The sequence below is a fragment of the Suricata suricatta genome, chromosome 10 (genome assembly GCF_006229205.1).
Source record: "Suricata suricatta isolate VVHF042 chromosome 10, meerkat_22Aug2017_6uvM2_HiC, whole genome shotgun sequence".
NCBI classification, from domain to species: Eukaryota; Metazoa; Chordata; class Mammalia; order Carnivora; family Herpestidae; genus Suricata; species Suricata suricatta.
Genome location: NC_043709.1, coordinates 26,877,687 through 26,928,469, shown reverse-complemented (window position 1 = coordinate 26,928,469; position 50,783 = coordinate 26,877,687). Strand labels below are relative to the sequence as shown.

The 50,783-nt window shown below is 41.3% G+C and overlaps 3 long non-coding RNA genes and 1 pseudogene across 5 annotated transcripts; all 4 read right to left on the bottom strand.

Moving 5' to 3' along the window:
• Positions 1–2,290: 2,290 nt before the first annotated feature.
• Positions 2,291–23,585, bottom strand: LOC115304928. Of its 3 annotated transcripts, none has more exons than XR_003914679.1 (4): positions 23,393–23,585; positions 21,140–21,580; positions 20,600–20,776; positions 2,291–2,393 (listed from the first exon to the last, which is right to left on the bottom strand). It is a non-coding gene; the product is annotated as an uncharacterized LOC115304928 (long non-coding RNA). The 3 variants fall into 3 exon arrangements; XR_003914678.1 differs by lacking the exon at positions 2,291–2,393 and adding an exon at positions 15,287–16,140; XR_003914680.1 differs by lacking the exon at positions 2,291–2,393 and adding an exon at positions 15,287–16,140 and having other exon boundaries at positions 21,140–21,204.
• Positions 23,586–24,663: 1,078 nt separating this feature from the next.
• LOC115304927 lies at positions 24,664–27,526 on the bottom strand. Its single transcript, XR_003914677.1, has 3 exons — positions 27,460–27,526; positions 26,284–26,426; positions 24,664–25,698 (listed from the first exon to the last, which is right to left on the bottom strand). It is a non-coding gene; the product is annotated as an uncharacterized LOC115304927 (long non-coding RNA).
• A 4,571-nt stretch (positions 27,527–32,097) lies between these two features.
• Positions 32,098–37,066, bottom strand: LOC115304926. Its single transcript, XR_003914676.1, has 3 exons — positions 36,924–37,066; positions 33,893–34,445; positions 32,098–32,281 (listed from the first exon to the last, which is right to left on the bottom strand). It is a non-coding gene; the product is annotated as an uncharacterized LOC115304926 (long non-coding RNA).
• Positions 37,067–44,383: 7,317 nt separating this feature from the next.
• Positions 44,384–44,513, bottom strand: LOC115305751 (annotated as a pseudogene).
• Between the last annotated feature and the right edge of the window lie 6,270 nt (positions 44,514–50,783).

Sequence of the window (50,783 nt, the reverse complement as noted above, 5' to 3'; positions counted from 1 at the left end):
AGAGCGGCTGCACCAGTTTACATTGCCACCAACAGTGTAAGAGGGTGCCCATCTCTCCACACCCTCTCCAACAACTGTAGTCTCTTGCTTTGTTCATTTTAGCCACTCTGACTGGTGTGAGGTGGTATCTCAGTGTGGTTTTGATTTGTGTTTCCCTGATGATGAGTGATGTTGAGCATCGTTTTATGTGTCTGTAGGCGAACGGGGGAAATCTGAAAAAATGTTTATTTTTGAGAAAGAGAGACAGAGAGAGAGAGTGAGCAGGGGAGTGTCAGAGAGAGAGAGGAAGACAGAGAATCTGAAGCAGGCTCTGCACTGTCAACACAAATCCCAATATGGGGCTTGAAACCATAGACCATAAGATCATGACCTGAACTGAAGTTGATTCTCAACTGACTGAGCTACCCAGGCACACTTCTATTCTTAATATCAACTTGTTGGCATATACTATATTAGGAGTTGGCAAATTACAGCCTGAGAGCCAAATCTGGCCCACCAGCCTGTTTTTGTAGATAAATTTTATTGGAACACAGTCACACCCATTCATTTGAGTTTATTTTCTATGACTGCTTTTGCACTGAAACACCGGTGGTGAGTCATTTCAATGAGACCCTATGGCCTGAAGAGCCTAAAATATTAAATTTCTGGTCCTTTACAGAAAATGTTTGCTGAGTCCTATAAGGCATCCTTAGTCATTACTAATTCCCTTGACTGAATATCCAGTTTGATGCGTTTTAGCAAAAACTCGTTGAGCCCCTACCGTGTGCTAAATATACAGAAACAGAACAGACATGGAACCATCCCACAAGGAGCTTACTGCCTACAGGTTATGACAAAACTGGAAATGAATTATTTCTCTGCAACATGATATGTAAAATAATGGCACAAATAGCAGATATGCGGAAGCATCAAATAAGGAGTTATTAACCTTTTGGGCGGGGGAGGAGAGAGGTGGGAATAGGATCTTAATGGCCAAAGGCTTGTAATGATGTATAAGAGTTTATCACAGGGACATGGGTCAAAGTCATTCCAGACAGAGGAGCGGCATATATGAAGTTGAAGGGACATAGCAACATGGTCTGTTTGAGGAAACTCAGGCTCTTAAGAAAGCAAAAAGGAAAGAGAATGGACTTTGGAGTCAAATTAACCTGGGCTCAAGCCCTGACTCTGGTTCTCATTAGCTGTGTGATTTTGAGCAAATCCTGAGCTTCTATGAGTCCATTCTCGAATCCTAGCAGTGTTCATGTGAATTAACTAATGTGGCATATGTGAGCATTTCTGGCATGATGTTTGACACAGAGTGTCTGTGCCAAAAAAAAAAAATAGTAGGCCTTATAACAAAAAATAAAAAAAGTTCACATCAGTTAGCCTGAGATAGGAGTATAGAAAGACTTTCGTCAGCTCAAAATACATGATCTCAGTCTCTAGTCTTCCAATAGCCGCTTTCTTCCCCGTGTTATATATGCTGGGTGTGTTGCTCTAACCCTTTTTTCCAAATCGTGAACTCCTTGAGGGCGGGGATCTTTCCTAATTCATTTTTGTGTTCCCCAAATACCTAGATCTGTGGCATATCTAGAACAGGACTCTTATGAATACTGGTTGGATTTCTAAATCTTAGGCTATAAAGGTATTTTCAACATCAATCTGTTGGGGCAGCTGGGTGGCTCAGTGGGTTAAGCATCTGTCTTCTGCTCAGGTCATGATGATCTCATGGTCTGTGTGTTCGAGCCCCACATCGGGCTCTGTGCTATGGGCATGGAGCCCACTTGAAATCCTCTGTCTGTACCCCACCCCCCGTCCCTCCCCTGTTCATTCTCTCTATATATATAAAACAAATAAACATTTAAAAAAACCACAATAGGGGCCCCTGGGTGGCTCAGTCAGTTGAGCGTCCAACTTCATCCCAGGTCATAATCTCACAGTTTGTCGGTTCGAGCCCCATGTCAAGCTCTGTGCTGACAGCTAGCTCAGAGCCTGGAGCCTGCTTCCGATTCTATCTGTCCCTCTCTCTCTGCCCCTACCCTGCTCATGATCTGTCTCTCTCTGTCTCTCAAAAATAAATAAATGTTGAAAAAAATTAAAAACCACAATCAACCCATTATTTTATGTGAAACTGAGCCCAGTGGGTTGTAAGATGTGTGACTTGCTGAAGCTTGCTCAGTCTATGAGAATCACAAGCCTAAATTACCTTGTTACCTTCCTAGAAGTTGGAATTTGCTTCTGCTCTTCCTTCTCCCCTTCCTCCACCTTCTCATTCTGGTGCACTTTTTCCTTTTAGAAACATGCCTCCCCCACCCTCCAGGTGTCCACTGCTCTTGCAGATATAGCCTGTATTTGCCATTACATTCACGTTGAAATGCCCCAGATTTGTATCACACCTTTTCCAGGTAGGCCTATGAAAAGGAAAAATAGAATAATCAGGAGTGGATTGCTGAAGGAGTTTTATGCATCTGCAAATTATTAGTATATCTTCAAATCCGTTCACAAAAGCAAACCCTACCCTGCCCTATGTAAAGGCAGTCCTAGGAATCCTGGAATTAATAGGATCCTTAATTAGAGCGATATTAATAGCTCTCATATACTGAGAGCCACGTGGTAGATACATCACATGAGTAGTGTCCGCCCCTCTCAACCCCCATACATCTTACCATTCCACTTCCACAGATGGGAAAACTGAGGCTCAGAAAGGTTAGGCAACTCTTACAAGGCCACACAGCTAAGGAGAAGAACCCAGATGTGCCTACTTCACCAGAGTTCCTGATAATGCCCTTTGATTGCCCCGTGACTGTGAAGGAGGTTGGATAATCTTTCAGGTGGAACCCTAAAAACATCAGAACTTCAGCACTAAAGTTCCCTGCTGTGCATTCCTCCTTTCCAGCATTTTCCAAGAAGAAACTCCTTGGAATACTTGCCTGAGAGCAAGACTAGCTGTTTGATATGCAGAGTTCAGTGCAAAATAAAAATGCATAGCTCCCTGTTGAAAAGGCAGAAGTAAGGGGTAGGTGGGGGAATGCCACCAAAAGTATTAAAAGACACACTTTTCCTTTGTTTTGTGGTTTCCCTCTTGACTTGTCAGAGTGTGTTTTGTTTTATTATCAAATGTCATTCTAAACAGACAAAAATTAAAAATTTCAATTGTTAACATACATTTATCTGTTCATTTTTACACTGTACAATGTCAATTTTAAATGCAAATGAAAGAGCATATGCAGAATCACCGAAATGGCACAAGTCATAGTCTGCAGCTCATACATGCATATGTATTTTGTTCTGAGATGAAGAGTGGAAATGCTGTAAAATGTTATTTTACTTCTTGATATACACACATTGTATCAACACTTTCTGTCTTCGCTTACTTGTGAGTAGGGAAGAACGGGAAAGAGAAGGAACTCTGGGTCAGCCTCTCTCTCTCTTTCTCTCTCTCTCTCTCTCTCTCTCTCTCTCTCTCTCTCTCTCTCTCTCTCTCCCCCCATCCTACTACGGCATCATTTCCAGCAAACATGTTTGGCAATACAGGGCAATAACATAAGTAAAAATATGATGGGATTCCTAAATGTGATGTTTCTTAAAATCCTGTTGCCTTCTTCCACTGTTCAAAGCACATTCTGGTTCAGATTGAAAGTGTAGACCTTTGGGACCATCAGCACCCCTGGATTACTCAGTTTTAAATGTTACCTCGCACTCACTCAGTCTTGCTGAACTTGCACACATCACGGATCCACCAGAATTCTGTGCTTATGGGGCATCGCAAACATTGCATGCAAGTGAGGAAGCAAGAAATGACAGATATGCAAATGGTGCGTACCTTCTCTTCTCATGTGCATGCTCCACTGCCCCGTGGAGTCTCATATACAAAACACAAGTTCTCAAAGAAAATTCTTAAGAATTTCAAGATGGCAACAGCAGAGCCTTAAACCAAGTGTGGAGTCCTTCCGGCTACACAGGTTGTATGCCCACGAATCTGGCTCTGCCTGGCAGATGTGAACAGGTGTGTCAAAGAAGGGGGGTTCTGCAAGCCACACTGTTCATGAACGTTTCCTCTAATCTCTTGGTGCCCTTAACCACTTACCGAGCCTCTTTGGCCAAATCCTACTCAAAAGTCTTCAACTCAACCAGTCCTTAAAAAGCTGAGGAAGAGAAGGAAGCCTCAAGCCATTATCTTAGCTGTTCAGAATCCAATCAATTTCTTTCTGCTCTCAATAGCTGTGCTTGTCTTACCAGTGGCCAGGCTCCCACCCGACCCTCCAGTTTCAGGCCCTGGTCTTGTCCATATTTACCTTTCATACATTATCTGAGTCTATACCTTTAGTGTAGGTCTATGCTTAGTGTAACAGGAGAAAAACTTTAATGATAAAAGGAATCCCAGTTCCTCAAAACTCTCTATTCTTGCCTTGTGTGAGTTTTCCTTTTGTTTTGATTCAACATTCAATAAGTGTTGACCAACACTCAAGAAGCTTCTGCCATGAGCCAGAGCTCTTTCAGCAGTGGGAGGGTGCAAGGGTAAGGAGGCCATGTTTGCTGTCCTCAAGGCAATCACCCTCTAGTGCCTTCTGAGCCTGGAATATTGTTACTAAATGTTTCTTTTAGATTAAGAAATGTCTTGGGTGCCTGGGTGGCTCAGTCGGTAAAGCCTCTGACTTCGGCTCAGGTCAGATCTCACGTTCGTGGGTTCGAGCCCCACTGTGCTGACAGCTCAGAGCCTGGAACCTGCTTCCGATTCTGTGTCTCCTTCTCATGCTCTGTCTCTCTCTGTATCAAGAATAAATAAAGCATTTTAAAAAATTAAAAAAAAAAAAAAGAAATGTCATAGGCCAACTGCCTCTTTTTGTTCCTTTCTACCCAGAAGTGTGGTTTATGGAGATGAATGTAAGGGCAGGTGCACTGGGGTCGGTTTTCCAGATCAGTCCCCCATACTCTAAAGAGTGATGTTTCTCACACAAACTGTACCCTATATTCAAGTAAATAAGGTACTCCCTTTAATCCTGAATACTTGGCCAAAATTTTCAAAACTCTCTACCTATAGTTTTTTCTAACTGGTTTTCAGATTTGACCTCAAAGAACTATACAAAGTTTCTGGTGTCTGTGGCTTCTCCAATTCCCCTCCATTCTTAGTCAACCTCTTCACTGCATTGAACTCTCTTCTTGCATTCTTAACTTCTTAAGAGCATTCTTGGTATCAGTGCCAAGGTTACAGAGTGCTTCCAGTTCTAAATCTGAACAAGCAAAAGATGTGGCTTGGATGGTTATAGAGCTGTAGACGTACTTTAATATCATTACTGAGGTGACAGTCCAGTTTTGAAAAAGGTGGATTGGAGAATTGCAGTTAAAAGGATGTTTCTGGGCACCTGGGGGTCTCAGTCGGTTAAGCATCTGGCTTTGGCTTGGGTCATGATCTCACAGTTCATGGGCTCTAGACCTGCGTCGGGTTCTGCGCTGACAGCTCAGAGCCTGGAGGCTGCTTTGGATTCTGTGCCTCCCTCTCTCTCTGCCCCTCCCCTCACACTCTCTCTCTCTCTAAAAAATAAATAAGCATTAAAAAGAAGGACCCTTCTCTGCAGTGGTGGTAGCATGAGAGATGACACATGGTTGGGGGTTGGACTATCATCAACAATTCTGCTTTATCATGACCCTAGTCCTGTGTTATACTAATTAGTCATTCAGTTATTCAGCAAAGAGTTTTTACAGGTTTGCCACATTTGAGTTACTGTGCTAAATTCTGAGAATACAATGGACAACAAGACATGGCCCCTGCCCTCCAGACAGTAATTAGCACGTAAGGGTAGTGTGATAAAAGAAGACCATGGGAAAAGCTAACAAATCTGGTTTTGAGGCAGATCAGGGAACACATTCTGAAACAAGACATAGTTAAGCATCTCCGTCAGTGGTTTTCAAATATTAAAGAATCCTCAGTTTCTGTAGTTCTGAGGCTAGCCAAGAATTTGCATTTTAAACAAGTACCACAGGTGATTCTAATACAGAGGTATTCAGAGTATTGCTTAAAAAATATTTATCCTAGCCACATTGTATTTCCATTTCCATTTGCTTTCCTTTTGGAAAAAAAATGCAGTATTACTGTGTTTCACAAAAAGAGGCACAATTTGATAACATGTTGCAGAAAAAGTCATCACTTTCATTTTCCTCTCATACAAAGCGTTCTGAGGTTTTTTATGCTGTCCATAGTCATTTGTTGAAAGAGACTGATAGCTATCAAAGGGTTTGCCTCAAGACCGCCATTTGTGGAAGATTTGAACCATGCTAATGGTCAATAAATATTTTTGTAGAATAGAATCATGGTTTGTTGTGGTGGTGGTTGTTTTGAGAATTTGGAAATGAAACGCAAATGAGAATGTACCTAAATATAAGGAGACCACTTTCCCTTTAACAAAATATTTTACTCAATTCCTTTAGTTTATTAATTATTTTTAAGATGTGTTTTGTAATATTTTAAAGACATACTTTTAAAAACATCGACATGGACATTTTTGAATTAGCATTTCATTAGAACACAATCTCATTCATAGAGCCAGGCCATGAGAGACTCTGTTGATAATGATAGTCACGAAGGGGCTTCCAAGCCACCTTAATCGTATTGTATCAACCAGCGAACCAGAGGCCACACTTCAATTTTTAAACAGCATATTAAATAATTAAACAGCATATCAAATTGTGTTTTGGATAACTGTCATAGTCTAATTTTTTAAGCACTCTTAAAAAACCCACAAATGGTTCGTTAGAAGTAGTTTTGAAGCCAGAAATGCTAATGCAAATCACGTGGAAATCCTAAAAGAAATTTGGCTTCAAATAAGGAATGAACGTGCTGCTGAAAATAGCACATTACACAAAACCCCCGTCGATGTGGGTACAGCTGAAACATACATACACAGATGCAGCAGATTTTAATCATATTATGCTGATGACCGAACTTTCTCTCTCTACATCCATCTTACATGCTTTCAAAAATGCCCCTGTTTAACCGATTTCACGATTGATCCCACTATCCCTTGCAGTGGCCACAAATTACTAGGGTAATTCATGACTTTTAAGAACACCAGGCCAGGAGCTATAGAAAAAAAAAAAAATCAATCTTTACATCTGATTTCCTTTTTTTTTTTTCTTTTTGACACAAATCCCTTTGTCCTACAATGGAAAGAAAGCTGTTAGATATTTGGTGATGATTCCTAGTGCTTGTTAAATGCTGCATTTCCAGATGTGCCTGTGAGAAATGCTGAGGTGGTGCTGGTTGTTTCCTTGGCGGATTCCATTTTTCTGTGTCACAAATAACATTACGCCTTAGTCAAAACCCAACATTTATGTGACGTAGATGTTACCACATCTCTGCAGTCGTGGTTCTTTCTTGGTGTTTTAAAAATAGCGTTTCCTATTAACATGGTTTTAATTCAGTTCTATGTCATAAAACCATCTTTGGCTGAGAGGACATAAAGGCCAAACTCCCACCACCACGCAGGGCTATATGTTTTACAGTGGCATACCTAACTGCATTTCTTAAAGAATATAATGGCCTGGAGTTCTTTATTTTGAGAGTGAGCCAGATGAGGGCATGGCCCACGGGATCCAGAAGGAATTGAATCCGAAATGCTTTATCAGCTTTAGGTCTGTTCTCTGTAGCTGTGGCAACATTGTTCCTTCACTGTGGCACGGGAGCTCAACAGCAAAATAAATCCGAGTTGCCAGAACTTGAATTTATTACACCAGTTCAATCAAAACAACTGCTCAATACAGTGACCGTCTCCCTTAACCCATTTATCTGACGGGACATGGAGTGTGAGGCAAAAAGGTACGGATACACCCACTTTCTAGTTCCAGTTGTCTCTCCTAGCTACGTGGCCTTGGGAAAAAGAACGTCATCTCTCTATGCCTTCATTTTTATAGAATGATGGAAATGGCACTTGGTAATCCCTAAAATCTCTCTTGGCTGGAAAATTCAATACGTCATTTAAAGCCGTCATTGTACCAGAGTCATTAAAAGGCAACTGAGAAAAGAGAGGAATTGATGAAGGATGTCAAAGACCTTGGCCAGCTGACATGCACCTACTCTTGCTTTCACAAAACGGCCAACTCATCCCAGACTTCCCCCACCCCCGGTTCCCTCATTTGGGGTTGATATCGCCACAGCATCGTTGGGTAGGGAATGAGATGAAGCCCCTCTCACCTTTCCGAACTAATTATATAATAAGCCAAATGCAGCTGGCTCGAAACATCAGCAATGACCAAATCAGGCCCGGGAATGTGCCCGAACAGCAGCCCCTTCCTCCCTGTGAATTCTGCAAACATAAACAAAATCTAAACAAGATAGATAGAAGATACTGGAGGTGGGAGCTTTGAGTGGGGGTGGAGGATGAGGATCTAATTACCATCTGCAAATGTGCAGGTATCTCCACGTGCCAGGGTCTGTGAATTCAGACTCTCCATAACCAATCAGCCCAAAGGAGAACGTTTTCACACATAACATATGAAAATGATATTACATTTACATTTCTTAGCCTGTCTGAAGATATATACATATGGATTTACCAAAACAAGCCTCAATCTTTAGAATATGACAGAGTACGGCTGCTTCAATAAATGTTAAACATAGCAATTCTAGGACCAGGCTGGGTTTAAATTTCAGCCTTAATTCCATCCCGAAGGTTATTGATACTAATATTTTCTGTAGTGTGTTAGCGTGGAGTCTAATTCTAAAGCATTTCCTTGTGTGAAATGAATATTTTAAAGATCCAACCCATTCAGTGCATCCATTATTTCCATTATGACTGATGTTCCTCTGGACTGTATGTAGCTCTTGGATCCTTAGAAATATCACAAGGTTTTTCACGGCTCAGAGATTCCATATTCCACTTATATTGGATTTAAATCGAAGCTGGATTGTAAAATGTAATATTTTGAAGCAAGAAGCAAATAAAAACACCATATTATTTGCAAAAGGATTTCTCGGGAGGCAATATGGTTAAGAGCAGAGATCCTGGGATTTTGTGTTTCTTGACTCGGCCTGGATTTTGCTCTGTTCTAACATAAACTCTGTACATTTGAGAAATTAAAATGTCAAGGAGCTCAGTACTGCCATCTGCAAAATGGGTCTGACAATACTTTCCCCACCTACTTACAAAGTCAGTGTTGAGATCAAAGGCACAAATTGATGTGAAATAGAATGGCAAATTTATTATCCAAGATTAAACTTCATGAAAACAACACTTTGCTAAAATATGTTGTCCCCTGAGCTTGGACTATCCGTCCTGAAGCTGTTGTTGTAATTGTCAGTTGGGGGTTCAGTTATTCCAAGCATCGTTAAACTGAAGGATTTTTTTTTAATGAAAGAAATAATTGAGAACGAATGACATACTACAGAATGAGAACGAGAAACGATTCACTATAAAAGTTAGTTCAGGAGCAAATAGTAAGCATGGGCCTCGTGTTAACATCTACTTCCTTTTCATTGGAGGGTTGGTCATTTCTCTGCCTTTTGTGATCTGAAACCCCTTAGCCATCCATCTCCTGATTTTGCATCTCTCAGTGTTTGTCTTCTGTGTCTGTAATTCTCCAGACTGGCTGGAATGGTTGATATCCTCTGTCTGCTCATTTGCAGACTACGGATAATTGATAATTGAACTATGGATAATTCCTGTATTCTATGGAATTTACATTGGTGAGTTCTATGTCTCTGCTGTCTTTTTGGGAGACCTGAAATACTTCCTACAAGAAATGGTGTTTCGTTCAATGTGCTTCCCGTTCTGTGTGGTTCTACTTGTTGAATGTCTACTGTGTGTGAAAGTTTGTTTGACACCCACTGGATACAAACATGCATCGCCTGTAAGGTATTACCTGTGGGGAACACGTAGTCCACTCTCTATCCCTTCCTGTCCAGGACTGCATTTTCCTGAGCTGGCTTGTGAGGATAGGAGGGGCTGGATATGCCTGAGGTCTGGGCAAGATGAGAGAATTATCTATGGTGACTGACTTGAAAATGATCCCTCTGTCATGCAGAATTCAAAGGTACTTCCTGGATCTCCTTGTTCTCCTCCTCATTATGATTATAACTGGCATTTATTGAGGACCTACTCTGTGCCAAGTACTTTACATGTGAACTCTCATATGCTCCTTATAAAGATCCTTTAAAGTATCTTATTTTACAGATGCAAACCCATGCATGTAAAGAGACCACATTAATTCTTTCCCAAGGTCACACAGCTAGTTGGCCTCAGTGTCATTTTTTTAATGTTTATTTATTTTTGAGAGAGACAGTGTGAGCAGGGGAGAGGCAGAGAGAGAGGGAGACAGAATCAAAGCAGGCTCCAGGCTCTAAGATGTCAGCACAGAGCCCAATGCAGGGCTGGAACTCGCAAACCGTGAGATCATGACCTGAGTTGAAGTCAGACGCTTAACCGACTGAGTCACGCAGGCGCCCCCCCGCCTCCCCAGTGTCATGTTTTAATCCTAGTTGGGTCTGATGCCAAAGCTCTGGATCTAGTCACATACCCCTCCATCGTGCCCTTTGCCCACCCCAACTAGGCAAATATTCTTCATAGGTAAAAATATTCTAGATCTAGTCACATACCCCTCCATCGTGCCCTTTGCTCACCTCAACTAGGCAAATATTCTTCATAAGTAAAAATATTTATTAAAAACTAGGTCTTGCTGAGTTTTAGTTCCAAAGTACAGCTAGCCATACAGCAAAGGAGTCTTTATTTCAGTCCCTTAAAAAGTGTTATCAACTCGTGTTCTTAGCATTGTATATTTCCAGAGTGAGACGTGGCATAAAAGGGCATTTAGCTAATGCTTGAATTCCCTCTACAGCATCTTTACTAATGAGCCTCACCTCTGTTTGAACAACATGTTCCCACTGTCTGCCCGGGTATCACATCCCCTTCTTGGACAACTGAGGCTGTGTGACTGAGTGGCCACTGAGCCAAAAGGTTGGGGAGGAGCTGGCCCAGGAAAGTCAAATGTAATGACATCTGGACACTAGATGCACCTGGGTGACTAAGATTGGTGTTGAGAAATTTCTGTCTTGCCCTCGCTTATTGAGATTACTAGCCACTAAAATATAGGAAGAAGAACTTGCCTCCGCCCTTTGCATTCTTCCCCTAAGGGGCAAGTCAACCTTGGACTGGTAGGATTCTGAGCGACTCTGCTTTATAACTACAACACACTGATGGGTCTTAGGGATAATTAGCGATGATGGCGAGGGAGCATTCCTCTATGCATTGTCAGGCAGTGTGTTAAGCATTTAAGGCATCCTTTTATTTAACCCATGAGAGAGAAATACCACCTATGGATATGATAAGGACTAAGTGAGATAAGACAGAAAAAGCACTTCAAACCGTGCCTGTCTGGAGCTCTGTCAGCCCCAGTGAACATAGATCTGATTGTGATCAGTTACTTCCTTATTCTTACGGGGGAGGCAGGGACAGGCTGGTAATGGGTAATTGCCCTCAATAGCAACTCACATTTTTTTACCCAATACCACTTTCAGCTTGCTGTGAAACTCTATCCAGAATCTAAAGTGACCCTGCACTGACAATTGCTAGGTAATTGCAAAGAGAAGTAGTCTCCCTTTCCCTGCTGATGAAGTCTGTTTGGAGCAGATGCTGAGCTGAGCTCTCAGCCCTGCGAAAGAGAACCCACTGCCAATAATGGACGGAGCCTGGTCGGTCATGATCAGAGACTTGACCTCAAAGCTTTGACACAACAGCTGGATGGTTTGGACACCGTGAATGAGCAAGTCACAACAGCTCCCGCTGTCCTTGGGAGGAGTGTACAGACAGTGACGTGCATTTCAGTAATAAAGTCCAGGCAATGTATTGCAAGAGTGTGAGGCCAGCCTTCAACACTCAGCGTTCTTGACTTGTTCACCCAGAACATAAAGGAAGGAGAAGTCAGTGATGCAGAGGAAAATGCTTCATTAGTAAGCTTAATCTGGGGCATCACTTCCTTTACTGAATCCCAGAATTTCCACCCATGGTTGATCTTGGTTTATAATAATGCACTTATAACTCTCATTTCCAGCATGGGAAACCAGAAGAGGGTGGTACCCATTTGCCTTTACGATGGTGAGGATATTTGGGAGACGTGGGTCATCATTCAAACTAATGGTGGTGTAGTGATATTGGGAATGGCACATAAGAATATAAAGCTGCTCATTACTTTGCCAGATTCCAATCAACTATGTTTGTAAAAATGCTTTGAGTTAGCAAAATTTTGAACAGATTGGAACTGAACTAGCAGAAAACCCTTCATCCCAGTTTAGCAATTCCAGGATTATCTAGGTGAGTCTGCATGGCCTCAGGATTGTAGGGAATTAGTCATTTCTTATGCCAAATTGGTCAGAAAACAGGAGAAAATCAGAATATAAATAGAGGCTTGTGAAAATTGTGAATGACAGGGAAAAGAACACTTGGTTTCTTACAATGTATATCAGGCACTGCATTTAAAAAACCTATTTACTCTTTTTTTTTTAAGGTTTATTTATTTTTGAGAGAGAAAGAGACAGAGTGCTAGCAGGGGAGGGGCAGAGAGAGGGAAGGAAACACAGAATCTGAAGCAGGCTCCAGGCTCTGAACTGTTAGCACAGAGCCCGATGTGGGGCTTGAACCTACGAACCGTGATATCTGACCTGAGCTCAAGTCAGACGCTTAACTGACTGAGGCACCCGGGCACCCCATAACCTTTTTACTCTTGGAAAGCCAACACATGTTCCAAATTTGAAAACTCAGATATGATAATATAAACTTTGAACACCAACTTTTCTTCCCTTGTCTCAAAGGCATTTCCACTGTTGACCAGTTTAGCAGATTCTTCTTCTATTTTCTTCCATATTTATACACAATACATTTATAGTGCCAATTCCTGAGGATTTTAAAAACTCTTAGACATTGCCTACCGAAATAATAGCTTCCTCTAGAGAAAATGAGGATTAACTCTCTTCTCTCGACGCCCTCCCTCATAGGACTAATGTGATTATATCCAGATTTCTAGTTAAATCAGTAGAACTAGGACAGGCCACCAAGGCTGGGCCACACTGAAAAATAAAAGAGAGGGATGATTTTGTTTTTAACTTGGCTCGTTGTCTTTATTGGAAATTACTGTCAAAGCAGCAAATAAGCATCGAGCCTCAAGCTCCAGTTATGGAGATGACTGGTTTCCCCACCTCCTTCGTCCCTCTCTGAGGTGTGGCCTTGGCTCAGCATCTCAGCCATCCACACTTGGTCCAGACTCTTCCAGGTCAGACAGAGCGGGACTGTCGAGCTTGTTTTGGTGATGGTGGTGGGTGTTTAGGCTAAGCCAGCACTCAGTCCAAGCCCACACTATATAGGTTGGCCTATAAAATAATTTAATTCAAACAATATTTTTTAAATTTTGCCGAGGCGCACCTGGGTTGCTCAGTCAGTCAAGCGTCTGACTCTTGATTTCAGCTCAGGTCATGATCTCATAGTTCATGGGTTCAAGCTCCATGTCCGGCTCTGTGCTGACATTGTGGAGCCTGCTTGGGATTCTCCCTCAGCCCCTCCCTCCTAGACTCCCTCTCTCTCTCAAAATAAATAAATAAACTTAAAAATATTTTGTTTAAATGTTCAAAATAATACACATTCATGTATAGTAAAGTAAAAAAATCCTTATTTTTGATTATCTAAATATTAAAAATCATATGAGAATAATTACTTCTTGGTACTTATTTATATAATTTAACCATTTAAAGCTGTACCTGAATCTGAGATCACAACACTGGATATTTTCTGAAGAATGTATATGTTAATGATCTTATTATTTTAACTTTCCCCACAGAATTGCCATTCTTTAAAGTTGCATTCTTTAGAGGCTAATAAATTTGACCTTTTGACAATCTTAACTGACTTCTCTTGGTGACCATAAATTTTTTACTGAGACAACTCTCTCTAAAGCTGCTGCGTTATTCTGTAATTGCCAAGTTAATTCTGCTCAATGAAGGACATTCTTATGAGAGTTTACCAAATTATATAAAAATTTTATTCTAACTATTTTAAAGGTACTGTCTTATATTCTTCTTTCGGAGTGCTTCTTTTTTTTTTCAAATATTTTTAGGAGAAAAAAGACGTCAAATAGGCTCTCTTTACTTTTGCAATTACTTAAATCTTTTGTCAAATTTTGGTGCTGCAACATCATGGTTTTATTAATTTTATTCCATTCTGGTGTGTAACGGAAATGATCCATTCAAAAGTGGGGGAAATCAGTGAAAAAAAATTGTCTCAAAAGCTGAGATTTCAAAACACAGTAATAGAATTGAAAAATTACATTTCCTGCCTGGGCGGTAAAATCTTAATGTCCAGCATCCTGAAACCATATCAGGGAAGGAGGTTAGAGTTTTTAGTCTTCAGTATGCCAACAATAACATCATGCTCTATTTTTAGTACAAGTTCTGTCAAGCCCACCCTCCCCTGTGTCTGATCTCCCAGACTCCAGAGTATCTCTTAATGTATTCAGCAAATACGCACTAAGTCTCCTGCAGCAAATGGGTAAGAGATGTTCACTTGTGGTGTCTAGAGATAGGGGAAGGGTCTGGGTAACTAACTGCTTCTTTTATGTTTGTTGGTTTTTGAGAGAGAGAAGGAGTGTGAGGAGGGACAGAGATGATGGGGGACAAAGAATCTCTCATCTGAACTGGGCACTTTGAGCGCAGAACCCAATGTGGGGCTCGAATTCCTGAAATCGTGAGATCATAACCTGATCTGAAGTTGGACACTTAACTGACTGAGCCACCCAGGTGCCCGGGTAGCTGGTTGCTTCTTAAGCAGACTTTTCACAAACCTCCTGTTTTGTCTGCATCGGCCCCGATGCCATCAATATCTGAACCTTTCCAAGTGCTGCAGTGTGAATGGGCTGCTTCTTTCTGGATCCTCCTCTTTAGGTTTCAGTGCTTGGCTTGTTTATATCAGTATCACTCTCCCTGGTCACATCAGTAGCCATTCTTTCAGTTTTTAAATTAGGTTAACATTTGTAGCTTGCTGGTGTTCCCCCCACCCCTGTCCATTTCTCTCCATCCTTATGGATTTATATATTATTTATTCTTAATTTAATTTTGGTGAGAATTTTGGAAGCAGCAAAGATAAATGCAGGTATTCACTCTGCCATGTCTAGTGGGCAGTTTATCTCAGAACAACCCCCACTAAATCATTAGCAAGTTCCCCGATGTAGCAAATAAAAATACAGGCTGCTCAATATAATAGTTTCCTATGGCTACTCTAATAGATTTTTATACACTAAGAGCCTTAAAAGCAACACGGCTTTATTCTGTTACAGTTGTGGAGGTCAGAAGTCCAAAATCAGTTTCACTGGGCTAAAGTCCAGGCATTAACGAGGCTGGTTTCTTCGGGTTCTGGGGAGAGAGTTTGTTGATTTGCCTTTTTCAGCTTTTAGAGGCCACCTGTATCCCTTGGCCTGTGGCCCCTTCCACCATCTTTAGAGTGCATCCTTCCAACCTCTGCTTCTATCTTGACATTGTCTTCTCCTCTGAGTCTTCCTGATCATCCTATGAAGGACCCATGTGACGTCTCTGGGCCCATCAGAAACTCAGGAGAATCTCCCTCGCTCAAGATTCTTAATCACAGCTGCAATGTCCTGTTTGCCATATAAGGTAACATTTACAGCTTCTGAGCATTAGGACATAGACATATGTAAGGGCCATTCGTGAGCCTACTTCAGTCAGTTAAACTTGAATTTCAGGTAACAAGTATGCATAGAATATATTTACACTAAAAGAAAGTATGCTTTATTTTCTTGAAATTCACATTACCTGATATGATGTATTTTATCTCACAGCCCTAGGCTCAAACCACATTTATGAAGTAGTTGATATTTATAGTTAAGAAGTGACAAAATTGACATTCAAGTGATTAAATACCATGCCCAAGGTCACACATATTTTAGGGGCAGAACCAAGCTTCAAGGCTGAATCTTTTGGTCTGAAACTCCATGTTTATTCCAGCTGTTTTTTGTTTCTTCCTGTGTTTCTCCCCTGTTTCTTCTTCCTTTCCTCCTTCCCTTCCTTCTCTCATTTTATTTTTTTTATTATACTGATACCTAAGTATATTCTCCGTATAAGATGCAAACGGTTGTCCGTTCTCCTTGGACCACACAAGTTTGAACCTGAAACTGACAATTCAGATCCCATTTAGTTTCCATTAACTGATGAAACTTTAATGAAGTAAGAATTTCACGTGTCTTAAAATATATATTGTTTGGCATACAGAGAATGAAGCTCTCTGCTTAACAAAATGCTATGGTTAGCAGATCATCAGATATAAATCCCAAAGGAAAACTTGTTTCCAGATATCTAGACAAAAAACCAATAAACACTTAATAGACTTTTCTATGGGGAATAATTTAATCTTTTCTTGGTGACCCAAGAAATATTTTAGGGAAGGGAAGAGTGTGGAAAAAAAAAATATTTTAGGATCATGGAGGATCTCTGCTGTTTCATTCTTAATAGTAATATGGGTGTTTCAATATCATAATAATAGTTAATAGAACATATTGAATTCTACTGTATAGAACTTCCTATAGTAAAGTTGTTAGGATCTCACGCATTCCGATGATTTCTATTATCTATATCAGGGTCAGCAAATGTGTTCTGTGAAGGGCTAGATAGCAAATAGTGAACATTTATAGTGCAAAGCAGCTATAGATAATATGGAAACAAAGGAGAACAATTGACTTTTCCAATCAAACCACTTACAAAACAGGTGGGGGGCCTGATTTGGCCTAGGGCCGTAGTTTGCTGATCCCAGACCTATATGCAGACAATTCCAAGTTTCTACTGCATTTCTAAACACTCCTCTTTAATTCCACAGTTATACTACTAATGCTATCACCTTCAACTCAAAAGGTCTCAAATAAAACTCAGAATGTCTCTCTAAATCAGACGGCTGTACCAACAAACCGGTTTCTCCCCTCATTTCTCTCTTGTTCTTTGCTCTCCAAAATGCGTTTCTCTCCCTCACCGACCAACTCTTCCAACCAATTCTTAGTTCTCTCATTTCTACCTTCGCGATGCGTTTCACATCTGTCTTTTTTATAACATCTGCTTTGTCACTGTCGTTCATGAGCTTGTCTGGACTCGCCCTGTGGTCCCCCATCTCTACTTCTGTTTCCTTTCTGGTTCTACCCATCCACCACCACCTGTTCCAACTTCCCACAGCAGAGCACTGGCCCTACCACTTCTCAGCTTGGGAGCCATCACTAGCCCAAAGTCAAAATCTTTCATGAACCAGACCCAGTCAACTTTACTGACTTATGAGCTCGATTCCACCTGCGGTAGATGACTTCCTTTATCTTTTATGCAAACTCTGTGCTTTCCATTCTTCTCATCCCATGCATTTGTTTGTGCTATTTTCTTCGTTATTTCTCTAGAACTGCAGTGGCCGAAATGGTAGACATTAGCCATGTAGTTGTCAAATAAACACATTTCAAGTGCTTTGTACTCACTTGTGGCCAATATCTACTACATTACACAGGGAAGATGTAGAATATTTTCATCACGGCAGAAAGGTCTGTCTGTCAGCACTGGTCAAAAATGTCCTGTTCACATTACCTCACATTTAGTCCGATAGGATCCATACTGCCTAGCTCAAATAACATCTTTCCTATTGACCCACTCCTTTTTGCAATAATGCTTTATCTGTGTTGATGTTATAGCACTTACCACTTTCCATCTTGGAATATAGTGACAAAAATATGTAATGGGCTAGACTGTTATTTCCATTTGTCTCATTCTTTTATTTCCTTGTTAACGTCTCATCCAATGCCATGTACATAGTAGGTGTTCAAAAAGGATTCATTGACATGTCCCACTAAAACATTCTCGATAGCTTTGTAAATATGTAATATTTTCATAACAATGATCACTTTACTTCACACATTTACCAGATAGAATTAGCATAAAATTTAGGACATGGAAACTGTATTTGTAGAAATGATATATTTTAGAGAGCCTAATGATACATCAACAAGATTTCCACAAATTGTGATTGATTTTATCAGCTTGGGAAGGCAGCATAGAGTAATGAAAAGAAGATGGATGTGAAAACCAGATTGCCCTATATTAGAATCGTGCTTCCATCCATTACTGGCTAGGCTTGGCCGAGTTACTTAATTTCTCAGAGCCTCATAGAGATGCCAACAGCTACCTGCATTAGTTGAAACTCCTTGATAGCAAATGGCAGACATAGAAATCAAAATAGCTTTTTAAGAAAAAGGTATTAATGGACTCATGTAACTAAAAAAAAGCCTGGTGTCTTTAACATGCCTGGATCTGTGTCATAGTTCCATTTTCAGACAAGCTCTTGATACATAGCCGTGAAATGGCCACTAGCAGCTTGAAGGCTTATAGGTTCCTTACAATCAGGATCGCAGAGGAAGAAGAGAGCTTTCCCCTTTGCTGCAGAAAATGTCCCAGGAGTACTCTCATTGGTCTGTGTTTGGTTAAGAATGTCTTTAAGTTAACTGTGGATATGAGATGGGGAGTTGGATAGGCAGAGCCTGGGTCAAATGACCAAAGTGAGGCAAGGAAATAGGCCCGCTAAACCACACGGATGGTGCAGGATTGTGATGGAATGGAGGCTGGTTCTGCAGAGAAAGGAGCTCTAGGTAAATAAGGCAGGTTATGTCCTCCAATTAGGGGTGCCGCATTGCCTGGCTGCACAGACACTCCCTTCATTGTATTCTACGTGAATGGTGCTTACTGGAGTCAGGCAACGTTTGGTTCGTCCTCCCTTATAGGTTTGTAGTGATGATGGCATTTAGATAAAATGATCAGCAATTCATAGACATTTTCTTCACTTTTTATTCTTTTGTACCTGTGTTTTCCCACTTCAATGGGGGGAAAATGCCATATTATTCAGTAGTGGTTAAGGTCTGGATTAGAGCCCTCTGGATTTACCAGCATTTGCTCTGAAGTAACAGAAAACAAAATTATAGTTCCCTCCAATATTTTTGCCTTAAGGGCAAAATGGAGTCTATAGTCAATATGGAGGCTCATGACTCTAACAAGATTAAATAATTTAGAGATCGCCCTTTATTTCATTATTAGTGCCTCCAGAAACATAATATTAACCCAAAGTTGTTTGGTAAATATCTTATAATTCAAATATTATGGTAGGTAAAACTCTAGTCCCCATTTACCTGTACTTCAACCAGAGAAATGTCCTATTTGTTAGTTTAACGTTCAATAGGTTAACATTTATCAGTTTAACATTAAATTGCCCTTTTTCTGTGAATGTAGAAACCTTTAAATAAGTAACATAAAAAAATAAGTAACATAGGTCTATTTTTCTATGTCCCATAAACAAGTCCTCAAGTAGGAAGTTCAGGGATTGGTCTGGTAGTTCCCTGATATCATTAGATATCTAAGTTTCTATGATTTTCTGTTCCTACTTCTTAGGGTATGGCCCCATTCATGTTCTCAAGAAGGCTGCCAGAGCTCCAGCCATTATACCTACAACTCAAGCAGGCTACAAGGAAAAGGATGATTTAGATTTCTTTCATGGGTTTTCTTGGACGCCTCCTATCGTATGTTCTTTTGGCTAGACCTGTGTCACATAACAACGTCTAGATAAAATAAAAGCTGGGAAATCTGGGCTTTATTATTTTAGCTGGATATATTGCTGCCCCAAATAAAAATTGGGGCTTCCTTAGCAAGAAGAAAGGGGAGGGGCATCTGAGTGTCTCAGTGTGACTCTTGGTTTCAACTCAGTCATGACCTCACATTGTCGTTTGTGAATTCAAGCCCCACATTGGTCTCTGCACTGACAGTGCAGAGCCTGCTTGGGATTCTCGCTTCTTTTTCTGTCTCTACCCTGCTTGTGCTCTCTCTCTTTCTCTCTCAGAATAAATAAATTTAAAAAAAAAGAAGACTGTATTGAGTTGACACCTAGCAGACTGTGTCTCACACAAATTAGCATTTTTCTCTAAGAACTTGTTTGAAGGAAAGGTTTCCATCCTTAAAGAAAAGAAAATCTAAAACCCATTGATGTAAGCTCTAAGGAGTGAACGGCTATGTATGTTTAATTTAATGGGGTGAGGCTCAAAGAAGCCAGGGTGGTTGTGACATTCACACCTTCAAAGTATGAATCTCAACTCTGTTCATTGCGAACATTTTTGAACAATAAGTAAAACTGGTGGATACTTTTCACCCCTTCCTTAAGAGGCCCTTGAAAACTGAGTTTGTGGCCTTATGCATGTATTCCCATTCACCATTTCCTTCTCACCGTGTCCCTGTAGTCAAATGGACCAAGAATGTGGTTTAAAAGGCAGCCAAATGGGAAATGGGTGATGTGCAGAGCTCCACACCTTGGAACAGTCCCTAAGGCCCCCACTTTCCTCTCAGGGGTTCCTTGATGGGGCCCGTGCTCTGGTTGCTTCACCACCGTGGAAGAGTGATCTTGTCAGCAACGGAATGGCTCATAATGTGGTGGGGAAGCAAAAAGAACATTTAGAAAACGCCCCCGTATTTAAATAGGCTAAAACGGGTTTTCTACTCAAGCTGCCAAGCTGGTTTGCTGCTAACATTGGCTTGCCTAGAAGAGGAGAGGAAATAATTTCTACAAGTACTTACTCAGACTGAAAAAATTATGCTTTGCTTCGATTTTTGCAGTCTCTCAAGAGAAGGGTTTATTGTGCGATCTTCTTTCTTCACCGCCTGTTTGAATTCTACACGTTCTTGAAGAGCCAGCTTTAGTCTCATCTTGAGGCAGTCTACCAGATGGCTGAAGTCTTCCGACAGGCTCTTCTCCTAAAATGTGCCCCCATTCGTGATGCCACAGATCGTGTATTTGACATTCATCACACACTCCTTTGTTGTGTTAGTTGTCTTTTTCTGTTTGTGCCTCCCATCTCCCTAATGGAATTTAAGGCCTCTGCAGTCTGGGGGACCAGATCATTTATTGTCTAAATTGGGACACTTTGGGGAGTGAAAAGAGATATTAGTAATAGTGACACCAGGAAACCTGCCACAAACCTGAAGGGTCCAAGCGAATTATGATGTGTGGTCCTCTGTTAAGGTCAAAAGCATTGTTTACTGCTTGTCTTTCTTATCACCCACAGGGCCCAATGTAATTCATATGCAAATGGACATTAAGGTCTTAAAAATAAATACCTTAGCAAGGCAGTAGTTTCTCCCAAAACAGCTGCGAAATAGGTGAAGATGGAGATGGGTCATTACTGTGGAGAGATTTAATAGTTCAATATAGGAAGTAACCACAAAGTAGAAGACTTTAAATAATTGGATAAAGAGTGTTTGCAATAGAAACTAGCCTGGAATTTATATTCTTACCACCCAAAGCTGCGAGAGTCCGATGGGCACTCTAAAGAGGGAATCGAGAAGGAAAAGTGTTTCTAATGGGCATTTTTGTGGAGTGCATTCTTGTTTCAGAAGCATCACACTTCCTAACCATCATACTGACCTTGGCATCAGTCTGAGCAGGAGGAAATAGGAACAGAATCAGATGGAAGTGTAGATTCACAGCCAAGACATTCTGAATTCTCTGTAGTTAGTGTCCTGACTGATGTCAAAGTTTTAGATTTGTCTGGCATGGCTCTGCCGAAGGACCCAGAACAAAATAGATGTTTTTCAGTGGAGAATGACACCCCAGCCACACTTCTCAACACCAGTGCAGATTTTGCCTCAACTGCAACATCTCTGATAACTCGTCGTTTCTGTTCAGAATGACATAAAGTGATATGTTCCTCCCTCATTAAGCCCAACTAAATACATATTCCGAAACTCCCAAAGCATTTGCTCAATGTTTTAAAACAGTATTTGGAACATTCTGCTTTACTTTATATGTAGGAATGCCCTTTCTTATCCTCCACCGAATTATAATCTTGATGACAGTTTCTGAGTTTTTCCATTGATTTTGTATCCATTCTAACCAGGTTGACTGTGTAATTGTTGAAAGTGAAGGGGTCAGTGGCTCTAAGCCACTATTGGCATAAATCAGAACTATTCTGGGCAAAACAGGATATATGCCACCCACTTAACACCCACACTATGTCCTGCACATCCTAGGGACCATGTGACTATTGGTTGGTGTGACCTTATATCACATCCTCCTGATAGTGTTTTGAGCTTAACTTAAAGCCCCAATTCCATAGCTTTATCTACCACAACTGGTTGTCCTTAGTGATCTAGTGTAAGATAAATTCCAGGTCAAGCCCAGAACTAAAGGCACTGCTTACTTCTACCCTTAACAAAAAGAAACCCAAGACTACTAATAAATTTCATACTGTTTCTCTGGTCCCTAATCATTCCCTATTGACATCTGAAACACACGAGGTTCCTTCCAGGCTTAAAATCTTATGCACATGATACCTTAAGAGAGAACTAAGCAACCCTGCCATTTGGTATCAACAATCAGATTGAAAACATGATTTTGACAAAGCTTTATCCTAGACATGATAGATTTTAGAAATGTGACGTGGGAAAATTAGATTTCAGGAATTAGAAGCAGAATACCTATGCTTAAATCCTATCTCTATCACTTCTGAAATAATATTTCACCCCAGAATCAAGGCCAATAATACTACCTCTATTTGTGGAGACTTTGGGATAGTTAAATGATATAATGTATGTGGGAGTTTTATAAAATTCCAAAACTCTGTAAGGATGCATGTTCTTCTTTTCATCGCTGGCTTTAATCACCTCTATCCACTCTGTCTCTCTCCAGTAGCCTAAGGCTGGGTCACCAGAACACAAACGTATACTTACAAGGTTTTAAAAAAAAATCAGCAAAACAACTGGTTGTTACATGATCTCTGACAACAGTTGGATGGACTTGTCTCCCAATTAAATGAAGTGTTTGGGCAGCCTATAAGTATACGCGAAAGTGTGGCTAGAAAAGGGAATTATTTTCCTTAGGGAGAGTATAATTTTAACAAAAGTGCAACTTACACATTTTAAGATCTATATTTTGAATGTCTCTGTTAAGTGCAAAATGAATATAATCAGTTATGAGACACCTTGCCCTTGGCTATAGGATACATTAAGCTATAGCGTGATATCACAACCTATTCATGCTCTGGGGCATATTTCAGGACTTCCTGTCCTGTTGTCTCTTAAAGCAAATACTGTATATAAAATTTCAGAACAAAGCGGTTGCTCCTTCAGAAGGATCAGAAGTGGGAGCAACCATCTGTGGCCTTCAAACAGTCTAGCTGGACATACAAATTCCTCATGGACAGGATCTATTATCTTTTCACACATGGGTCCCTAACATGTAAATGAAACCTGACTCAATGAAGGGAATGTGTGTAGAATAAATAGCAGAAGAGACAGATCCCTGATGAAATACCCCAATGATGTAGTACACAGAAAATGACCCTTTTGAAGTGTCTGAGAGCCCCAAGTTACCTAGAACCTCTGTTTCGCCTCCATTTATGCTCCAGGAGTGTCCACGGTGGCCCAGCTGTGATTACTGAATGGCTACGGTGCAGCTGTAAAAGGACATGCCCTTCCTGGTACCTCCTAACTTTGTAACTATCACCCCGATGTGTAAGCGTAAAGGTTCTGAAGGGTCACTAGAGAAAGAGGGAGCATGTGGCCCAGAGCCTGCGTCAACAAGGAGCAGTTTCTTAATAATTCATGTTATCAAGTATGTTCATACATTGGAAACAAAAAAAAAAAGTTGCGCTTCCTCTTATGTGGTTTTCCTGAGTTCTGCAACCAAAAGAGCTAACGTAAAGAAAAGTGAAGGCCGTAGTATATGTGATGTGTGCTGTTCACGAAGCCTAACACAGGACGTGATGCTATGTCTGTCTCTAGGATACGGTTAGACTTTCACAGCCCACTAGCTTGATAATTATTTGGATACAGGCCTAGAATGCAATTAGTCTGGGAGCTACCTGAAGGTAGAGATGGGCTTACCTACCTTCTGTATATCACTGCAATTCCTCCAAGGCACGTCTTGGACACAGTGAGTGCTCAAGAAATGTTGAAGAGTTGACTAGCCTTAAAAGCTTAAAAAAAATGACACCTTTTCACTTGTGAACAGTTGAATAATAGTTTAAAAAAAAGGAGAATCTGAGTTAAATATACTTCTTCACTGAGTAGAAACCATATATCAGGGGTGCCTGGGTGGCTCAGTTGGTTAAGTGTCTGGCTCTTGACTTCAGCTAAGGTCATGATCTCGTGGTTCATGAATTCAAGCCCCACATCAGGCCCTGCACTGATAGCACAGAGCCCTCTTGGGATTCTCTGTCTTCCTCTCTCTCTGCCCCTCCTCCTCTCTTTCTCCCTCTCTCAAAAGTAAATAAATAGGGGCGCCTGGGTGGCTCAGTCGGTTGAGCGTCCGACTTTCGCCCAGGTCATGATCTCACAGTTTGTGGGTTTGAGCCCCGCCTCAGGCTCTGTGCTGACAGCTAGCTCAGAGCCTGGAGCCTGCTTCCGGTTCTGTGTGTCAGTCTCTCTCTCTGCCCCTCCCCTGCTCATGATCTGTCTCTCAAAAATAAATAAATGTTAAAAAAAAAATTAAAAATAAATAAATAAATAAACACTTAACATATGTCAAGTAGCACACCCCTGCAAGGGGTATGAAATTTCTGAGCAAGTTACAGCTCCTGTCTCCAAGAAACCAAAGCTATCTGGCCAATGGGAACAAAATAAAAATCAAACAAAAGCACATGTCAGTTGGCACCATTTATAGAAATACAGTGTATTCATTACTGCTGAACTTTATACAACCATGCCTTGTTATAATTGTGAATACCCTGTTTGATAATATAGATCTAAAATGAACTTGTTTAGTATCTTATACATGTGACAATTGACTTCTAATAATTGACTTCTCAAATTATCTATCCCTACAGAGTCCCAGAAAAATGACCTGATTTCAATTGTTTCAATTCAGTAGGTTAGTAGGTGGCCTACCTCTACAATAGGTTAATTGTTGGTCTTCAATTTATGGGGGTGGCTTCTGGATGTAGCTCATAAAACCCCAACTATATATTTTTTAATAGTAGCAGGTGATTATAGAAGTGTGTATGGACACACACATACATGAATGTATACATACATATGATTCACATACATATGTGCACACATGTATCTGAAACTGATACCATCTTTGTTCTCTCATTGTAAAACTGAGCACAGATCTATTGGTGAGGCTTTTCACCCAGACTACAATAGCCAGCTGTCTCGAGAAGAGTGTTTCTGAGTCTTTGCCGAGCAGACAAGAAAAGGAATATTTGAAAGTCTAATGACCCTGCCAGATATTCATTGCACATCACGATGATTACATCTGAGAATCTGTTCCCGCTTTATTCTACTTTTTCTTAAGAAATAGTCTTCTCTTTCAGAATGTGTGGAAGCAAAATGACTAGTTTATAACAGATGGTATTAAAAACTGTGAGTACAATGCAGAAATGCAACAGTCAAATTGCAAACTGAGAGGAAGAATCAAACAAGGGCAATAAAGCATAAGATTTGAGAATAAATTATGCACAGGACAAACTGGTAATCATTTTGAGAAGAAGAGAGGTAGACTTAAATGGTCAAATAATATAGAAATAATTGGTGGAGGCTGTCTAGCGTAGGGTTGAAAAGCACAGACCGCCCTCTGCTCCCGGAAGCGAGTTTGAATCTTGAATCTCCACTTAACAGGCTGCGTGACTTTGTACTGGAAGGTAAACTCTTGAAATCTCTCTTCCCCCTGCACTCTGCAAAGAGGGAGAGGCATACATACTTAGTGGAAATAATGGCTCATGGCAACATGTAACTTTTCACAAGCACTTACTCTGTGCCCAGCACTATAGTTAGCATATTACATAGATATGTTCATTAAGTCTCATTATAATCCAATGAGGCAAGTGCTACTATTATTATTACTCAGATATGAGGCTAGACTAGATGGAGTGGGTTGTCCAAAATAAAAGCTGGCAGAATGATTCTGAAGTCTGGGGTTTAAGAACTATGCTATCACATTGCCATATAAAGTGCTTATCACAGCTTGGCACAGAGGACGACTTCAACACATACTAAAGATTCAACCAAGCAAGATTTGTTAAAAATTCACTGAGAAGGAAAACCAAATCACCTGCCAGGTGGAAACAGATTTGGCCCTTTCTTCCAAATGTATCATGTGATGTGATGTATGGAGATGTGAGATGACGCCAAAAAGGTTGACAGAGTCCAACTGGGAATCACATGAGGAGCTTGCTCCCATTCAAATGAACCCACATTGTCCGCCACAACCTCAGGCTCGGGTCGCTGATGCATCCTGTCTGCACCACACCAACACCCACCTCCTTCCACTGCGCATGTTCCCTTCCGTAGATCATAGTGCGTATTTCAAAGGCAGAGATTCGAGAGCCTAATGAAGTTAGGACAGGCTGGGGTGTTAACGGCCTCGCAGCTGATTCAAAGTCGCTCTCATCTTGTCGGCAGGCTGTGAATGCGAACACCCAGTTAGAGTTGAACTTGAATCCCATTCAAAGAGCAGATTCTGTTAGAGTATCTGACACCCTGAAAATGTTCAAGGGGAGGTGGAAGGGAGGAGGGATGGGTGGGGGTGCAGGAGGCTTTATTCAACCGCCATGCCTCGCTCTGCCAAGATGAAAGATGCTTTGGCTTAGGGTTGTTGCCCATCTCTGTCTCTCAGAAATATCCATACTCCGCCAATCAAAGAATGGACGGCTCCTGCCTCCTAGTCATCCGCCTTCCTCCCCTGAAAGGAGCACTTACGTGCTCAACCCTCACAGTTGTCCTGATGGCCAGGAAACCTGTTACCCCAAATCACTGTCACATTCTCATGTGTTCAGTCACAGGGAAGAATTTCAGCTTCCCTCTTCCCTACTGTGGGAGAGGAGGCAGAGTTCACACGGACTGAAAGGATCCTGTCTTGTCTCCCGACACGCGGGGTCTGGGCAGCTGCTGTGCCCACAGCAGACAGAAGGCATGTAGCAGCTGAGGCTGTTCAGAAGGGCCTTTCCACCAGCTTCCTGTATCTGGCTTTGATTTCTCAGAGTCCCTCCCTGAATCCGCTGGCAAACAAAAACAAAACCCAAACCCAAACAACCAAAAGCCTAAAGCAATCCTTTCCTTTTCTGAAGTTTCTTCACTTTGAATCAGATCCTCTTTTCTGACTTATCTGCTACCAACTTTCTGTCTCTCCGTTCAGAAGAGCACGGGGCTGAGTTTTGCTGAGTGCTAAGTAATCTTAATTGCAAACGGCCTTGGCTTAGAGGGACGGTTTTACCTGGAAAGCCAAGCCCAGGAAGCATGATGGGTAGTAGTAAAATGAAATCCCAACTAATTTCCCAATAGAGAATAGAAAAAAAAAAGGAAGAGAACCAAGATTTGATTCATTCCCCAAGTCCTAGCGCTCTGTGAACTGACTCCTGGCCTGTCTAGGGCTCCGGTCCAGTCTTCCTTTACTTTTCCTTTCAAATTTGAAGCTTCAGCAACAGTGCTGTTTTTACCTCTAATACACAGAGCTGTTTCATGCTTCTGAGCCTTTGCAGAATCTTCTCTCTGCTTGAAATGCCTTCTCACTCTATCTTCCTGGAAAGACCTCATTTGACTTTTAAAACCTACCGCAGACATCACTTCATCTCCGCCCCCCTACCCCCCCTGTGATTTTGATTTAATTGGTCTGGGTTGTGGCTTGAGCTTTGGGGAGTTTTAAGCACTCCCCAGGTGAAGCCATTTTGCACCAGAGTTTGAGAACGACTGCTCTACGCTAGAGGGTTTTGAACTTGAGCAAGCGTCAGAATCAGCTGGGGGCTTGTTAAAGCACAGATTGCAGGGTTCACCCCCTGAGTTTAGAATTCAGAAGTGCTGGGGCCTGAGAATTTGCATTTCTAGTAAGTTCCCAGGTGATGCTGTTTTTACTGGTTCTGGGACTGTATTTTGCGAATCGATGCTCTCTTCCAACTTGCTAACTCGCACAGAGTCCCCACGTTGTCCGGATACTTGCATTTTGTAAATTGCACTCATATCAGGGTTATCGTCCTGCATTATTGTCAGAGTATTCACGACTCTGTTCCATCTTAGAAGAGCAATAGCTTTTTTATCCCACCACCCAGCATTCCACCTGGTGTATGGTAGATGCTCAATAAATTGTTACTGAATGAGTAAATATTCAATATCTGGTTATCACAGAGAAACAAAGCCACTTGCCAGATTTATGCCAGTCTTTCTGGAGCATTGCATCGAACAACTCCTCCAAACATCAGAATTTAAATCTAGAAGGCAGTTTTCTTGGTTTCCAAGAATGACATCTTGGATTTTGGTGATAGGATTAGGTTGGCAAAGTACTCCTAATACACTGGGATAAAAAGGCTTATGCAAAACAGGATTATACTACATTACATCAACAACTGCCTCTTTTTAAACTGACAATGAGTATCTCTATCAATAAAGGCCTTTTAAGAGCTCCCCATAAAATGTTGCAAAAATGAGAACATTTTAAATACAGGCAAACAATAAGCTTCATTTATACAGCTTCTTCACCTTATTTCTCTAGTATCATGAATCTCAAACAGGCTCAGTCATCCTCCTCCAATGAAGTTGGCACATGTTAACCATATTGATTGTCTGGTTACAAATATACACTGTGGCAGTGAGGAACCAATTTGTCCCTGTGGCTTCAATGTAGATCTCAGACTTAACACATACTCAGCTACAAGGCAATGGAACCAGACAGTAAAATGTTACTCCCAAGGAGAGTAGACCCTGACAGAACAATGATTTCATTGTTTCATATAACCTCATAAAGTAAATCCAAAGTGATGTTTGAAAAAGGCTTTCCTAATCTTTGCTAATTTCTTAAATACCTACTCTCAGAAGGCTCCTGGATGGCTCAGTCGACTGAGCATCTATCTGACTGTGGCTCAGGTCATGATCACACTGCCTATGCGTCCGAGCCCCGCGTTGGGCTCTGTGCTAACAGCTCTGAGCCTGGAGCCTGCTACGGATTCTGTGTCTCCTTGTCTCTCTGTCCCTCCCCCCATCATTCTTTGTCTCTTGCTCTCTTTCTCTCTCGCTCTCAAAAATAAACATTAAAAATTTTTTAAAAATACCTACTCTCAGAAGAGTAAATTTGCTGTCTATTCACTGATCTGTAGAACATACAAATGCACAAAGTGTGTTGATATAACCCTTTCTAAACCCCAAACCCAGAGCTGCTGCTGCTGCTGCTGATGATGATGATGATGATGTGTGTGTGTGTGTAGTGTGTCTTGCTTGTTGCATATTTTAACTGTCTTTTACCTTGATGACCATCTGACAGTTCTGAAAAGGCAGTGCTATCCTTAGTGTGGAAGGTAATGCCATTTGACATTCAAATAGCATTTTTCAGTGAATCAGTGAGGGACTCAAGATGGGAAATCTGTTCTTCTGAGTGTCTGGTCAGTCTCTCTTAATTGCAGTCCTCTGTCCCTGGTCACCTTTAGTCACTATCTATGATTCTAAGAATATCACAATACCTGGATATTGACTTTCGAATTAAGTATTTCACCAGTGAATTCCACTTCATTAGGTGGTCAACAGGTTGAACATGATCAGATCAGCCATGAAAGATTCTGTAGGCTGTTCCTGCCTTTCTTTTCACAAACATAAAGTCTTAAAAAGGACAAATTTGTCTAAAATTATGGGCAACGCATTCAGAGTTCAGAGCGACTGTGTTTCGGAGGTAAAGCCCCTGGTGTGAGCAAGCAGGAACCAGTTCAGTGGCTGTTTTCTGTTGGTATCTGTTCTGTCTTTGGTTGGTTGGTTGGTTGGTTGATGACTTGGTTTCCATATTGGCATCACTGCCTTCGCTTTTCCTGTTTCTAATCAATCTCTAATGAGAGGATTGTATATGCCAGCAGGTATATATGTGCCCAATCTTGTTCCCACTTCAGGAGTACAGATGGAAGCCTCCGTACCATATGTTTACATATATAAAACTTGTGAGCATACAGACCGTTTAATAAAATACTATCTTCCCCTCACCTTCACAAGACTATCTCCCTATACCATATACAATTGAAAGTCTATAAAATAACAAGGACGAGAGAACCTAATATTGCGTGTCTGGATATTCATTGGACGGGTTGCAAAAGTTTGGGTGGGTAAGCAAGTAAAAGCATACTTAATTTAAGAATGATTACATATTTTTTTCATAAAGTTCATTTTTACCTTCCGTTTGAGTAAAACTACTAATTAAATTATTTTTATCAAGATCTTTACTGAGTTTGAGTCTACTGATAATAATGATCTAAAGCATTAACAATGGAAATGTAATGTCCAAGGCACACAGTTTGTATTTTAATCAAAAACATAAAATAAAACAAACCCCAAATATAAGAAATTTTTATGTGCTTTCACAAGTGGTTCTCTTTTTCATTAAACATCCAAATTATTTATTAAAATTAGGAGAAAAATACAAATTACAATTAAGAACTATCAAAAACATAAAACTGTCCAATAAACCTTACATTGTTTATTTTCTAAAAAAAGAATTCAATATCATTCAAAGCTTTTATAAAATGCACACTGTTCGTAATTCCACCTACAGCTGCCAATGTAAAGAACCACTATTTTGCTTCGCACATACTTCACACAGGAAGAATTTGATAAGTTAAATAATTTGTTTTTATTTTCCTTATCTATATGCAGCCACCACTCCAATGCTTTCTTCCTTCCTGAGCTGTCTCTACCTCCATACTAGCAGCAATATAGCCCACAAAGCTTCGTGCTTGTGGAGTAGTTGATTCTTTCTGAAGATTTAGGTCAACTGGACTGGGGAGCTCTTTCCCTGGGGGCGGATGGGTGTTAGCCATGGGAACGCATGTTCTAGGCTTTTCCACCACGCTGTGCCAGCCCTCGGGGCAGGACTCCAAATCACAGAGGCCCCCCATATGTTCTCTAATAAATGTAGTTTTCCAGTATCTCTGACATGGAGGCCACCCTAAAGCCCAAAAGTGATGCTTTTTTTTTTTTTCCCTCACACACCTCTGCTTGGTTCAAGCCTTTAGAGATTCTCTCTGAGATTAATGTATTTAGCTTATCTGCAGATTGCTTTTCTTCTGCACTCAAATTTTTCTTTGTGGCCATGAAACTTCACCGACATAGATGGGCAAGAATCCTGACTGGTTGCTTTTTCCCTATTTAAAACCTGAATTTTGAGGTCACTTGTGTATAGATGCAATAAAGCAAATAAACGCATGTTCCAATGTATGTGTGGTGAATGAGCTTATCCTATTCCTTTACCCAAAATCCATCGTGAAAAAGCAGGAACTGCAGAACTTGGCAGGAACAGTAGTGGACTGGTTCCAGCTACTGACAGGTGAGCAGTAGTCAAGACAGATGTGTCACTTCATGATTAGTGCTTACCCGTATTGTATAACTGGGCTCAGCAGCAAATCAGAAAATAATAGTTAATATTAACTGAGCATTCTTTATGTGACAGGCATGTTGCTAAGAGCTTTATAGGTATTCTATAATGTGATTCCCCCCATTGGCTTGGACCTAGGTAATCCTATGAAGCTCCTTTTCAAGATAGAGGATCGGAGGTTCAGAGGAATGCAGTCGCTTGCCTAAGGTCTTGTGGTGTAGAGGCAATGTCAATGGGATTTAAACTCAGCCTATGCAAGTCCAAATCCTTCATACTGAGAAATGATTACACTTAACTTGCCCATGTCTTACTGGCATTGGGCAGAGGGATGAGAGGGTCTGGAACGAGGGGAGGCCAAGACAGGGAAAAATGAACCAACTACCAAAATGTACCCTCAAGGGAAACAGCCATCAATCCCACATAACAGTCCACATAACAGGACCACAATCACCTTGTGTTTGTCTGGGCTGCTGTCACTTTTAAGGAGCAATGGAAGTGGACTCAGGGAACTCAGGTAATCTTGGAAGGGCTATAATTCAAACTCAAATCTGTTTGAGCAAAGAGTCCAGGTCTCAGTCTTCACATTTGAGAAATTACACTTGATAGGGAACAGAACAGAAGAGTAAAATGAGAACTACCCACTCAATGAACGGTGGTTATGCATCAGGCCCACGAGTGGCCGGCACACACCATGTCTCATTTAGAAGCACACCTTGGAAGACAGATAGACGCTGGAGCCCAAGGTGGGTATATTGAGCAATAACTGAGGAGACCACACATCCTGACCTGCCCAAGGCAGTTGGGGCATGCCTGCTGTCCTGGGAATAGGATCCTTGGCTTGGTCAGTAAGCTCCGCGGTCACCCAGGCAATACTACAATGTGGCACTGTTGCACTTGTGTCCCTCTAGGTAGGAAAAACCATCCTGGAGTGGAAAAAAAAAATAAATGATTGAGTTGTTCAGCCTTTTTATATGTCTCATCTCTCCATTTAGCTTCCATTCACTAAATAATGCATCCTCCTGTGCTTTTCTTCACTCTGTTTTGTCCTAAATGATTCTAGAATGTGTGGATCCCCAGCCCTGGCATTAGCACTGTGGAGACAAGAGAGCCAAACTGAGTTCACTAAAAAGTGGCACAGAGAGTAACGCGGAGGATGCCCGTGACTGCTGGGAATCCCTACAGTACTAGCTGTTGCTGTTGAGAGTGACTCCCCCTTCAAGCCAACCAGCAGCCACAGCAGTGACAAGGTAGTGTGAGACAATAGGATTTAAAATGACCAACACTTCAAAGAAGCAACCTAAGTTGTCTGTGAATGGATGCGTAGATAGAAACATTTTATATAGAGAGAAAGACAAATACTATATGATCTCACTATTCAAACGTGGAATCTAAAAAAAAAGATGTCAAACTCATAGAAACATCCAGCAGAATGTTGGTGCTTGTCAAGGGCTGATAAGTGGGGGAAATGGGGAGATGTTGGTCAAAAGATGAAAACTTCCGGTTATAATATGTATCGAATGTACACATGATGATTATTGTTAATAATACTGTATTGTATACTGGAAAATTGGTAAAAGAATAGATCTTAAACATTCTCACTGAGACACAAAGGAAATTATGTGAGGTGATGAATATGTTAATTAACTTTATTATGGTAATATTTTCACCATGTGTACTTAGAGCAAGTCATCATGTTGTGCACTTTAAGTATCTACAGTTTTATTTGTCAATCACACCTCAACAAAGCTAGGGAAAATAAATAAAATAAAATATAATATAAAATAAAATAAGGTAAAAATAATCAACACTTCAAACATTTAAGAGTTTTACTAGTAGATTATCTTAAAGAGAATGAACACTCCCAGAAGTGTAGGATTGTACTGGAAGGGGATCTTGCGGGGGGGGGGGGGGGGGGGGGGGGGGGGGGGGGGGGGGGGGGGGGGGGGGGGGGGGGGGGAACTCTGATGCTTGGGAAGAGAGGGAGAGAAGGAGGGTGTGGCTCCTTGTCTCAGCCTGTGGGGGATCTGGTGAGCCCCTCACAGCAACTCTGCTCCCCTCTAAAATGTGAAAGTTGGGCAGAGACACAAGACAGGGAGCCTGGAAAAGCTACCAAGAGCTCCATTGCATTTCTTCTCCAGGGAGTTTCAGAGGATAAAGAAAGTTTCCCTAAGGACTTCACTTCAAGACAACAATGGGCGAAAAATGAATTTAGGAGGAGAACAGAAATCTAGCAAAGTCTTCACACAAAAGCAACAATCCTCATAGATCTAGCCCTCCACAGTTTCCCAAACCCTTTCCCATATGTGAGCCTGCATGTGAATGTGAGCCAAAAGAGCAAAGATGATGGCATCCATGGACTTGGGTTTGGACCCTGGCTTTTCCACTCACTGTGTTACCAAACCCTTCAAGCTTCAGTTTCCAATGTCTCCACCACAGGGTTTTGTTGTGGGCAGAGTGCATTACTACATGGTATGCACTTGATGAATTGTAGCTCTCCCTTTGTTCATAAACTTCACCCATGGAAGACTCTGTACCTATGTTTGTTGAAGGACTAGTTCCATTTTGCAGATGAGAACACTGAGCCTCAGAGATATCAAGTGGCTTGTCCAGGGTCACAGCTAGAAAGAAGACAGTCTTCCAGCTCCAAACTCCATGCAGTATTTTTCTAGGCAACCTTTGGGGTTGAAGTTTTATTTCTATGCAAGTTGGACAGTGAACAAGGAAAGGTATTCAGGGGAACCTTTCTTTGAAATCAGCCTTTGATCTTAGCAAAAATTGCCATAGTATTTTCAAATGGAATACTTTTGCAAAACACTTTTTCCTCAGAAGTCTTTGTTCAAGCCTCATACTTCTATAAAATGGTTGCTTTATGCCTTGAGACTGTTGATTTGTGTGAATTCAGACATTTGGTAAGTAGGTGATGTTTCTGAAGTTACTATCAGTCACTATGTTTTTCACAGCTGGATGGAAGTGTCGTATTGCAGTCCTGTGGCTTTTTGAAAATGCACCATGTCTTATCTCTGACAGCAGCAGAGCACGTCAGACAGGAGGGCACTGGCAGAACACTCCAGAATTCCTTCACCTATGCTAAAAACAGATGAAGATACGGTTGAAAAAATCTGGCCCAAGTACCTAAGAATCATTACTACATCAACTCCTGTAACACAGACAAGCTGAGTCGGGTGATCTTTATGGTCACTTTTAGCTTGAAAATACTATACCATTTTAGTCTACCTCTCCGCTGCCCAATGCAGTTTTATTATTGACCTCTTAAACATTTGGCTGGACCTGAGCATTCTCCATCAGGGTTTCCCAATGACAAAGTAAAACTGAGGTGAACCAAGATTTAGTCTGTTTAAAATATGTAGCCTTAAGTGTCTTGCTCTTTGTGTAAGAGGACAGTATGGCCACCCTGGGGACAGGGTCTTTGTTTGTCTGTAAAGCTTAAAATCTAAAATTCGCTGGCACCATTTTTTAAAGACCTAAGCCAACAAAGTCATTCATCCTCCATCTGTCCCTCCATTTAACCATCTATTTATTTATTTGCTCTTCAAATATGTATTGGCTACCTTTTATGTTCCAGGCACAAGGCTAGAGGCAGGTGCTACAGTGGAGATTTAGAACTTGTTATTATAGAAGTTATAGTATGATAGACAAAAAATAGTTTCACAAATAATTATGAGGGCAAGTGTTTCAAGGAGAAGGATGGCAGGAGTGAGCAGGTAGGGTTTCCTAAGACTATTTAGCTGAGTGGTTGAGAAAATGGTGGGCTCTGGAATCCAAGAAGGAGGTTCACATCTTATTCTAGCCCTGTAACAGTGGGCCAGGTTGTTCACTCATGCCTCAGTTTCCCCAGTGCTGCCCTGGAACTATAGCAATAACTTCCTCTGAAGGTTGTTGTAGGAATTAGTAAGATAGCACAGGCAAAACATTTACAATAGTGTCTGTGTCTGGGATGGGGGAGGGGGGACATGTGGCCTGTGCCATCTGGGGGAACCTATTCATGAAATGTATAACCAAAGACGTGAAGAATAAATAAGAAAGCGTGAAAAGAGGTTAGAGAGAAGAGGGAATGAAAGGAGGGATGAGCCAAGGAAATACAGTGAAAAAGTGAGGATCCTGAAACAGAAAGAGCCTGGTGGTAGTACCCTGGAAATGATGCAGAAGACCAAGGGTGGAGGAGCCTGGAAAGCCAGACGGTAGTGCTGGACAAGGCTGAGAGGCCAGAGAACCAGACCCTTATATCACGTTTTAGGCCACTTAGGTAAGGATTTTGGAATCCATCCCAAGAGCATCTAGTCATTTGGCCAATCATCTGTTCAACTGGAAATCCCTAAACAGAAACTCAAACATTCCATTTCTTATCTTTAGAGGAAAATATGCTCATTGATAAGAAGTCAGCTGGGAAACCAGCAGTGAAATACCTTGGATTTCTCTGTAAATGATGTCCCTTCACACATGTCTCTATATGGATTTTTATTCTCTGTCCCTCAAGGCCATCGTTGCTGTCCTCAAATATCAAAGTAGACTTGAAGAATTGCATTTCATTGTGAAATGATTGCATCCAGATAATATTTTATATATTATATTATATCATATTATATTATATTATATGATGGCTTTTAGGGACACATGATCAATTTTTATAATACATCAAGAAGAATCTTGAAGAAACTCACATTTAATCCTTGTTCAATTCTATTTTTCTCTGCTCTATCTTTTGCTTTGGACTATAAAAATATGCTGTATCCCTGATTTATTATATTTTTAAAGTTTTTTATTTTCTTTTCATTAGCTTTAAAATTAACTTTTAATAACCTACAAAAGACATTAGTGTTTTTCAACAATGATTTTTTTAAAATACCAGAAATAAACTACTAAAATGAACTGACTATGGGTGTTGGGGTCTTTCAGTCCTGGGTTTGAATTCTGACTCTACTGTGTTACTCTGGGAAAGTTATTTTATATATCTGAGATTCAGTTTCCCATATTATTAAAAAGAAAACTACAGTAATAATTATATTTCATTGTTGTAAGGTCTATATAAAATGGTTATGAATACATCTAAGTTTAGTGACTAATAAGGAAGGAAGGAAGGAAGGAAGGAAGGAAGGAAGGAAGGAAGGAAGGAAAGAAGGGAAGAGATGAAGGAAGGAAGGGGGAGAAAGAGAAGAAAGGAAGACAAGACCTTGTAGAGAGGAATTAACTAAATGGATAACAAAAGATGCAGACAGCACCATGAGTAAAGTGATGTGTTCAAAGATCATTCAGGTTCTGAAATTATGGAGAAAGATATATTTAAAAGTTATTTACGGGTGCCTGGGTAGGCTCTGCTGGTTAAGCATCAGACTCTTGGTTTTGGCCCAGGTCATGATCTCACAATTAATGAGTTCAAGGCCTGAGTTGGGATTCTCTCTCTCCTTCTCTCTCTGCCCCTCTCGTGCCTGCTCTCTCTCTCTCAAACTAAATAAATAAACATTTTTAAAAGTTATTTCATATTAAAGTTGCTTTAAATGTACTTTGATATTCTTCCAGGACAGGCACTATATACCTATCAACACTTACTTTTCTGAAAGATTGAAAGCTTCAACTCTTCTCTTGAAGGAAAAGTAGTAATGTCAAAATATCATCCTTTGGGAGTCATCTGAAGCTTCTCTGATGTGTTTTTGTGACACCAGCATCTAAGTTTCTTCTTTACATCTGTTGTCTTCTAGAACTGAAACCAGATTGTGATGCTGGATGCATAATGTGTGATGTCAAAGGAAGTGATTATGCAGAGTACTAAGTGGATGAGGGGAAACTGATGTCAGTTTAGATGTCATTAGTTCATTCATTCATTCATTCAGCAAAACTTTACTGAGCATAATCTCATAAAAATAAATTTATTTTATTTTTTTAATGTTTATATTTTTGAGAGAGAGAGAGAGCACAAGCAGAGGAAGGGCAGGGGGGGGAGGGACAGAAGATCTGAAGTGGACTCTGTGTTCACAACAGAGATTAATGTGGGGCTCAAACTCACCAACTGTGAGATCATGACCTGAGCTGAAGTTGAACCTTTAAATGACTAAGGCACCCAGGCGCCCCCAGAAAACTCATTCCAAAAGGACTGCTTTGCTTCTGATCAGTGTCTGTAATGCTGATTAGATTGGAAGGTTGTGTTAGCAACCCTGGTAACCCAATAAATTGTGCTGAAGAATAGGTTTAAATGCTATATTTTTAGGAATTTGACATTCAAAGGTAAGGGGTTTAGTTGACTAAGGTTGTTCTTTGGAAATGATGGCACTGACTTCAGGTTTCTGACTTGGCTGCTTAAAATTTATAAACAGCATCGGTTGACCTCAAGAAAGTTCATGTAAGATAATGAAAGCCACCGGCTCCTCTGTCGCCACAGAGGTAGAAATGTTAAGATAAGGTGTTACCTGACAGAAACAACAAGAGACAAGCAGTCGCTTCCTTGGTTGTGGCCAGGGGGGCTGAGCTTCCAGAATTTCAACAGTGTTTCCCTCCCAAACCAGAAGCACATTGTCCCAAACTCAGCATGTCGGAGTCTCAGGACCCCCTACATTTCTCCTCTTTGTTTTACTGCTAGGACAACGTGGGGTTGATAAAAGTGTGATGTGTTGTGTGTGTGGTCCCATAAAACCCTCTACACTCCATTCAATGACCTGGAACAGTAAAGAATGGATGTGTTTGAATGGCTTTGGGGTGTGTGTGTGTGTGTGTGTGTGTGTGTGCTTTGTGCTTTCATACTTTATAGGATGCTGATGGAGCAAGATATAACAGGATTTTAATACAGTTAATAGAATTTTTCCTGATCCTTCCATGTGAGCAGAGCACCAAAACAGCAACGACCTCATGCATTTGGAAATAAAACTACAAATAAATCTCAGTGTCTTCTCTTCAGGAGACTAGTAGGGGGAAATAGACAGCATAGTATATATGACTAAGGGTGAAAAACTATTATCGTGTGTAGGAGGCTAGAGGAGTAACTATAGGTACCAAGTGATCTGAAGGGAGGAGCCATCACTTCTACCTGAGGAAGGGATAGGGTGTCAGAGAGAAATAAAATATCTGTTGTGGACTTCCTGTAAAATAAATGGGCTGTATAAAAGCTGCAGTCTCCTCACTCCAGGTTAGGGGAGAGAGGGCAGTTGCAAAGTATAGTAAGAACACCCAAGGCATTTTTAGAAACCGTGCCACAAGTACAGGTGAGTGGCCGTTTATGCATCCCACCAAGGAAGTTATTCCCACACTGTGCAAGTCTATGAACTCAGTGCACCTCCGGAGAAGATTCTCGTTTCAGAGCTGACCGTAAAGAGAACGAGAAGGCAGACACCTGATTTGAGGGACCGTCCCAAAGACCTTTCGGTCTCTAGGTCAGTGTTTAGTGACATCACTTGCCACTGCCTTAGAATTATACTTCCTTTCCATTTACCAACCTTTATTGTTGTCTTTAAGCCTTGCAATAGTTGGGTCATCTTTTAATAAACCTACATGTTTTGAAGCTATCAGTATTTCAGATCGTATTTGGCTGAAAGAGCAGAGACAGAGCGTAGTTAGAGACAGAAAATAAAGAGAACCCATGCACCTCTCTGTGCTGAGTAGAATTGAGATGCATATGATGTGACTCGTTCGGAGCAAAGCCTATCCATCAATCACACACAGGTGAGTCTGTCCTGGAGCCCAGAGGAGAAAGGGTGACGCTGAAGTTGTCAATGTCATTTTTAGACCCCAAATGGAATTAGCATAAAAGCAAGTGCACTTTCTTTTCAAGTTCACTTAGAGGGAATTTTGAAGGCACTGCTCAAAAGCACATGAAGAGAGAGCAGGACTTTTTTTTTTGTTTAAGTGGCCCATAAATTGAACCTTGGAAGAAAGACCAGGGATGAATATGGATGCCCAAAACCCCTTTCCAATAATGTCAGAATTTCTAAAAGGTCCTGAATTAAACCATGAGTGCCAATCAAAGTATGGATATCTGCAATCACTTATATTAGTATTTAATATGTATGGCCCTCATCTATTTTTATTTAACCTCATTGGTTTGAAGTGTGGAAATATTTGTGCTTCCCATTTAAAATCTTTGCAAGGATGACATGGCCTATCTCAGGGGTTTGCCGGGAGTCTCAGGGGTTTGCCGGGAGTCTCAGGGAAAAGGACTGTGTCTGTGCACGTATGCGATTCCAATGCTAATACCAGTGGCTGTTGAGTGCTAACAAGGGGTCCTCTGTAGTATCAGAATCAACGTACTAGGACAAAAGCGCTTGGTTCTATCATGTTCAGACTATCTGCTTCGTAGTCTTTTCTTTATTCTGAAACTCTCTCTTCAAGCTCAGGCAAGGAAATGATGAAAAATTATGGCCCAAATCACAAGAGAACTTTAAAATGTCTTTTCTATATAGAGTTCCATCCCTTCTTCATCGTGCAATATTCAATTCAGCCTCTGCAGGCCTGGGACGTCCTTAGACATTTATTGGAAAGCCACCTGCAGAGAGAGACATAAAAGAAGATTTTGACCTTGATCTGCTGACAGTAAAGTCATTTCCAGCTTCACCGAAAAGGAAGCTTTGTGTCCATTTCCCCCTTTTATTCATTCTCTAGGGGCTCCTTTTATTTATTTTCTATACCCTTTCATTCTTTCCCTGGTCATCCATTTCGGAGACTTGGTTTTTGATGGGAGAAAATAAAACAATTCTGAACATGTTTATTGAGCATTTACTACGTGCTGGGCATTGTGCTAAGCTTAGGCTAGGGACACAGAAGTAAACAACTCCTAATTCTTCCCTTTTTTCATCCCACCTTCTACAACTGTCTAATCCCTCAGTGAGTCCTGTTCCATGAACTCCCAAATATTTCAGTTCTATTTGCTTTGCTCCATTTTTTGTCTGCTTCCTTGTGACTACAAACCAAAACCAGCTTTTGTGGGGAGAATGGCAACAGTTCTGTAACTGCTTCTCTGGTTTTGTTTTTGTCCTCCTATAACTTGTTTTCCTCACAGAACTCCGAGTGATTCTGAGTGATTTAAATCACACTTGTGCCTTAACTTCGTCCAATGGCCTCTATCAACTTCGGATTCAAATCCAGAAAAGTGGCCCCTGCAGGTTCTTGTAAGATGTCACCCTTGGCCCCTCTTAAACCTTCCTATTAGCATCTCTCCCCCATTCACCTCACTGCAGTGGCACATCCTTCTGTTCAGCTGCCATTTCACACCATCGGCAAATCCCTCTTCCTAGAACATTCTTCCCCTCAGGCCTTCGGCATATAGGTCTCTTTCTCATCCTTTGGTCACAGTTAAAATATCTCTCTTCAGAGACGCCTTCGCAAACTGACTATCTGAAGTTGTTGTTCTTTTGTTTCTTATCTTCTACACTTGATCTTAGCCAAAAGGCCGAGAAGTGATGTTTCTTCTAAATAAAATGAAACCAATTTGACTGAAATATTATATTGGTTTTTTTTAATTGTTGGTCTCCACTACTAGAATGGAAGTTCCATGAGGACATTCTGACTTTCTTTTTATCTCTGTGTGATACCTAGCTCTTAGAAGATTACTAATTATATAATAGGTGCTCAAGAAATATTCATTGAAGAAGTAAATATAGACATCCCTAGTGCTCTGAAGGCACTGCGTCTCTCATACAACTGATAGGCTGGGGATAAGTCTAGAAGGTTGAAAAGCATGCCACCAGAGAACACAGCCAGCTTCTATTGCTCAGAATGTTCTTATCAAAAGAAGAATATACTGAATTTTAAGACATTTTTATAGAGCTCTCAGATTTTTAAAAAGCTATTCAAATTACTGTCTTGTTTTATCCATATAATACTCAAAATATTTTGTTGTTTTTGTTGTCCTACATCACATTGCTGAGGGATGAGCTATATTATGGATGATGGCTACTCTATGTGAATTTGAATTGCCAGGAAATGCTGAGACTATGGTCCAAGTTCCAGCAACGCTAGAATCTTCTGGAACTAAAACTTGCATTTGCCCTAATTGTCTAAATGGTTAGAGACAAAGGTGGGCAGGGAACTCTAGAGTCATGAGCCCAAATCCAGATTACAGTTCCGGAGTATGCTGTGAGTCAGTCCATATTTGGTAAAAAGCGAGGTGGGCTGGTACCAGTTTAAATATAGTTCAGGTTACATTAAAAAAAATCAGAGAAAGAGGAACTTCCTAGAGAAAGGAAAATGGTTTTGTAAACAATAAAAACAATGAAGCAGCTCAAAGCAACGTTCTTCCTTTATCATCTTTGCATTCAGACAATGAGTCTGATTGAGTCTGAATCATTTCTTGGTTAGCTGATCTATTACATGACTTATGAATCTGTTAGACAGTCTTGTCTGGAAACTCAGAAGTAATTCATTTACATAAAACAAAGTGAGGCTCAGAGACATTTAAAAAATGCTTTCAAGGTTCCTAGTAACTGGAAGACCTTGAACTCAGAAGGTTCTTCCAAACCTGGTGCGCTTGCTGCCGGTTAGACAGTGGGGCGTAACTTTCCTCCTATGCATGCATTCATCTTGACCATGCCCTCAAGCACCTGATGATGCAATTTTCATCCAACCTTAGCAGATTAGCAGTGTATTAGGAGGATCTCAATAGGGTATTTTAATTTCTGTAGAAGTTGCTTTCTGAGTGCATTGTACTGCCTTAAACCATGAAAGCATTAGGCTGGAAATGGGAAAAGAATAATTTTAGGCATTTCCCTCATTTTGTTTAAACAGACTGAAGACTGAAGAGCCTTTTGGCAGGAGGCCTATGTTTAAACAGTGTTACTGAATATAGAATAATCATGGGTGGGGAGTATGTTTTTCTTAATTGAGTATGTTTTCTTGAGATAAATGTGGATCTCAGGCTCCTCACTAGTCAAAGCAAAAGTTTCCAAGTTGCCTGAGGTTGTGAAAGCCTGGGAGGCAAGACTAGCATCCATGCAGAGACAAGAATCCTCGACCCAAAATGCCTCCAAGGTTAAAATAGCACTGACGATTGGACCACTTCCATTCTTTTTACTAACTGTATCCTCCTTCACCCCTGAGCATCTCTCATCCCCTCCGTTAGATCACATCCAAGGGCATAACTCCCAGGAGGCCCCATTCAGTGCTCTTCCCACAACTGGGTCACCTTTGCTGCCTGCCTCACCATAGAGCTAGCCATGTGGTGGAGTTTGTGTCTGGGCAATTTGGCCAGATGTAAAAGCTGAGCACCTGGTTGAACCCTCTTTTAGGAGCACTCAATTGTCTTTCCTCTAATAGGATTAACCCTTGAACCAAAGAGGAATAGGTTGCCTGTCTTCTCCCCTGTCACTATTAATCTAAGAGAGCAGAGAAAGCCAGGGTGTCTACCTCAGCAGTATTCCCATGTATGCACCCAACTTCTCCACCACCAACTCAGCTGCGGGAGATAAAAAGGGCAGAAAGCCTTGGAACACTGAGCTCCAGGAGCTCCAGGAGCGAACTTGTTTCTTCCCAGATCGTGCATTCGTTTCCTAGGGCTGATGTAACAAATGACTGCAAACAGATAGTTTAAACAATAGAAATATATTTTCTCTCATTTCAAAAGAAGTTCAAAATCCAAGTGTCTGCAGAATGTGGTTCCTTTTGGAGTCTCAGAGGGCATATCCACTCCAAGACCGTCCCCTAGCTTCTGGCGTTAGCTGACCATTTTTGGTGTTCTTTGGCTGGAGGAAACATGATTTCAGTCCCTGCCTCCAGAGCCACATGGCACCGCCCTGGGTATCTCATTCCACATCCCTCTCTGTGGCTGTCCCTCTGTATCTCCAGGAGGCACTTCTTATAAAGACACCAGTGATTGCGTTGGGGCCCACTCTAATTCTAATAACCTCATTTTAACTAGTTACATCTGCAAAAACCCTATTTCCAAATAAGATTCTGAGTGAACATGGATTTTGGATACCATTATTTCACATGCTATTTCCATATTTGATGGGGAAGAGATTGCCTGAATTCAGAACTCATTTTTTTCTTTAAGTGTATTTATGTATTTATATATATATTTATTTATTTACTGTGTGTGTGTGTGTGTGTGTGTGTGTGTGTGTGTGTGTGTGTAATGGAGAGAGAGAGAGAGAGAGAGAGGGAGAGAGAGAGAATCTCAAGCAGGCTCCATACTCCACTCTGAGCCCAAATCGGGCTCAAGCTCATGACTATGAGATCACGACTTGAGCTGAAATCACAAATACAATGCTCAACCGACTGAGCCACCCAGGTACACCTTGTCACTTGTTTTAGTGAACCAGCCATTGGCCAGCTTTGACGTTGTAAATGACTGTCTTGTAGTTTCCAGGCTGCCAGCAAAGTTTCTTTCCTCCCACTTATATCAACTTAAAATATTTAGCCTCACATTTTATCCATGGACCAAGCTTCTTTAAATATAAAATTTCTCCCGACTGAGCCACACATGGGCCATTCATCACAATAAACTTAGTTTGAGTTAATGTAATTAATTTTAAAGTTTGCATACAAAGAGATGCAGCCATATGAGGAGTCTATCTGGCAGCTGGATTCCATAGCTGGATCAGGATCTGATTTCTTGCAGGCTATAGACCATTAGTATCCTACTGAAGAAAGCAATCCTCAAGTCCTGCCACCCCCCCCCCAAAAAAAAGGTTGGTCAATTTGGATAGCTAGTTCCCTAGCTTCTTATTACTCAAAGTGTGGTCTAGAGACCCACAGCATCAGGGCCTCTTAGAAATGCAGAATCTCCTAGGGATGCACTCAAATCTATTGAATCAAGACCTGCTTTTTATCTTGATCCCCACGGACTACCATATGCACATTAGAGCTGGGAAGTGGTGCTCTGGCAAAGCCCTTATATAATTGAAGCCATGGAAAAGCTTTCATTGGGCCATGCTTAGCACATAGGCTATTGCATATCATCTTGAGACCAGGCGAAATTGCAAAGAAGGAATAAGCATACCTAGAAGGCTTGGGATAGAACAGGAAAAGAGAAGAGAGTGTGTAACAGTGACTACCATGGACAGGACACAAGTCTAGGTGTTTTGTTTTGCATAATGTTCTAATGTCTCTTTTAATGTTACAACAACCCTGCAAGTTGAGTACTAGTATTTTCATATCACTGTTTTTTACTGATAAGAACAGATACAACACTTGATCTTAGCCAAAAGACAAAGAAGCAATCATATCACTGTTTTTTAGATGAGGATACTGAGGCAGAGAGATTCAGAAATTTACTGTCTGACTCCAGAATTTCTTACCATCTATGATTTCCTGCTTACCAGAGAGTAGGTGTAGAAGACACTGGAAGACTGATTAGCATGTAATTCATAGTTCATAGATAGCTCTGTTAGAACTTGCATTTCAGCTCACATTATTTTGAAGACATGAATAGTCCTGGCATCAATCTATTTTCTTCATTTAGTCAAGTAGGTCAGTTGTGCACAGAACTAGTCTCAAGTCCCAGATCAAACGTAGGGCTCTAAGATCTGGTACATCTCCCACATCCAGCCAGAACATGAACAACGGTACCAATCCTAAACCTGGTGTCTTCCCTCTCACAAGTTGGCCTTCATGACACATGCCTGGGGAAATGTGACTAACACTGTATTTTTTCCAATTTTGCCCTCTCCTGGATCACTAGAATGATTTATTCTTGCTCAGAACCAGAAATTGTGTGTTACATGTAAGTGGTAAGATTTTTAGGCAGATGCCTGATGTGATCCTCAAATGGCCCCAATAGTTTGCACAATAGTTTTCAATTTAGTATGATTCAAAATGTGTTTGGGGTAAGAAATGTGTTTGTTTGGGTTTTTTTTAAGCTTCTTTTGTGTTTGGGGGAAAAATCACCATGGGGTTTTGTTGTTTTTGTTTCATTTACACTCAGCCCTGAAAAATATTACCCTCAGGATAGCTGTTTGTTTGCCATGTCAAGAGTGTTTTACTTAGTTTCCTTTTAGAGAAAATCTACATACAGCCCATTTTCAGCTGCCCAGAGTGCCCCAAAGATGTTTTCAAATTTTAAAACTCTGTTTTTCTCCAAATATCTTCAAAACATAAGTGGGGCTCTATACAGGGGTAGGAAAGGAGATGAAATGGGGAGTCTCATAAGAAGGTATAGAAATCAGGAAAAAAATGAAACAGAGAAATGCATGGTTTCTACTAAAATGTTCGTGCTTTCAGAGGATTAACGTTCAAGTTGCATCTGAATGACCTTTAATTTCAGTGATTTTTCTTTATTCCCACCATATTATGAACATCTACCCTCATAAACTTATGGACATTGATAACTGTGCATCGGTATAAGTCACCACTTTATTTGATCCTCACTGTGGGGCTGAAATAGGTCTGCTATTATTATCCTGTTTCACAGCTGGAAAAACTGAGTCCCACCAAATGCATAGCAAAATCAAAACTGGAGGGTAGATGTCCTTGGCTCTCAGGAACTTTGTTTCCCATGACACCCACACATTGGCAGGCAGGTTGGGCAAAGAGACTGGAGAGAAACTGGAACATATAAGAATTGTCAAGATAGAGTTATCACTACAAACTTTCAACATTAATTAAGTGACTCATTACCACAACAGACTATAAACCTTCCATAGAGATCTTGACGACTCGTAACCAATAAGTGCACTGGATTCTGTAATCTCTAAAATGTCAGCTGAGGTGTATTTCACGGGGAAGTGAGAGCTGCAAATAAATAATTGCTTGTGGCAAGATGACAACTGTCGGGGTCAAAGAGGGCAGAGCTTTGCAAGGAAGGTGATTTTCCCTCCTCTCCAAATCCTAAAACCGCACGTCTGTTTCTCTCTGTCTTTTGTTTCATTTCTAAGCAGAGAACCTAGAACGTTCTGCTATGCGAGCTGAAACTACCTCTGGTCAAGTGACTACCTTCACTAGTTTCCCCCCAGTTTATGTAAATAAGCCTTGACCATCTGTGCATTGATATAAGTTACCAAGGTTTTGTTCATCTGGCTGGGAGTTAGGCTGTGTTTACTCTTTGCTGTCACACTGGTGTCAGCGGCTAAAGTTTTCTTTCACATCCTGGTTTTTGTCATTTCACGATGGGCTTTCTTAGAGACTCGTCCGTGAGAGTCCCAGGGGCGGTTCTTTCGCTGTAATTGTCAGGAGCATTATGGGTGCGCTGGCCCGGTGTGGGGTTGGAGGGTAGCACTCTGAAGCCTTATGATTAGGTCTCAGTCTCTCATTTCACCTGAGCTGGGTATTTCCCTTTCCTAGGTTGGCTAGCCCTCGGTAAAACCCCTGTGGGTCAGGCTCGGGTAAGAATAGTTTCCTTTGAGGGCGGGCCTTGTTAAAGAGAGTGAAGGGCTCAAAATGCCTACTTACCCACTCTCCCTGCAGGAAGCTGGGAAGGATCTATTCACCTCCGCCCTGGGAACCTGATGGGGACTCCTGGACATAAAACTCACAAAAATGCCCACCCGGACCCCCGGCAGATCAGGCCCCCAGGGAGGTTTTCATTTTTAAATGTATCCACACAGAGCCTCTAGCGACTTCTCAATCACGGTCTTGGTTTTCTGCCTCTGGTACCAGTTTCTGCAAAGGCTTCTGCCCCTGGTAAGCTGAACGTCTCTTGATCCATCTGGCTGTCTGTCCAGTTTGTGGGGACAGTGGTTGCCCGGTGACCTCAGTTCTCTGAAGGATCTAAGAGTCGCTGGGGTCCGGTTGCTTCAATTTTGTTCTTGTTGTAGAGATGAAGGTGACAAATTCCAAGTGTCAGACTGGAAACCAGAAGTGCCTCCCAACAATTTATGTGTACAGTGTCTTGTTCCCCGCCCCCCCCCCCCCAGCTTTCCCTAAACCTAGAATCTTCCCACAGGGGAGCTGCAGTCCCAAGTCTGAAGATCAATAAAGTCAGTAGGAATGAGGAGTCTGAATTAAACACGCTGGGTAAACACGACAAGGCAGGGCCTGAACTAGAAGGCTGCCTCTCTCTTCTGAAGGTGCTCAATTTCCAAATGGTCCCACTGAGGGTAGCATGGCCCTTTCAAACCCCACTGCTTAACATGGGCGATGCTAACGCAGAACATTCTATATTATGCACAGGTCAGTCACTTTGACAAACAACCTGGTTGTTTGCAGCTGCCTCCCGGGAAGACAATCGAGTTGTTCCATTTTGTAGATATTTGTGTACACAATGCATTTGCTCCACATTCTTGAGTGTGACATTCACAGATCAGTGAATGCCAGTGCAGAGGAAGAAGAGAGTGACGCACAGAAGTCACAGAAAGAGGATGTTGGGTTTTAGGCAAAGCAATAAAAAGGAAGCATCGCTCAAGTCCCCGAGGTTACCAAGAGCCACCTGGGCCTCTACAGAAAGAGAAAGGAGACAGACAGCAGAAAGAAGTTTTAGCCTTCTTCAGTCTTTCTGGGGTTTTTCCCTTATTTTAAATTTAAACTTTAGTTAACATACAGTGCAGTATTGGTGTCAGCAGTAGAGTCCAGTGATTCATCACTTGCATACAGTACCCAGTGCTCATCACTAGTGCTGTCCTAATGCCCATCACCCCATCCAGCCATTCCCTCACCCACCTCCCTGCTTCAACCTTCAGTTTGTTTTCTCTCACTAAGAGTCTCTTGTAGTTTTTTTCCTTCTCTTCTCTTTCCCCATAAATTCTTCTGTTTTACTTCTTAAATTCCACATATGAGTGTAATCATACGGTATTTGTCTTTCTCTGATTGGCTTATTTCGCTTAGCATAACACTGTCTGGCTCCATCCACGTTGCTGGGAAAGGCTAGTCCTCATCCCTCTTATTTTGGGATCTAAAAGAAGAAAATGAGAGAGGAGCAGATCTACTTCTCTCAGGCAGTTCTTTTCAGACTTGAACTTTTCAGCCTCCAAACTGCATGGTGAATCTTGTTAAAATACAGATTCTGATTTAATGGCTCTGGCATGGGGCCCAAGACTCCACATTGTTGACATGCTCTCAGATGGTGGTGGTGGCAGGTGCTTAAACCACACTTTGAGGAGCAAGGGTCTCATGCACCTTCCAAAGGTAGCAGCAACTACCCCCTGCACCCACCCTCTTCTCTCAATACAGCATGGATATTTTTAGCTCAGGATGATCCCCTTTCTTGGCCAGTTGCTAGCCTCTTGTCCATGTTTCTAAGTCATCAGATTCCCTCTAAGGCTCACTCCAGTCTCTCCTTCACTGGGACCCCATAATCAATGGCTCCTGGTGCTCCTATAGCTTTGTTGTATTGCCTAGCCTAGTGGCCAGCATAGGTTGTTCTTGACTTTTTAAATCTGTACGTCTCCTAGATACATCGTAAGCCTCTTGAGTACAGGATGGTATGCTTTCTCATTCTTCACTCTCCAGCACCAAAATAGAGTCCTGCTTTGAGGAGATTGGGCACTATAGTGAAAAGCGCCCAGGGAGACCTAGGCAGCTCAAATCCGAGCTGCACCACCCAACAGCTGTTGGAACCAAGACAAAGCACTGCTCTTCGAGTTGTGGTGGTGGTGGTGGTGGTGGTGGTGGTGGTGGTGTGTGTGTGTAGAAGGTACCTTGTAGGATGATTGAGATGGATGAAGAAAACAAAGTTAGCCAGCGTCAAGCTACATGGCTGGGATAGTCAGTATTCAATAAATTTACTTCCTCTTGTCTCTAGCCCCCTTTCCCCCTCTTTAACATGGATTGTGATTCCTCTCCCTGACACTCTCTTCTTTAAAATACCAAATCACAGGGGCACCTGGGTGGCTCAGATGCTTGAGCTTCTGACTTCAGCTCAGGTCATGATCTCATGGTCTATGAGTTCAAGCCCCGCATTGAGCTCAGAGTCTGGAGCCTGCTTCACATTCTGTGTCTCCCTCTCTCTGCCCCTCCCACGCTCATGCTCTGTCTCTCTGTCTCTCTCTGTCTCTCTCTCAAAAGTAAATAAACATTAAATAAATAAAAATACCACATCACATTCAACAATTTAGGGAGATTTTCTTTCCAATTCAGTTGATGATCCATGAATAGTTGGGAAGAGAGTCTCCTACTTCCTAAAAAAACAAAAAAAAGATTCCTGAAACTCACAATTCAAAATAGCAACTTGCAAGATAGCATATTCTGATCTGATAAGAGATGAAAAATAGAGATTTTTTTAACATATATTATTTATTTTGAGAGAGACGGAGGCAGCACATGCAGAAAGAGAGGGAGAAAGAGAATCCAAACAAGCTATGCACTGCCAGCACAGAGCCGGAGGCAGGATTCAAACTCACGAAACTGCAAGATTATGACCTCACCTGACACCAAGAGTCAGACACAACCAACTGAGCCATTCAGGGGCCCAATAAAGCAAAGATATTTTAACCCAATATCATCAAATCATGTGAAAGCCGTCTTTGTCAATTTCCCATAGTCTCCCCAAGCATTCCCTACTTTTTGAATGTTTGCATTACACCACTTCACTTGTACTAAAGACCTGCATTTTACTACCTGTTTTCTCTAACTGAAAGAAATTTGAATAGGATTTTTGCTGTTACAAAAAAAGGTGGGAAGTAAAAATAACGTTCATTTGTTTTGCAGTGAGGCTTATAGAAGCATGTGCACCCGGAGCAGAGAGTCGCCCCACCAAGCTCCTCCCCCGCCAGCATCCCCCCAGAACCACACTCAGCACCTCAGTATCCAGCCGCCAGAATTTTGAGCTGTGCCTGTGAGCATCTGTGCTTTATCTCGATTTATTTTGTGCAACCATTAGCAAGATATGTCCTAAGGTATTTTCCAGAAAAGCCTAAGAGAGGTTATTTTTTGGGTCTGGGAATGCTCAAAATTTTTCCATATACATTAATAGTAAATAAAAATCAATCAATTAATTGTAATCATTTCTTTGCTTTATGTCATTTTGCCTTACAAAAGATTTCATAAGAACACTCTGCTTTCAGATAGCCGGGCAAATAAGTATTTGGTTTTTTCAATGAAGAGTGCTTCGATGTGTGTGGTGACAGTATATATCCAGCGAGCTGTGAGCCTGGCACTTACACCTCAGGGACGATCTGTCTTCTGTCAGGTGGTGGGAAGCATAAATGCATAACAACATTTTGGGGAGGCGGGGGAGAACTGACCTGCAAAAGCAAATGCACGTGCTTGGGAAAGGTCTCACTAGTGAGGGACAGGAAACTCCATATGGGGCAAGCTGTATTGATAGCCCGAGCAGGTTAAAATAGATATACTAGATCAATCTCCTAGAAGAACAGAGGTAAAGTTTCTCAAGAGACGGTGGCATATCTGGCTTCAAATGCAATCAATGATTGCTCACAAATTGAATTGAATTCTATCAAACCCTTGTTTCCAGCAGATTCAAATGTCAGCTCCTCGCTGTGTGATCCTGAGCTAGTTTCTCAATGTCTCAATCTTTTTTTCCATAATATTTTATTGTCAAATTGTTTTCCATACAACACCCAGTGCTCTTCCCCATAAGTGCCCTCCCCCATCACCACC